Raw genomic sequence first — 71,744 nt, 5'->3', positions numbered from 1 at the left:
AAAAATAAGTATCAGAATTCCTTGTACTATAAATTGCTTAAAAAACAAAGTAGCTATAATCTTTTCAGATGCCTCCCTCAGTTATATTCAAGTAGCTAGGTATTTACAATGGAACTCACACCTCAACTTGTGTCATCATCAAAAATACCTGAAGTATTCCTAATTTCTCATAATAAATTATGTTTGAGTTTAAAAGTAAAAAAATTGTAACAATCTAATCAACACGGATAGTATAAGGAGCTAGAATTAAGGTGTGATGAATAGTTTTTTTTTCATCCTCAATAAAACCCCACCATTCTCAGAAGAGTCAATTTACTCACTGTAGAGCACAGATGGAACCAGAAATCTTACTGTACCAAAGCTTAATTTGAAACCTTCCTTTAGGGAATGGCCTAGACAGTCTCTTGGCAGGTGACAGTTCGCATTCCTTCCTACTGTCCAGACCCCTCCCATGAGCCTTAAAAATGCCAAGACACATTTTTTTAGGAATGACAGTTATCATTCTAGACCCCTATCAGTGTTGAATCCCAAATCTCTCCCTAGGCAACTTATGAAACAAAACCAAACATGCACACATAAAACACACAAAAAAGTCCAAACAGACTGGCCTGAGTCTATTATGAGTCTTTGTAGGGAACAGTAAGATGCTAGGATTATCAGTACTCTGGATGCTTCAGAAATCTAAGGATTTGTCATATCCACATCCCAAAGGAGTTAGCAGGACACTGTAGAAGAGGAAAAGCTTTTCCTCAACCCTCTTAAAGTTCCTGATTGAGTCTGAAAATTAAACTGACAAAGACTGACTAACAGGAGAGAAGCATACAAATGTATTTAATATAAGTTTTACAAGACATGGGAGCCTTTATAAGGAAATGAAGACCCTAAGAAATTGAAGTATTTTATGCTAGGTTTGAGGAACAGTGGACAGTCATGGAGGAATATGATAATGAGTATGAAGCAAGTGTAGTAAACTGGGGGAAACTTAGCAAAGGCCTGTTTGTTAGTATTCTCTCAGTATCTCTTTGTCTTTGAAAATAAAGATACTGGGCACCTAAGTGGCTCAGTAGTTGAGCGTCTGCCTTTGGTTTAGGTTGTGATCCCAGAGTCCTGGAATTGAGTCCCAAATTGGGGTCCCCGTAGGGAGCCTGCTTCTCCCTCTATGTCTCTGCCTCTCTCTGTGTGTCTCTCATGAATAAATAAATAAAATATTTGAGGGGAGAAAAAGAAAGATACTCCTTCTTTCATGCTGTAGGGTAGGCCAGCTCTAACATGAGGGTTTTATGACTTGTTTCAGAGGAGAGGGGGTCAAAATGAACTTTCTGCTTCTGCCATTTTTTCAAAACCCTTTAGTTTAAAGCACTCAGTATGCCAAGGTGCTGTATTTTGGGATAGTGTGTCCGTCAACACTTATATACGTGACTCTTTATTAATCAAATTTTGCAGATGGTCATTGAGACTCTCACTTATTATATTTGTGCACTGATTCTGCCTCTCTACCCCTGTTCTCCTCTCTACCTAATCTGCACCTAATCTTACAGAGAGTATAATTTTCTATGAAGTGAAGGGGTGCCTGGATGGCTCAGTCAGTTAAGCATCCCACTCTTGATTTTGGCTCAGGCTATGATCTTACTGTTGGGCACAGAGCTTGATTCAGATTCTCTCCCTCTGCCCCTCCTCCCCTCACTTGTACATGTGTGCATGCTCCCTCTCTCAAAAATAAAAGACTAAAAAGAAAGAAAAAAAACCTATGCTAGTTTGAACTATACCCCACTGCATCCTAAGTGATTCCTAGGCAAGAATGATTTAATTTTTTGCTTAAGCATTCGATATCTCATGGACTCTGAGAGTGGGCAGATGGAAGAGAATTTGGGGCCATATAATAAACAAATGATTACTCCACAATTCAAATTCAGGCAGGATTGTTTCCAAGTCAAATTTCCTGATTGCTGCAGCTGATTCCTTAACAACTTTACATCAGTGTCTCTAACCTGAGAGTAGGGTTGCAGGTCAGGCACTTAACCACAAGGCTATGGAGGTCATTTGGAACTGCCTTTCCAAGGATGAGAGTCCCTACATAAAGTGAATGGAAACTGTAAAATAAATTAGAGAAAAATGAAGAATTCACTAGGAGGAAGACGAGGCAGAAATATATTCTAGAATTTGGTATTTGAAGCTGAAAAGCCAGTTGGCAGGTACATACCTACTTCTTAGCTTTTCCCACAGGGAAGCAGATGTTTAAAGACTTGTGTGCCTACAGCCGGGTTGTCCTTAGGTCCTGTAACCCTCATGGGGACATGCTAACTTTTCTGCACTTGATAAGGTGATGAGGAAACCTGTAGGACTTAATCTCATATAAATATAATCTTTAAGTATAGGGTCATTTTAATAGCTTTTAGAGGTCTAAGGATGCATAAAATTGTCTTTCAAAACTGCATTATAAAAGAGACAGATCCAAAGTCTGACGAAAACTGGAGTTCAGCAGATCAGAAGTGACCTTGGCAGAAATATGTTCTCTAATTCCAAGGTCCTAAGAGGAGTTGTCAGTGGCCTCTAGCTAAAGACCACAAGGAACATAGCTATAGTTGAAAAGTTAGGTTGATTACTCAGTGCACTGAAGGAGAGTGCACAACTTGTGCATGTCTCAGAGGATATTAGGAAGGATTTATTACAGGTTCTGGACTTGGGTTAGGTGATCTTGGGGAAAGATTTAAAGAACTGAGGCTTTGCTCTGTTTTGGATTCTGTTAGGAAGTAGCCAAGTATAGGGTTAACGCTATAGTTGGGTATCTTCATTAAATCTTATCTAGAGGGAGGATAGACTAGGAGGCTAATTGGTAAAGATAGAAGGATGTTTGGTCATTTTGTGGTTTGGTCAAAGTTCATGTTCTGTCTCTTTTCAGACGTGATTATGCAGCGGTCTTGCTTTTGATTTGGCCACAGCGATGACATAGTGGCCTTGTCTGATGTTGATGGCCCATGAAACTGTTTTACACCAAGAACACGAAAGCCTAGCTGTGGAGGGCTAGGCTAGCTGCTATATGTCAGTGGCTGCTTTTCTCCTTAGAGTGATTAGGGCTGGGTCCATCAGCCTGAAGGAAACCAAATTTCCTTTCTGCCAGGAGCCATACATAGCAGAAAAATGGTTAGATGTGCTGAAGAGGAAAGATTGGGGAATGAATGTAGATGTGAATGAAAGAATCTGGTTATCCTGTAGTAGAACTTAAAAGCCTCAGTGAAAATAGTAGTCTCCTGAGGTAGTTTTTCTTTACACAAACAAAAAAATCAGATCAGAGTATACTTAAGAGAAGTAGATGGGAGAATGTAGCAGATTGTATTTTTCAAAGATGGCCACAGAAGTATCTCCCATCCCACATTCTTCTACCATGTGATCTTGCCACCCTTCCATTGAGAATTGGGGTTGATGTACCCTCTCCTTTGAATCTGGGCAGACTTTGATTGTACTGACCAATAGAATAGACAGAAATGAGACCTGCGACTTCTGAGACTAGTCTATAAGAGGCAGTGCAGCTTCTCCCTTATTTGCAAGGACATTGTAAAGTCCTGAGCTGCCTTATAAGAAGTCGGATTACCCTGAGGCTGCCATACTTTGAGACAGTCCAGGCCCATGTTGAGATCACTTAAAGGTCCTCCAGTCAGCAGCCCCAGTGCAGGTTCCACCTAATAGCCAACATTAACCAGGAGACCTGTGAATAAAGATACCTCTAGATTATTAAAGCTCCCAGCCACTGAGTCTCCCAGCCAAGGCCCCAGACATCATAGAGCAGAATCAAACTATCCCTGCTGTACTCTTGAGTTCCTGAACCACAGAATTAGAGAGCATAGTACAAGGATTATTTTAATGACACTGTTTTGGATTGGTTTATCACAAAGCAATAGTAATCCAATCAGAGGTAGAATAAAAGGGATAGAGTAAAAGACATAAAGAAGGTAGTTCATAGAGGGAAAACAGGCTAGTGACAAAGCATATAGCTTTGCTGCTGCTGCTGGGCTCTTTGGTCCGAGAGATGCAAAATGGACAGAAGTGGACAGAAGGAAGCATAGAGTGAGAAGTTATCCAGTATGCTAAATTAAACTTCTGCAGGTAATTTGTACCTCCTTTTATTTTTTTTAAAGATTTTATTGGGCAGCCGGGAAGGCTCAGCAGTTGAGCACCGCCTTCGGCCCAGGATGTGATCCTGGAGACCCGGGATCGAGTCCCACATTGGGCTCCCCGTGTGGAGTTGGCTTCTCCCTCTGCCTGTGTCTCTGCCTCTCTCTCTGTGTGTCTCACGCCCTGGGCCCAAGGCAGGTGCTCAACTGCTGAGCCACCCATGTGTCCCCCTGTTTGTCTTTTCTGTCACCTTCAATCTTCAGTTTTGCATTATAGTTATCTGGGTGCATGTCTGGCCTTTCTGCTGGTCTGTGAACTCCTGGAAAACAGAGTCTGTATTGGATTTGTGGGTTCACCATAGCTCCGTGATGGGTGTTTTCATCATCAGGATCTGTAGAGACAGCACCTAAGCCTAGAGATGCTAGTAAAGATAATGTATCTTCACATTAGTGGCAGAACTAGGTCCCAAAACTCAGATCTCTTTATTCACAGCTTGATGTTCTCCACTAGATGAAGGAGAAAAAGGAGCAAAAGGGGGAAGAAGAAAAGCAGGAGGAAGTAGTATGCTTCATGGGGGAAAAACTTTGTGTCTGTTTTGTTCACTGCTGCATCCCCAGTGGCTAGAATAGTGCCTGGCACATAATACACACTTGATACATATTTTTTGAAACAATAAGTGATGTATGTAAGTAGGCATTCATGTACACAGATGATAATAACAGTCTTTAGGGGTGTGGGTATTGTTTGCCTATCACAAGTTTTTTCTTCTGCATTGTCCTTTTTTTTAAGATTTTATTTATTCAAGAGAGACACACAGAGAGAGGCAGAGACATTGGCAGAGGGAGAAGCAGGCTCCTTGCAGGGAGCCCGAAGTGGCACTCGATCCCAGGACCCGGGGATCATGCCCTGAGCCAAAGGCAGACTCAAGTGTCCCCTTCTGCATTGTCTTGATGCAAGGAAGGAAAAACTCATACCCAGAAAACCCAAGATTTTTCTGCATTTGTTTTTTTCACTGCTCTTTTGTACACCTTGTCTTTCCCTGGATTGCAATTCTGAGGACCAAGAGGCAGCTCCTACTGAACTCTTGCATTAGTGTTCTGATAACAAAAAAATGTGATGTGCTGCACACAAAATGTCTTGATTTTATATAAACATTTTCTAGTAAAGTTACTATTTCATTAAAATAAAAATGAAAAGGATATGAGGGCGATCTGGCTGCGACATCTGTCACCCCGTTGATCGCCAGGGTTGATTTGGCTGATCTGGCTGGCTAGGCGGGTGTCCCCTTCCTCCCTCACTGCTCCATGTGCGTCCCTCCCAAAGCTGCGCACCCCGATAGAGGAGGACCTAGAGGAGGACTGTTCTTTGGTCAAGGGTATACGAGTAGCTGCGCTCCCCTGCTAGAACCTCCAAACAAGCTCTCAAGGTCCATTTGTAGGAAAACGTAGGGTAGTCAAGCTTCCAAGATTCCAGACACATCCAAATGAGGTGCTGCACGTGGCAGTCTGCCTTTCCAAAATAAATAAATAAGTAAATAAATAAATAAGTAAATAAATAAAAATGAAAGAAAAGCAGGGCTCATTATTATGGCTGCCTTTTATAGGCCTTGCTATTTGACATTACAATGAGACACTGGGGCCAGGGGCCAGGGTTGCCCAAGAGGCTGTGTGGTCTCAGTGGAGCTGAGCCCACATGATGGAGGCCATGAGTGTGGCTGAAAAACAGGAAATAGTATGGATAAAACCACATACTCCGTGGCCCCTGTACTCACTGGCCTGTGGTTATCATCCTGGTAACACCTATCTCAAGCCTCAGTAAGGGAATCCCCTGCCCCCTCAATCTAAATTCTTCCTCCTGTAGCTTGGTGGTCTTTTGTTTTTCTTACCTTTGCTTTTTGAGTTGGGAAGAAGATAGTCTTTCCTTAGCTCTACTGTATTATTTCCTCTTCCTGACTCCCACCCCCAGGGCCAAAGTGATTTGAACAAATTTACATAGGAAAATTATCCCCCCTACTGTCTATGGTGCCTGAAGATACAATTTCTAATATTTAAAACCTGGGGCAGGGATGCCAGCTGGCTCAGTTGGTAGAGCACATGACTCTTGATCTCAGGGTCATGAATTTGAGCCCCATGTTGGGCAGAGAGATTACTTAAAAAATAAAATGAAATACTGTTTAAAAAAATAAAACACAGGATGAGCACTGGGTGTTAGGCTATATGTTGGCAAATTGAACTCCAATAAAAAAATACTAAATAAATAAATAAATATTTAAGAAATAATAATAAAAAATAATAAAATAATAAAACATGTAGCAGAGGGAGTAAGAGTAAGAATATCATTTTGGGGGCAGCCTGGGTGGCGCGGTGGTTTAGCGCCTGCCTTGGGCCCAGGGCGTGATCCTGGAGACCTGGGATCGAGTCCCACATCAGGCTTCCTGCATGGAGCCTGCTTCTCCCTCCTGCCTCTCTCTCTCTGTGTGTCTCTCATGAATAAATAAATAAAATCTTAAAAAAAAAGAATACCACTTTGGCCTCAGTCTAGACCTAAACCACATGGTTTATAAGAACCATTCCATCTGAGGAATCAAGGGGGCCTGCCCAGATTAAGAGCACAGACTCTGGAGCAAGACTTCCTGTGTTGGAATCTGGGCTCCATACTCTATAGGTTTTGATGACTTGGGCAAGTTGTTAATCTATCTATGCTGCAGTTTCCTGATCTGTAAAATAGAGGAGAGAGTTGTTAGGAAGATTTTCAGAGTTCATGTAGGTAAAGCACTTAGGATGGTGCCTGGTAAACAGTAAGTGCTGTTGAAATATTAGGTATTATAATATCTGTTACTATCATCATTAAAATTATTAAATCAGACCCTTGTTTGTACGTACCAGCAGTAGGCTGGAGGAGAGATGTGAGTGGTACCCCACATATGTAACAAATAGATGTTAGAGAAGCAAAACATGAGCACTTAAGGAATTACATCTAAGTGTTTTCAAAAGTTTTATTTTGTTTGTTTTAATCCTTTACTAAAAACAAATCTCAGTTACAAGTTATTGCTTGTGCTTTTGGAGTCATATCTAAGACACTATTGCTAATCTACTATTACAAAGATTTACACCTGTGTTCTCTTCTGTTTTATGTTTTATCTCTTACATTTAGGGTTTTGATCCGTTTTGAGTTAACTTTTGTGTATGGTGTGAAGGAGTCTAACTTCATTCTTTTGCATGTGGATATCTAGTTGTCCCAGCACCATTTGTTAAAAAGACTTTTTTTCCTGTTGAATGGTCTTGGCACCCTTGTTGAAAATCAATGGCCATAAAGGTCTGAGTTTATTTCTGGATTCTCAACTCTATTCCACTAATCAATATATTTATCCTATGCCAGTACCAGTCTTCATTACCATAGCTTTGGTGTAATTTTGGAAATCATGAACTGTGAGTTGTCCCAGTTAATTTTTTCAAGATTGTTTTGACTATTCTGGCTTCTTTGCATTTATTTCTATGTGAAGCTTAGGATCATCTCATCAAGTTCTGTAATAAAAGACTGCTGGGGTTATGATACAGATTGCATTGAATATGCTGATCCATTTGTGGAGTATTATTATATTAACAATAATAGAACAGCCTTGGTGGCTCAGCAGTTTAGCGACACCTTCAGCCTGGGGCTGATCCTGGAGTCCTGGGATTGAGTCTTGTGTTGGGCTCCCTGCATGGAGCCTGCTTCTACCTCTGCCTGTGTCTGTCTCTCTCTCTTTTTCTGTGTCTCTCATGAATAAATAAAATCTTTAAAAACAAACAAACAAACAAACAAAAAACAATATTAAATCTTCTGATCCATGGGCATGGAATATCTGTATATTTAGTTTCAGTATAGCACTTCTTTTATTAAATTAATTCCTGAGTATTTTATGCTATTGTAAATGGAATTGTTTTATTAATTTTCTCTTTGGAGTGCTATTGTTAGTGTATAGAAATGCAGTTGACTTTTGTAGTTGACCTTGTATCTTGCAACTTTGCTGAATTTGTTAGTTATAATAGTATTTTTGTGGATTTCTTAGGACTTTCTGTATACAAGATCATGCCACCTATAAATGGAGGTAGTTTTACTTTTTCCTTTCCAATATAGATGCTTTTTATTTCTTTTTCTCTCTTCATTGCCCTGCCTTACATGGAGTAAGTGCTCACCAAAAGGCAGCCATATTTTTATCTCAGAGTCCGGCCACAAATCCAGATGCTGAAATGCACAAAGCCTGGAAACCACATAGGTGTGGTCAGAATCTGAACTGTTTTTGAATGCACTCTAGAATCGCTTTATTTCTGTTCTTTTTTTTTTTTTTCTTTTTTGAGAGACAGAGAATGAGGGCATGAGAACATGAGCAGGGGAATGGGGCAGAGGGAGAGGGAGAAAGAGAATCTTAAGCAGGATCCATGGAACCTGATGCTGGACTTGACCTCATGACCCTGAGATCATGACCTAAGCTGAAATCGAGTCAGATACTTCACTGACTGTGCCATTCAACGGCCCCTATTTCTGTTCTGTTAACTTTTAGAATTTGGTAGCATTTGGGCGGCCCCGGTTGGCGCAGCGGTTTAGCGCCGTCTGCAGCCCAGGGTGTGATCCTGGAGACCTGGGTTCCAGTCCCACATCAGGCTTCCTGTATGGAGCCTGCTTTCCCCTCTGCCTCTCTCTGTCTCTCTCTCGGTGTCTCTCATGAATAAATAAATAAAAGCTTAAAAAAAAAAGAATTTGGTAGCATTTTTTGAAAATGCCAGCATGTTTTTTTTAATAAATTAATTTTTATTGGTGTTCAATTTACCAACATACAGAATAACACCCAGTGCTCATCCCGTCAAGTGTCCCCCTCAGTGCCCGTCACCCATTCACCCCCACCCCCCGCCCTCCTCCCCTTCCACCACCCCTAGTTCATTTCCCAGAGTTAGGAGTCTTTATGTTCTATCTCCCTTCCTGATATTTCCCACACATTTCTTCTCCCTTCCTTTATATTCCCTTTCACTATTATTTATCTTCCCCAAATGAATGAGGACATACACTGTTTGTCCTTCTCCGATTGACTTACTGCACTCAGCATAATACCCTCCAGTTCCATCCACGTTGAAGCAAATGGTGGGTATTTGTCATTTCTAATGGCTGAGTAATATTCCATTGTATACATACCCACATCTTCTTTATCCATTCATTATTCGATGGACACTGAGGCTCCTTCACAGTTTGGCTATTGTGGACATTGCTGCTAGAAACATCGGGGTGCAGGTATCCCGTCATTTCATTGCATCTGAATCTTTGGGGTAAATCCCCAAAAGTGCAACTGCTGGGTCGTAGAGCAGGTCTATTTTTAACTCTTTGAGGAACCTCCACACAGTTTTCCAGAGGGGCTGTACCAGTTCACATTCCCACCAACAGTGTAAGAGGGTTCCCTTTTCTCCGCATCCTCTCCAACATTTGTTGTTGCCTGCCTTGTTAATTTTCCCCATTCTCACTGGTGTGAGGTGGTATCTCATTGTGGTTTTGATTTGTATTTCCTTGATGGCAAGGGATGCAGAGCATTTTCTCATGTGCATGTTGGCCATGTCCATGTCTTCCTCTGTGAGATTTCTGTTCATGTCTTTTGCCCATTTCATGATTGAATTGTTTGTTTCTTTGGTGTTGAGTTTAATAAGTTCTTTATAAATTTTGGAAACTAGCCCTTTATCTGATACGTCATTTGCAAATATCTTCTCCCATTCTGTAGGTTGTCTTTAGTTTTGTTGACTGTATCCTTTGCTGTGCAAAAGCTTCTTATCTTGATGAAGTCCCAATAGTTCATTTTTGCTTTTGTTTCTTTTGCCTTTGTGGATGTATCTTGCAAGAAGTTACTGTGGCCAAGTTCAAAAACGGTGTTGCCTGTGTTCTCCTCTAGGATTTTGATGGAATCTTGTCTCACATTTAGACCTCTCATCCATTTTGAGTTTATCTTTGTGTATGGTGAAAGAGAGTGGTCCAGTTTCATTCTTCTGCATGTGGATGTCCAATTTTCCCAGCACCATTTATTGAAGAGACTGTCTTTCTTCCAATGGATAGTCTTTCCTCCTTTATCGAATATTAGTTGACCATAAAGTTGAGGGTCCACTTCTGGGTTCTCTATTCTGTTCCATTGATCTATGTGTCTGTTTTTGTGCCAGTACCACACTGTCTGGATGACCAAAGCTTTGTAGTACAACCTGAAATCTGGCGTTGTGATGCCCCCAGCTATGGTTTTCTTTTGTAAAATTCCCCTGGCTATTCGGGGTCTTTTCTGATTCCACACAAATCTTAAAATAATTTGTTCTAACTCTCTGAAGAAAGTCCATGGTATTTTGATAGGGATTGCATTAAACGTGTAAATTGCCCTGGGTAACATTGACATTTTCACAATATTAATTCTGCCAATCCATGAGCATGGAATATTTTTCCATCTCTTTGTGTCTTCCTCAATTTCTTTCAGAAGTGTTCTATAGTTTTTAGGGTATAGATCTTTTACCTCTTTGGTAAGGTTTATTCCTAGGTATCTTATGCTTTTGGGTGCAATTGGAAATGGGATGGACTCCTTAATTTCTCTTTCTTCAGTCTCACTGTTAGTGTATAGAAATGCCATTGATTTCTGAGCATTGATTTTGTATCCTGCCACGCTACCAAATTGCTGTATGAGTTCTAGCAATCTTGGGGTGGAGGCTTTTGGGTTTTCTATGTAGAGTATCATGTCATCGGCGAAGAGGGAGAGTTTGACTTCTTCTTTGCCAATTTGAATGCCTCTAATGCCTTTTTGTTGTCTGATTGCTGAGGCGAGGACTTCCAGTACTATGTTGAATAGCAGTGGTGAGAGTGGACATCCCTGTCTTGTTCCTGATCTTAGGGGAAAGGCTCCCAGTGCTTCCCCATTGAGAATGATATTTGCTGTGGGCTTTTCGTAGATGGCTTTTAAGATGTCGAGGAAAGTTCCCTCTATCCAAACACTCTGAAGAGTTTTGATCAGGAATGGATGCTGTATTTTGTCAAATGCTTTCTCTGCATCTAATGAGAGGATCATATGGTTCTTGGTTTTTCTCTTCCTGATATGATGAATCACATTGATTGTTTTACGAGTGTTGAACCAGCCTTGTGTCCCGGGGATAAATCCTACTTGGTCGTGGTGAATAATTTTCTTAATGTGTTGTTGGATCCTATTGGCTAGTATCTTGTTGAGAATTTTTGCATCCATGTTCATCAGGGATATTGGTCTGTAATTCTCCTTTTTGGTGGGGTCTTTGGTTTCGGGATTAAGGTGATGCTGGCCTCATAGAACGAATTTGGAAGTACTCCATCTCTTTCTATCTTTCCAAACAGCTTTAGTAGAATAGGCATGATTTCTTCTTTAAACGTTTGATAGAATTCCCCTGGGAAGCCATCTGGCCCTGGACTCTTGTGTCTTGGGAGGTTTTTGATGACTGCTTCAATTTCCTCCCTGGTTATTGGCCTGTTCAGGTTTTCTATTTCTTCCTGCTCCAGTTTTGGTAGTTTGTGGCTTTCCAGGAATGCGTCCATTTCTTCTAGATTGCCTAATTTATTGGCGTAGAGCTGTTCATAATATGTTTTTAAAATCGTTTGTATTTCCTTGGTGTTGGTAGTGATCTCTCCTTTCTCATTCATGATTTTATTACTTTGAGTCTTCTCTCTCTTCTTTTTAATAAGGTTGGATAATGGTTTATCTATGTTATTAATTCTTTCAAAGAACCAACTCCTGGTTCTGTTGATCTGTTCTGCAGTTCTTTTGGTCTCGATTTCATTTAGTTCTGCTCAAATTTTAATTAACTCTCTTCTGCTGGGCGTGGGGTCCATTTGCTGTTTTTTCTCTAGTTCCTTTATGTGTAAGGTGAGCTTTTGTATTTGAGTTCTTTCCAGTTTTTGAATGGATGCTTGTATTGCGATGTATTTCCCATTCAGGACTGCTTTTGCTGCATCCCGAAGATTTTGAACGGTTGTATCCTCATTCTCATTAGTTTCCATGAAACTTTTTAATTCTTCCTTAATTTCCTGGTTGACCTTTTCATCTTTTAGCAGGATGGTCCTTAACCTCCACGTGTTTGTGGTCCTTCCAAACTTCTTGTTGTGATTTAGTTCTAATTTCAAGGCATTATGGTCTGAGAATATTCAGGGGACTATCCCGATCTTTTGGTATCGGTTCAGACCCAATTTGTGACCCAGTATGTGATCTATTCTGGAGAAAGTTCCATGTGCCCTTGAGAAGAATGTGTATTCAGTTGAGTTTGGATGTAAAGTTCTGTAGATATCTGTGAAATCCATCTGGTCCAGTGTATCATTTAAAGCTCTCGTTTCTTTGGAGATGTTGTGCTTACAAGACTTATCGAGGGTAGAAAGAGCTAGATTGAAGTCACCAAGTATAAGTGTATTATTATCTAAGTATTTCTTCAGTTTGGTTATTAATTGGTTTAAATAATTGGCAGCTCCTACATTCGGGGCATATATATTGAGGATTGTTAAGTCCTCTTGTTGGATAGATCCTTTGAGTATGAGATAGTGTCCCTCTTCATCTCTCACTATAGTCTTCGGGGTAAATTTTAATTTATCTGATATGAGGATGGCTACCCCTGCTTTCTTTTGAGGGCCATTTGAATGGTAAATGGTTCTCCAACCTTTAATTTTCAGGTTGTAGGTATCCTTCTGTCTAAAATGAGTCTCTAGTAGACAGCAAATAGATGGGTCCTGCTTTTTTATCCAGTCTGAAACCCTGTGCCTTTTGATGGGGTCATTAAGCCCGTTCACGTTCAGAGTTACTATTGACAGATATGAGTTTAGTGTCATCATGATATCTATTCAGTCCTTGTTTTTGTGGATTGTACCACTGAACTTCTTCTTAAAGGGGAATTTTAAGAGTCCCCCTTAAAATTTCTTGCAGAGCTGGTTTGGAGGTCACATGTTCTTTCAGTTCCTGCCTGTCTTGGAAGCTCTTTATGTCTCCTTCCATTTTGAATGAGAGCCTTGCTGGATAAAGTATTCTTGGTTGCATGTTCTTCTCATTTAGGACCCTGACTATATCCTGCCAGCCCTTTCTGGCCTGCCAGGTCTCTGTGGAGAGGTCTGCTGTCACCCTAATACTCCTCCCCATAAAAGTGAGGGCCTTTTTTTCTCTTGCTGCTTTAAGGATCTTCTCCTTATCTTTGGAATTTGCAAGCTTCACTATTAAATGTCGAGGTGTTGAACGGTTTTTATTGATTTTAGGGGGGGATCTCTCTATTTCCTGGATCTGAATGCCTGTTTCCCTTCCCAGATTAGGAAAGTTTTCAGCTAGGATTTGTTCAAATACATATTCTGGCCCTCTGTCCCTTTCGGCGACCTCGGGAACCCCAATTAAACATTGGTTTTTCTTCCTCAGGCTGTCGCTTATTTCCCTTAATCTGTCTTCATGGTCTCTTAATGGTCTGTCTCTTTTTTCCTCAGTTTCCCTCTTTGCCATCAGCTTGTCTTCTATGTCACTCACTCGTTCTTCCACCTCGTTAACCCTCGTCATTAGGACTTCTAGCTTGGATTGCATCTCATTTAATTGATTTTTAATTTCTGCCTGATTGGATCTAAATTCTGCAGCCATGAAGTCTCTTGAGTCCTTTATGCTTTTTTCTAGAGCCACCAGTAGCTGTATAATAGTGCTTCTGAATTGGCTTTCTGACATTGAATTGTAATCCAGATTTTGTAACTCTGTGGGAGAGAGGACTGTTTCTGATTCTTTCTTTTGAGGTGAGGTTTTCCTTCTAGTCATTTTGCTCAGTGCAGTGGCCAACAACAAGTTGTATTGGGAAAAGGAGAAAAAGAGAGAGAGAGAAGGAAAGAAAAGAGAAAAAGAAAAAAGAGAAAGAAGAAAAAAGGGAAAAAAGAAAAAGAGAAAGAAAAAGAAAGAAAGGTTAAAAAAAGGGCGGTGGGGCAAGCAATCAGAAATCAAAAAGAAAGAAAGAAAAAAAACACAAAACAAAAAAAACAAAAACAAAAACAAAACGGGGGAGTATCTTCCGATTCTGTATACTTTAAGTCCCTCGACTTCGCCTGGAACTGGTCCGTGTCGCTGGTCTTCTGGGGGAGGGGCCTGCTGTGCTGATTTTCAAGTGTTAGCACTTGGGGGAGCTGCTCTGCCCCCTGCCTGGTGCAGGGCTCAGTGGGGGTTGTTTTCCCCGTGAGGCCCCAGGAGGAACAGCCACAATGGCTAGGCAGCTCTGAAAACCTAGATTCAGCCCCCGCAGTAACTCCGGGGCTCTTGGTCTGCAGGGCCTGAAGGCTCCGGGTCGGAGCCGCTGATCTGCTCAGCTCCAGGCAGGAGCGTCCTTGCTGTCCTGGGCCCTCCCGGCCTCTGCCTGTCCCTGGGGGAGGCCGGATCCTGGGCTGTGTCCCAGCGCCCTGTGCTCCGGGGACTGCGCTGTTGGATTCGCGCTCCCGGCCACGCAGCCCCCTCCGCGGAGCCGCGGCCCGAACCTCTCCGAGCTGTTCCCCGAGCTGCGCAGCCCCCTCTGCGGAGCCGCCGCCCGAGCCCCTTCCGAGCTGCTCCGGGTCCCGCCGCGCGCTTCAGCCCTTCAGGGAGCTCGGCGCACTCTCCTCTGCGCAGCAGGTGCCTGTTAGTGTCCCAGGGAGCCCGAGGGCATCCCCGCCCTCCTGGGTCCTGCTCGAACCCCCTGCGGGCGCCTTTCCGCCCGGGAAGGTTGGTGCAGCTCCTGCTTCTCCGGGACGGGGCTCTCCTGTCCTGGGGACACTCGCCCGGCCTCAGCCCAGCTCCTCGCGGAGCCCCTCCCCATTGGAGGCCTTTTGTTTCTTTATTTCTTTTTCCCCATCTTCCTACTTTGATAGAAGTGCGAACTCTTCTCACTGTAGCATTCCAGCTGTTCTCTCTTTAAATCTCAGGCGGGGGGATCCCTGGGTGGCGCAGCGGTTTGGCGCCTGCCTTTGGCCCAGGGCGCGATCCTGGAGACCCGGGATCGAATCCCACATCGGGCTCCCTGCATGGAGCCTGCTTCTCCCTCTGCCGGTGTCTCCCCCTCTCTCTCTCTCTCTCTTTGACTATCATAAATAAATAAAAATTAAAAAAAAATAAAAATAAAAAAATAAATCTCAGGCGGAATTCATAGATTTTCAGGATGATTTGAAGGTTATCTAGGTAATTTGTTGGGGACAGGTGATTTGGGGACCCTTCTCTTCCACCATCTTGCCCCTCCTCTCCAGCATGTTTTGTTCATGTTAGGAAGAATTATATGGGGTGTTTTTTGTTTATATTTAACACAACACATTAAAGGGAGAACACTCATTTTGGAGGCAAAAGGTGTGAAAGATGTAGTGATCCAGCAGAGAGAACTCCAGGGACTAGATGAGATTCAAAGTGATGAGGTCTTGATTAGTTTAACCTACTAGGAGATTCTACTATCTGAGCTTTTGTTTCCTTGGGTTTCAGAGGTCCAAGGTTTTTATTTATTCAGTCATCACACAGGCATTGGGAAGTGGCATGGGCTTAATAGTATTTTCTTAAACTAAAGCATGGACTCTGGACCCAGGTCAAGCTTAAGCTTGAATCTGAGCTCTAGCTAACATTTCCTAGCTCTGTGACCTTGGCCAACTTACCTAACTTGTGTGTAGTTCTGTTGCTTCTTCTGTAGCATGAGGATAATAATATTATATACTTCGTGGATTTGTTGTTAAGAGTTAAGTGAGTTAAAGCATAATACATAAAAAACTTAGATAAGTTCCTGGCATATATTAAGTGTGCAACAAATGTTAAATAGCTATTATTTTTATTGTGGGTGGAAATATAGCTATTTTAACTCCCTGTTTACATGTTTAATTCTCTGTTTATATGTTCAACTAGCTTTGTTCATTGTTGATATGAGGGATATGATATGATATGTTCAACTTTGAGCACTTCAAGTAACATTTCATTGAGAGGGACTGTTCCCTTCCAGAATTTTTGCCCTGCAGAACTAAGAGCTGACTGCATCTGTGAAAGGCAAAGTAGTGCTAGAGAGCCACTAGATGGCAGTATTGTCAAGGGATTCAAGCAGCAGAGGAAAAGACCAATGCTTTCCAGCCAGGAGTTCATGTTCATGTCTGCAGCAGTTTTTTTGTCCTCTACAGAAGTTCAAGCTATGATTTCTTTTCCAGTGTTCTGCTGGTCTTGGAGCACCGCCATTCCTGCCCAAGGCTTCTTGGGAGACCTTTGACACCCTTAGCCATTTGTCTTTACTGAGCAGAGGAGAGAAATTATGCTGAGTACGTTTTCAATTCTTTGGATGTTGGGTTTCTAATTCCCATACTACTGACTTGCTGTTTCTTTTGCTACACCCCCATAGATGGAGTTAAATGGCTGAGGGGAGAAGCAAAACTATCCTTTTTGAGACAGCAAGCACTATATCAGCAATTGTATATAATCACTTCATTGAATTGCCATGAACCCCTGAGAAATTAATTTTGTCATTTACTTTATCCATCACTCTGCTTAAACAAGTATTAACATAGGTGTGGCCAATTGTACTTCAGTTATACCCCCACTCAACACCACTGGATTATTTTCAGATAAATTTCATATATCATTGTATTCTTTCATTTTTAAATATTTCTTACATACCTATAAAAGATTAAGATTTTTTAACACAACATAGTACTATTACAACACTAAAATAACAAGCAATAATACCTTAACATCGTTAAATATCTAGCCAGTGTTTAAATTTACCTGGTTTTAGTCTCATTGTTAAAAATCGCATTTACTTCATTCAAATTAGGGTCCAAACAAGACCCATAGATTGCATTCATTTGATATGTGAACTCCATTTTACATGGAGAGAACCTGAGAATCAGAGATATCTGTTCCAGTTCAAAAACAATTCTCTACTGAATCAGACTTAGTACTAGGTGTTGAGGATACAAAGCTTAGGAAGGCACAAGTCTTTACTCTCAGGGAACTCAGACTTGTGTTTCTGTAATGCTCTGTGAATGTGTCACAGGACTTCACGCGTTATGCTACTAATATGTAGTTATATATCTGTCTTCCCAGGTAGATGGCAAATTCCTTAAAATATAAGGGCCATTTTATGGTTAGCATTGTATTCCTAATATCTAGCATAGTCCCTGGTACATAGTAGGTATTTAACAACTGTGGGGGGAGGAATAATTTTAGGCAGTGGGAACCAGTGAAGAGTTTCAAGTAGGGCAGTAGCATTATAAGATTTTCATGGTAGATAGGTAACTCAAGTTGTGTGAGACCAGAGCTCAAGCAAGAGGTCAGGAGTGAAGATCTGGGAGTCTGTATATAGGTGGAGCTTGAGAGCCTGACAATGGATGCTATCACTCAGGGAGAAGACCTGCAGTGAAATCGGGAGTGGACTAAGGAGGGAACCCTGAAACTTACCAAAGAGTTGTAGGATGAGAAACCCATGAGAAAGATGGAAAAGCAATAGCCAGGGATACTAGAAGAAAACCAGGAGAATATGTTGCCACAGAAGCCAAAGGAGGTTGGGACACCTGGGTGGGTCAGTGGTTGAATGTCTGCCTTTGGCTCAGGGTCCTGGGATCAAGTCCTGCATTGGGCTCCCTGCAGGGAGTCTGCTTCTCCCTTTGCCTATGTTTCTGCGTCTCTCTCCCTGCGTCTCTCATGAATAAAATAAAGTCTTTAAAAAAAGAAGCCAAGGGAGGAAAGAATTCAAGAGGGAGGGAGTGGGTGTGGTTGACACTTTTGAGGCAGGTAAGGAGATAGTGGTTGAGAATAGTTCAGTGCAGTTAGGGTGTGGTTGGTGGTGGAGGAGTGACAGGAAATAAGCCCAGAAAGGCCTCATCCAAAAGGGCAACACACACACACACACACACACACACACACACACACACACACCTCAGTCACCAGGCTAAGGAGTTAATGCTTCATTCTGTAGATAATGGGGAGTTATCAAGGAGTTTAAAATAGGAGTGACCCAGGGCAGCTGGGTGGTTCAGTCGGTTAAACATCCAACTCTTGGTTTCAGCTCAGGTCACGATCCATATGGGGCTTTGCACTCAGCTTGGAGCCCGCTTGAGATTCTCTCCCTCACCTTCCCTCTCTACACCTCCACCTCATGTGCTCCCTCTCTAAACCAAATAAATAAAATCTTTAAAACAAAACAAGCAAAAAACAGGAGTGACCTAGACAGATCGTGGTGTTCTAGATAGGCCAGGCTGAGACATAGTAGAGGATGCTGTGGAGGAATGGGACTGGAAGCAGGGCTCATTCAAGCAGAGTAAAGTGGCTCTTGGGCAGTGAAGGTAGGGACTGTCTTTTAAGAACTTTAGTAGTTAGGAGCGACAGTGACGCAAGATGGCAGCCACCACGGGCTCGGGAGTACAAGTTCTTCGCAATTTTCGACTGGTAGAAGAACTGGAAGAAGGCCAGAAAGGAGTAGGAGATGGCACAGTTAGCTGGGGTCTAGAAGATGATGAAGATATGACATTTACAAGATGGACAGGGATGATAATTGGGCCTCCAAGAACAATTTATGAAAACAAAATATACAGCCTTAAAATAGAATGTGGACCTAAATACCCAGAAGCACCCCTCTTTGTAAGATTTGTGACAAAAATTAATATGGAGTTAATAGTTCTAATAGAGTGGTGGACCCAAGAGCCATATCCATGCTAGCAAAATGGCAGAATTCATATAGCATCAAAGTTGTCCTGCAAGAGCTCCGGCACCTAATGATGTCTAAAGAAAACATGAAAACTCCCTCAGCCATCCGAAGGACAGTGTTACAGCAATTAATCAAAAAGAGAAACCACAGGACCTCCCCCTCCCCACCCATTCGATTTAAGCAGTCATTTTCCACAGTAGTACATTTTCTAGATACGTCTTGTAGACCTCAAAAGTACTGGAAAGGAAGCTCCCATTCAAAGGCAATTTATCTTAAGATACTGTAAAGAGGACGAGCCGCATAAAGTTAACGGAGAGGTGTCTCCTGTTGACCTTGATGTTTTGCCACAAATTATTTGTTGTTCTGAGCCACCAGTGGTAAAAACAGAGATGGTAACAATTTCTGATGCCTCACAAAGGACAGAAATCTCCACCAAGGAAGTCCCTATTGTCCAAACTGAGACCCAAACCATCACATATGAGTCTCCACAAATTGATGGTGGGGCTGGTGGTGACTCCGGGACATTACTGACGGTGCAAACCATCACATCTGAGTCCGTGTCGACAACGACCACAACGCACATCACCAAGACTGTGAAAGGTGGCATATCTGAAACAAGAATTGAGAAACGCATCGTGATCACAGGAGATGCAGACATCGATCATGACCAGGCGCTGGCGCAGGCCATCCGGGAAGCCCGGGAGCAGCACCCCGACATGTCGGTGACGAGAGTGGTGGTGCACAAGGAGACGGAGCTGGACGAAGGGGAGGAATAGGCAAGAGAACCCATCTTTTAAACAACACTCGACTTTGCGAACCTGAGGAGCTTCGGCCCTCGCAGGTGTCCGCGCCGCCCCCTTACTGCTGCCAGTCCGTGCTATGCCGGTAACCCGACCAGGAGCCTGAAGAATTAAAATGCCGACAACCAAACCTTACCTAACAGCCCTGGTCTATCCTGTTCCCCCACATTTTAATACATTATTTTGTTTTATAACCAAAAAAAAAATTTTTTTTGTCCATTTGAAACATGTAAGTTGTGCTATAACAAATCATCCTGTCAAGTGTAACCACTGTCCACATAGTTGAACTTCTGGGATCAAGAAAGTATATTTAAATTGATTCCCATCATAACTGGTGGGGCACATCTAACTCAACTGTGAAAAGACACATCACACAATCACCTTGCTGCTGATTACATGGCCTGGGGTCTCTGCCTCCTCCCCTTCTCCTCCTGCTGGCTCCCTCCCTTCCTCCCTCCACCCACCCCTCCATCCCTGCAACAGCCCTCCAGCTTGGGGTGGCTTGCTAGAATAGGCGTGAAGGTTTCAGGTAGCAGCCTGTGGGACTACTGCTGGGTGTGCAGGGGTGCAGCTGCACCCCTGGTTTCTTTTTTTAAGTCTTAAATGATGCCCTCCCCCCTCCAAGCCATCATCCTTTCTCCACTTCCCATGACCACCCTCGGCCAAAGCATAGATTGTAACCCCTCTGCTCCCCTCTAAAACTGGACTTTGGTGAGGAATTCAGGGCCTTCCCCATATCTTCTCCCTCACCTTAATTGAGGGGTGCTGCTTTTTCCTTCCCCCTCAAGTCCCTTTTTGCACCATCACCACCCAATACTTCTTGCTTTGGCCAGAAGCCATCAGGTAAGGTTGGAAAGAGTCTCTGACTTCCCTTGTTTAGTTTGGAACCACATTTACTCACTCTCCACCAGCCTGGGAATGAATATTGGGTCCTCAGCCCTGTCACCCTCTGCTGTCATCATCAGCTGATGCTGTTTTCTAGCTCAGGTTTTGATAAAGTGAAAAGAACAGTCACCAGGGGTACTCAGACCTGCCAGCTCTCAAAGTGCTTGGTGGTAAAACTTGGAGAAAGGCCACAGAAGACACTTGTAAGCACACACAATCCCTCTGAATGAATTGTTTTCTTTTCCTGTAATTGCTTTTGCTTTAAACAATTGAAGAAGTTTTAAACAGGGTTCTCTTTTTTTTCTTTAAAGATTTTATTTATTTATTTATTTATTTATTTATTTATTTATTTATTCATGAGAGACACAGAGAGAGGCAGAGACACAGGCAGAGGGAGAACAGACCCCATGCAGGAAGCCTGATGTGGGACTCGATCCCGGGACTCCAGGATCATGCCCTGGGCCAAAGGCAGACGCTCAACCACTGAGCCACCCAGACATCCCTAAACAGGGTTCTCATGTGGTCATCTTACAATCCATTTGGGTCTAGTTTGGAATCTGACAACTGGAACAAAAAGAACCTTGGATTTGGTGCATACTTTGGTTTTGGTGCTGCTGCGTCTCATGGTCCTCAGCAGGGATAAAGAACTCAGTGTGCACAGCAGATCCCCGAAATTGGCGGGCTTGACTTCCTGGCAAATTGCTGCATTTTTCCACTTTTCTGTTCAGGACCACTAAATGCTGAGATGTGGATGCATACAGAAATAAAAGTGATTCATTGTGTTCTAAAGATTTTCTTTTTAATTTAGTGTTTGTGTAAAACCACCTTTTGAAGCAGCAACTATCAAGTCTGAAAAGCAATCGATGTTTCCATTAATCTTTTCCTGGGGATACCTTAGTTCCAAGGATTTAACATCCTGTAAGTAAAGATGAACATAACAGTATTCCATAAGCAGCCTTTTTATTGTCAGACCATTGCCTGATTTTAATATAATAAAAAAGAAAGTGTGCGTTAATATTAAAAAATAAAGAACTTTGGTAGGTAAAACTGGCAGGCATTGAAAATGATAGTTAATACTCATTGAGCACTTATATGCCAGGCATTATTCTCAGTGCTCATGTGAATTATCTTCCATAATTCTCACAACCAACCAATGATATATATAATGTTATTAACCTCATTTTATAGATGAGGAGCTGAGGTACAGAGAAAAAAGGCAATTTGCTGAGGATCACAGAGCTAGGAAACTACAGAGCATAGATTCAACTCTCAGTGGTTGGCGCTAACATACTCTAACCTGGTTCATTGCATGCCACTCTTAATTTATATTATTTTGCCTTGATCACTCTGGAGAGTGAGGGGGTTGTCAGGATCAGTCTCAGCTGTGAGTTATCAGACATCCAAAATAACTGGATTAAAGAGGATAGAAATTCATTTATCCTTCATGTTAAACCCTGAAGAACTTAATGTCCTTTCATCTCCACAGTGTGACACTTTCCCTCATGGTACAAGATAGAGTTCCAGCCATCACATTCATGTTCCAAGCAGCAGAATGCCCAGTGGAGGAAAGGGGGAGAATAGACACTGGGGACAACTAGTATTCTCTGCTGTAAGAGAAATTCCAGGACTCTCCCATAAGTGATTGCATGGAAGGTGGGGTTACCACCAATTGAGATAGAGAACACAGGAGATCTGGTAGATCTTTATTGTTTTCCCAGTGTCTTTCCCTTATCCTGGAAACAAAACCCTTTGTTTTGGTAGGGGTGGGTGCTACTTCTTTCCTGTCCAGCCATGCAGTTCTAGTGGGAGCTTCCAATCATAGTAGTTGATGTGATTGGTTGATACATGGGCATGTGATCTAGATCAGAACAATGAGAATTCTTCTCTTCAATATTTTGATAACTTGAATGGGGGAAAATATTGTGTCCCACTTTTGTGGTATAGCTAGGAGATGTGTTAGGAGCCAGGAACTGCTCCTAGGCCCTTTAACAGCCACAGAGAGGAAGCTTAGCTGAGAGACTGAATCAACATGTAGGATGAGCGGTAGATTCCTATCAGTATTCAAGTGTTTGATCTTAGTTGTCCTTGAGGCCTACCTACATCCATGTCCTTCCTCTGATTATATGAGAATTCCAATAAATTTCTCTTTTGCTCAAATTAAAGTTGTGTTTCTGTCCCTTTCAATTAAAATCCTGATTAAGCTGTGTTTTAAAAGTTATTTCTGGAATCATTGTAGATGTGTTTAGGGTGTGTGTGTGTGTTAAGGGGGTCATACTAAATAGCAACCAGAAGCAGGGAGATGATTTATGAGACAGTTTTAATAGTGTAGATGAAAAACAAGAAGCATCTGAATTAAGATGTCAGTGGTTACTTTAGCTCTTGGCCAGGCTTGTCATGTTTCTTCTATATCTTGAACCAGTTGCCTATATCTGCAGGCTGGTTATCTTTACATGGATAGGATGCAACTGATCACTATTCATTATGAGCATATTTTCTACTATGTCTTTGGCCATAGTTATAATGGCTGCTTAAAAAGTCCTGCTAATTCCAGGGGTGCCTGCATGGCTCAGTTGGTTGGGCATCTGATTTGTTTTCTGCTTGGGTAATGGTCTCAGGGATAATGAGATCAAGCCCCCCCCTACTGAGCCCCCCCTGTCAAGCCCCCCCTCTTCAAGCCCCCATCAATCCCTGTGTTGAACCCTGTAGCAGGCTTATCACTCAACAGGGCATCTGCTTGGGATTCTCTCTCTCTCCTTTTCCCTCTGACTCCTCCCACCTCTCTCTCTCTCTCTCTCTCTCAAATAAATAAATATTTTTTAAAAGTCCTGCTAATTTCAGTATCTAGATTGTTTTGCAGCAGTCTTCATTGATTGCCTTTTTCCTTCACTATTGGGTCACATTTTCTGTTTCTGACATATCCAGTCATTTTGATTTGTCTCCTAGACATTGTAGAAGACATGTTGTAGAGAATCTGGATCCTATTATGTCCCTCTGAAGAGTACTGATTTTTGCCTGTTTGTTTTAGCAGGCAGTTAACTTGACTGAACTCAAATTCCATTGTCAGTCTCCCTGGTAGTAAGCAGCAGCTAAAATTTCCACTCAGTTCTTTTAGGTTTAGAGGATGTTTGGAGACTGCCCCATGTGTGCATTGTTTACAGGCCAGCCAGAGATTTAGACAGAGTTTATATAAAGAATTGAGGGATCTCTCCATTCCAGGATTTTGCCCCATATATTTCAGCTGCTGAAATTCTGAATTTTGCCTTCTGATAAAGATTCAGTTTTACCCTGCCCTATGGCTAAAAGCTTTAAAGAATGGGAATACCACCTAGTTCTAATCCTATGTTTTAAGTATAGATTCTCTTCTAGTTTCTGCCTGGTTTGGGTTGTTTGCCAGTACTTTTAGGTAGTTGTTTTTTACTATCTTATCCAGAGTATATTGATACATTTGAGGGGAGGTGGGTTTGATAGAAGCTACTTGGTCATTTAGTGGAAGTCAGAAACTGGTCACTTTTATATAACCTGTGGCCAATATAGCAAGAATGTTCTAGTGAGGTAGTAAGAAATTGTACCCAGGATCTGGATATGGCTTGATAAAAGTAGTTTTTATGACCAGGTAAGCTAAATATGATGAAGTTTCAGGATGACAGGTTCAGGGGGAGCTTAATAAGCCTCTAGGTAGGCTTTCCCATGAGCTGAAATAACTTCATTGTGGACAGGCAGAATCCTGCTACCACAAATCTGAATGCCTCTTTGCATGAGGAGCTTCACTTTTTAAGTGTCCCCTATCTTGATATCTCTTGGTCATCTCTGCTTTTAAATGACATTATTTGAGGGGAACCAGACTGGCTGTCAGTAGAGCCTGCAACTCTTGATTCAGGGTTGTGAGTTCAAGCCCCATGTTGAGTGTGGAGATTCCTTAAAAATAAAATATTTTTTAAAAGTTTTAAAGACATTGAGTTTATTGCAGTGAACTATAACTTCTATACAATTTATAGATCCTCGTAACAGGCCAAGATCCCTACTCAGTCCTCTACCAGATGTAATATCTGGAATGGGGAAAAGTGGATAAATTGAGGAGCTTCATAGCATGTTCAATGATCAGGGATTGGTAACAAGATATATGAATGAGGATTTGAGAGAGAGTAAGTTTAAGATGACTTCCAAGTTTCTGCCTTGGCCATCTGGAAGGATGGTCAATATAGGATAGAGGTTAAAAGAAATGGAGCAAGTTTAAGGGAGAAGATGAATTCAGCTTTGGCTATGTTTGAAGTACCACCCATGTCAGAGTACATATGAGTCTGGGGGACTGGAGAGAGATCTGGGATGTTGAGGAATTCCTGTAATTGAGGAATTCTCAGTAGATAAGTAATATATAAGGCCATAGGTGTAGATGATGTACCCAGATAGCATGGCAGAGTGAGAAGAGAATTGATAACAAAGCCCAGTAGTCAAGGGGAGAGCATAAGAAATGAGTCAATTTAGGAGACTGACAAAAAGTTAAAAAAAAATTAAAGGTAGGGCAGATTAAAGGTGGCTCAGTGGTTTAGTGCCGCCTACAGCCCAGGGCATGATCCTGGAGACCCGGGATCCAGTCCCATGTCAGGCTCCCTGCATGGAGCCTGATTCTCCCTCTGCCTGTGTCTCTGCCTCTCTCTCTCTCTCTCCTCTCTGTGTATTCTCATGAATAAATAAATAAAATCTTTAAACAAAAAATTAAAGGTACACTAAAAAAGTAGTATATAGAAGCCAGAGGAGGAGAGTTTCATGAAAGAGTTAGTGGACAATAGGGCCCAATTCAGCAGAAAAAGCAAGTAAAGCAAGTACTGAAAAGTGTGTATTGGATTTAACAACTAAGAGATCTTTACCTCAGTGATCGTGATAATAGTGGTATGGCAAGGAGTGTTGCCAGATTGCAGTGGATTGAGGCATGCATGGCTGTGGTAGACTTTAACATGTGGCTCCTATTAACCATTCATGGCAATAATCATTCCCCTATGTCATCCCCTATTCTTGAATTAGGTGGGTCCTGTAAATAAGTTTAACTGATAGAATGCAGGGAAATGATGCTGCTTGACTTCCAAGGGTAGGTTGTAAAGAAGCCTTGCAACGTTTGCCTTGTTCTTTTAGAGCCCTGAGCAATCATGTAAGAAGTCTGGTCTCCCTGCTGGAGAGATCCCGTGGAGAGATCATGAATTGATATGAAGAGAGAGAGAGAGAGAGAGAGAGAGAGAGAGAGAAAGAGAGAAGAAAACCTAGCTGTGCCCAGTATCCCACATATTACCACTAAGGCACCAGGCATGAAGAAAACCATCTCAGACCTTCCAGATCAACCTAACCACGAGCTAAATACCACTGAATAACTCCAGTAGATTTCACATGGGGCAGAAGAGTTGTCCAGGGGGCTTGCTCAGATTTCTCACCCATACAGTGCGTGTAATAAAATGATTACTGTTTCGGCCCCAAGTTTTGGGTTGGTCTATTACACAGGCAGCAATGTATATCTGGAACATTGGCATTGAAGTAATGGAGACTATAAATGCATGTCATACCTCCAAGAAGCTTGGAAGGGAAGGATCAAATGGCAGCTGGAAGGTCTCATAAGTTTGAGGTAGCATTTTTTAAAGACGGTAGAGACAGAGAGCTAAGAGAAAGAAGTTCTCTGATGAAGAAGAGAGAGGAGATGGCTGATGTATGAGGTTTCTGAGAAGGGAAGGTATGAGATGTAAAACTCCAGTGGATACACCCCGGGGGGATACCCAGGTGGCTCAGCAGTTGAGCGCCTGCCTTTGGCTCAGGCAGTGATCCCAGGGTCATGGGATCGAGTCCCGCGTTGGGGTTCCTGCAGGGAGCCTGCTTCGCCCTCTACCTATGTCTCTGCCTCTCTCTGGGTATTTCTCATGAATGAATGAATAAATAAATAAATAATAAAACCCCAGTGGAAGTGCTGATCTTGGACACAAGGGTAGTGGGACACTTTAGCCTCTAAAATAGGTGTCTGGGCTCGGGCAGAGGAAGAAGCCCCGCCCGGAGGGGGCGGGGTGGCTCTGGGAGCAGCTCGGCGGGGCTCGGGCAGCGGCTCCACGGAGGGGGCTGCGCGGCCGGGAGCGCGAATCCAACAGCACAGGCTCCGGAGCACAGGGCGCTGGGACACAGCCCAGGATCCGGCCTCCCACAGGGACAGGAGGGCCCAGGACAGCAAAGACGCTGCTGCCTGGAGCTGAGCAGATCAGAGGCCCCGACCCGAAGCCTCCAGGCCCTGCAGACCAAGAGCCCCGGGGGGGGGGGCTGAATCCAGGTTTCCAGAGCTGCCCCCACCACTGTGGCTGTTCCTCCTGGGGCCTCACGGGGTAAACAACCCCCACTGAGCCCTGCACCAGGCAGGGGGCAGAGCAGCTCCCCCAAGTGCTAACACCTGAAAATCAGCACAGCAGGCCCCTCCCCCCAGAAGACCAGCGACACGGACCAGTTCCAAGGGAAGTCAAGGGACTTAAAGTATACAGTATCAGAAGATACTCCCCCATGTTTTTTTTTTTTGTTTGTTTTGTGTTGTGTTTTTTTCTTTCTTTTTGATTTCTGATTGCTTGCCCCACCGCCCTTTTTTTAACCTTTCTTTCTTTTTCTTTCTCTTTTTCTTCTCTTTTTTCCCTTTTTTCTTCTTTCCCTTTTTTCTTTTTCTCTTTTCTTTCCTTCTCTCTCTCTCTTTTTCTCCTTTTCCCAATACAACTTGTTGTTGGCCACTCTACACTGAGCAAAATGACTAGAAGGAAAACCTCACCTCAAAAGAAAGAATCAGAAACAGTCCTCTCTCCCACAGTTACAAAATCTGGATTACAATTCAATGTCAGAAAGCCAATTCAGAAGCACTATTATACAGCTACTGGTGGCTCTAGAAAAAAGCATAAAGGACTCAAGAGACTTCATGGCTGCAGAATTTAGATCCAATCAGGCAGAAATTAAAAATCAATTAAATGAGATGCAATCCAAGCTAGAAGTCCTAATGACGAGGGTTAACGAGGTGGAAGAACGAGTGAGTGACATAGAAGACAAGCTGATGGCAAAGAGGGAAACTGAGGAAAAAAGAGACAGACCATTAAGAGACCATGAAGACAGATTAAGGGAAATAAGCGACAGCCTGAGGAAGAAAAACCTATGTTTAATTGGGGTTCCCGAGGTCGCCGAAAGGGACAGAGGGCCAGAATATGTATTTGAACAAATCCTAGCTGAAAACTTTCCTAATCTGTGAAGGGAAACAGGCATTCAGATCCAGGAAATAGAGAGATCCCCCTCTAAAATCAATAAAAACCGTTCAACACCTCGACATTTAATAGTGAAGCTTGCAAATTCCAAAGATAAGGAGAAGATCCTTAAAGCAGCAAGAGAAAAAAAGGCCCTCACTTTTATGGGGAGGAGTATTAGGGTGACAGCAGACCTCTCCACAGAGACCTGGTAGGCCAGAAAGGGCTGGCAGGATATAGTCAGGGTCCTAAATGAGAAGAACATGCAACCAAGAATACTTTATCCAGCAAGGCTCTCATTCAAAATGGAAGGAGAGATAAAGTGCTTCCAAGACAGGCAGGAACTGAAAGAACATGTGACCTCCAAACCAGCTCTGCAAGAAATTTTAAGGGGGACTCTTAAAATTCCCCTTTAAGAAGAAGTTCAGTGGTACAATCCACAAAAACAAGGACTGAATAGATATCATGATGACACTAAACTCATATCTGTCAATAGTAACTCTGAACGTGAACGGGCTTAATGACCCCATCAAAAGGCACAGGGTTTCAGACTGGATAAAAAAGCAGGACCCATCTATTTGCTGTCTACTAGAGACTCATTTTAGACAGAAGGATACCTACAACCTGAAAATTAAAGGTTGGAGAACCATTTACCATTCAAATGGCCCTCAAAAGAAAGCAGGGGTAGCCATCCTCATATCAGATAAATTAAAATTTACCCCGAAGACTATAGTGAGAGATGAAGAGGGACACTATCTCATACTCAAAGGATCTATCCAACAAGAGGACTTAACAATCCTCAATATATATGCCCCGAATGTAGGAGCTGCCAATTATTTAAACCAATTAATAACCAAACTGAAGAAATACTTAGATAATAATACACTTATACTTGGTGACTTCAATCTAGCTCTTTCTACCCTCGATAAGTCTTGTAAGCACAACATCTCCAAAGAAACGAGAGCTTTAAATGATACACTGGACCAGATGGATTTCACAGATATCTACAGAACTTTACATCCAAACTCAACTGAATACACATTCTTCTCAAGGGCACATGGAACTTTCTCCAGAATAGATCACATACTGGGTCACAAATTGGGTCTGAACCGATACCAAAAGATCGGGATAGTCCCCTGAATATTCTCAGACCATAATGCCTTGAAATTAGAACTAAATCACAACAAGAAGTTTGGAAGGACCACAAACACGTGGAGGTTAAGGACCATCCTGCTAAAAGATGAAAAGGTCAACCAGGAAATTAAGGAAGAATTAAAAAGATTCATGGAAACTAATGAGAATGAGGATACAACCGTTCAAAATCTTCGGGATGCAGCAAAAGCAGTCCTGAATGGGAAATACATCGCAATACAAGCATCCATTCAAAAACTGGAAAGAACTCAAATACAAAAGCTCACCTTACACATAAAGGAGCTAGAGAAAAAACAGCAAATGGACCCCACGCCCAGCAGAAGAAGAGAGTTAATTAAAATTTGAGCAGAACTAAATGAAATCGAGACCAAAAGAACTGCAGAACAGATCAACAGAACCAGGAGTTGGTTCTTTGAAAGAATTAATAACATAGATAAACCATTATCCAACCTTATTAAAAAGAAGAGAGAGAAGACTCAAAGTAATAAAATCATGAATGAGAAAGGAGAGATCACTACCAACACCAAGGAAATACAAACGATTTTAAAAACATATTATGAACAGCTCTACGCCAATAAATTAGACAATCTAGAAGAAATGGACGCATTCCTGGAAAGCCACAAACTACCAAAACTGGAGCAGGAAGAAATAGAAAACCTGAACAGGCCAATAACCAGGGAGGAAATTGAAGCAGTCATCAAAAACCTCCCAAGACACAAGAGTCCAGGGCCAGATGGCTTCCCAGGGGAATTCTATCAAACGTTTAAAGAAGAAATCATGCCTATTCTACTAAAGCTGTTTGGAAAGATAGAAAGAGATGGAGTACTTCCAAATTCGTTCTATGAGGCCAGCATCACCTTAATTCCGAAACCAGACAAAGACCCCACCAAAAAGGAGAATTACAGACCAATATCCCTGATGAACATGGATGCAAAAATTCTCAACAAGATACTAGCCAATAGGATCCAACAACACATTAAGAAAATTATTCACCACGACCAAGTAGGATTTATCCCCGGGACACAAGGCTGGTTCAACACTCGTAAAACAATCAATGTGATTCATCATATCAGCAAGAGAAAAACCAAGAGCCATATGATCCTCTCATTAGATGCAGAGAAAGCATTTGACAAAATACAGCATCCATTCCTGATCAAAACCCTTCAGAGTGTTGGGATAGAGGGAACTTTCCTCGACATCTTAAAAGCCACCTATGAAAAGCCCACAGCAAATATCATTCTCAATGGGGAAGCACTGGGAGCCTTTCCCCTAAGATCAGGAACAAGACAGGGATGTCCACTCTCACCACTGCTGTTCAACATAGTACTGGAAGTCCTCGCCTCAGCAATCAGACAACAAAAAGACATTAGAGGCATTCAAATTGGCAAAGAAGAAGTCAAACTCTCCCTCTTCGCCGATGACATGATACTCTACATAGAAAACCCAAAAGCCTCCACCCCAAGATTGCTAGAACTCATACAGCAATTTGGTAGCGTGGCAGGATACAAAATCAATGCTCAGAAATCAATGGCATTTCTCTACACTAACAATGAGACTGAAGAAAGAGAAATTAAGGAGTCCATCCCATTTACAATTGCACCCAAAAGCATAAGATACCTAGGAATAAACCTAACCAAAGAGGTCAAGGATCTATACCCTAAAAACTATAGAACACTTCTGAAAGAAATGGAGGAAGACACGAAGAGATGGAAAAATATTCCATGCTCATGGATTGGCAGAATTAATATTGTGAAAATGTCAATGTTACCCAGGGCAATTTACACGTTTAATGCAATCCCTATCAAAATACCATGGACTTTCTTCAGAGAGTTAGAACAAAGTATTTTAAGATTTGTGTGGAATCAGAAAAGACCCCGAATAGCCAGGGGAATTTTACAAAAGAAAACCATAGCTGGGGGCATCACAATGCCAGATTTCAGGTTGTACTACAAAGCTGTGGTCATCAAGACAGGGTGGTACTGGCACAAAAACAGACACATAGATCAATGGAACAGAATAGAGAACCCAGAAGTGGACCCTCAACTTTATGGTCAACTAATATTCGATAAAGGAGGAAAGACTATCCATTGGAAGAAAGACAGTCTCTTCAATAAATGGTGCTGGGAAAATTGGATATCCACATGCAGAAGAATGAAACTGGACCACTCTCTTACACCATACACAAAGATAAACTCAAAATGGATGAGAGGTCTAAATGTGAGACAAGATTCCATCAAAATCCTAGAGGAGAACACAGGCAACACCCTCTTTGAACTTGGCCACAGTAACTTCTTGCAAGATACATCCACAAAGGCAAAAGAAACAAAAGCAAAAATGAACTATTGGGACCTCATCAAGATAAGAAGCTTTTGCACAGCAAAGGATACAGTCAACAAAACTAAAGACAACCTACAGAATGGGAGAAGATATTTGCAAATGACGTATCAGATAAAGGGCTAGTTTCCAAAATTTATAAAGAACTTATTAAACTCAACACCAAAGAAACAAACAATTCAATCATGAAATGGGCAAAAGACATGAACAGAAATCTCACAGAGGAAGACATGGACATGGCCAACATGCACATGAGAAAATGCTCTGCATCCCTTGCCATCAGGGAAATACAAATCAAAACCACAATGAGATACCACCTCACACCAGTGAGAATGGGGAAAATTAACAAGGCAGGCAACAACAAATGTTGGAAAGGATGCGGAGAAAAGGGAACCCTCTTACACTGTTGGTGGGAATGTGAACTGGTGCAGCCACTCTGGAAAACTGTGTGGAGGTTCCTCAAAGAGTTAAAAATAGACCTGCCCTACGACCCAGCAATTGCACTGTTGGGGATTTACCCCAAAGATTCAGATGCAATGAAACGACGGGACACCTGCACCCCAATGTTTCTAGCAGCAATGTCCACAATAGCCAAACTGTGGAAGGAGCCTCGGTGTCCATCGAAAGATGAATGGATAAAGAAGATGTGGTTTATGTATACAATGGAATATTACTCAGCAATTGGAAACGACAAGGGATCCCTGGGTGGCGCAGTGGTTTAGCGCCTGCCTTTGGCCCAGGGCGTGATCCTGGAGACCCGGGATCGAATCCCACGTCGGGCTCCCGGTGCATGGAGCCTGCTTCTCCCTCTGTCTGTGTCTCTGCCTCTCTCTCTCTCTCTATGTGTGACTATCATAAATAATAATAATAAAAAAATTTTAGAAACGACAAATACCCACCGTTTGCTTCAACGTGGATGGAACTGGAGGGTATTATGCTGAGTGCAGTAAGTCAATCGGAGAAGGACAAACAGTGTATGTTCTCATTCATTTGGGGAATATAAATAATAGTGAAAGGGAATATAAAGGAAGGGAGAAGAAATGTGTGGGAAATATCGGGAAGGGAGACAGAACATAAAGACTCCTAACTCTGGGAAACGAACTAGGAGTGGTGGAAGGGGAGGAGGGTGGGGGGTGGGGAGGAATGGGTGACGGGCACTGGGGGGACACTTGATGGGATGAGCACTGGGTGTTATTCTGTATGTTGGCAATTGAACACCAATAAAAATTAATTTATTTAAAAAGATAAATTAAAAAGTAAAATAAAATAAAATAGGTGTCTGTCATCCTCTTTGTCTTTAAAAATGCGAGACCAAGACCATTTCCTAAGTACTGAACCTGAGAGAATATGGGACAGTTCATTGGACAGCAGTGGATCTTTCAAGAATTGGTTGACTGAGGCACTTTACCTGGTTTATTCACTTAACCTAGACCAGGAAGTGACTTGAATTCATACCCTTAGTTTTATATTTCCTCCGTTAACTTAGAGCCGATTCTGTCTACTGAGAATATTGAGAGCAGGGATTAGTATTTGGCTAAAGGATAGTGACAATTTGAAGAGCTGCTGTGAGAAATGAGGGCAGGAACTGCCTAACGCTTTGTGAGAGAGGATTTCCAGGCAGTATTATTAGGTTGAAAACCACAGAGAGATCCGGTGGGGGAAGTGGGGTGGGGGAGACGCTGTCGCAAGATGGCGCCGGCGAGGCCGCGGGATGCCGAGTGAGCGCGCTCCGCCGGGGGCCCCGCGAGGCTGCTCCTCTCCTCCCTGCCGCCGCCGCCACCGCAGCCAAGCCCGGCGCCTTGCAGGTACTGCCGCCCGCGCGCACTCCGCGTGGCGCACAGATGGCAGCGAGAAGTGCCGGCTCGCTTCGGGGTAGCGGATCTGCCCCGGTGCGGGTGCGCCCGACAATAACGCATAAACAACTTTTTCTTGCAGCGGCCCCCGTCTGCAGCCTCCCCGCGCGCCCGTGCCCCACCACGCCCCTCCGGTTCCCGGCGCCCTCCGAGGTGCGAGCGCTCCCGGCCGCTGCGCTGATCTCCGGGCAGCCGGGGAGGAGCGCATGCGCCGGTGGAGGCGGCTGCAAGCAGCCTGTGAGCGCCGTTACAATGGCCCTGACCCTGTTCGATACAGATGAATATAGACCTCCTGTTTGGAAATCTTACTTGTATCAGTTGCAACAGGAAGCCCCTCATCCTCGAAGAATCACTTGTATTAATGAGGTGGAAAACAGACCAAAGTACTATGGAAGATAATTTCACGGCCTGATCTCCCGAGAAGAAGCAGACCAGCTCTTGAGTGTGGCTGAGGGGAGTTACCTTATTCCTGAGAGCCAGCGTCAGCCGGGAACCTACACTTTGGCTTTAAGATTTGGAAGTCAAACCAGAAACTTCAGGCTGTACTACGATGGAAAGCACTTCGTTGGGGAGAAGCGCTTTGAGTCCAGCCATCATCTGGTGACTGATGGATTGATTACCCTCTATATTGAAACCAAGGCAGCAGAATACATTGCCAAGATGACAATAAACCCAATTTATGAGCACATAGGATACACAACCTTAAACAGAGAGCCAGCATACCAAAAACATATGCCAGTCCTGAAAGAGACACATGATGAGAGATATTCTACAAGCCAGGATGGGGTGTCAGAGAAAAGGTTGACATCACTTGTTAGAAGAGCAACTCTGAAAGAAAACGAGCAAATTCCAAAATATGAAAAGGTTCACAATTTCAAGGTCCATACAATCCGAGGGCCACACTGTTGTGAATACTGTGCTAACTTCATGTGGGTCTCATTGCTCAGGGAGTGAAATGTGCAGATTGTGGTTTGAATGTTCATAAGCAGTGTTCCAAGATGGTCCCAAATGACTGTAAACCAGACTTGAAACATGTCAAGAAGGTATACAGTTGTGACCTTACAACACTCGTGAAAGTCCATATCACTAAGTGACCAATGGTGGTGGACATGTGCATCAGGGAAATTGAACCTAGAAGTCTTAATTCTGAAGGACTGTATCGAGTATCAGGATTTAGTGACTTAATTGAAGATGTCAAAATGGCTTTTCACAGAGATGGTGAGAAAGCATATATTTCCCTGAACATATATGAAGATAGTAACATTATCACCGGCACGCTGAAACTGTACTTCAGGGATCTACCAATTCCACTCATCATGTATGACGCCTACCCCAAGTTTATAGAGTCCGCCAAAATTCTGGATCCTGACGAGCAGGTGGAAACCCTTCACGAGGCACTGAAGCTGCTGCCCCCCACCCCCGCCGGCTCACTGCGAAACGCTGCGGTACCTCATGGCACACCTGAAGAGAGTGACCCTCCACGAAAAGGAGAATCTTATGAATGCAGAGAACCTTGGCATCATGTTCTGCCTGAGCCTTATGAGATCTCCAGGGCTGGACGCAATGGCCGCAGTGAACGATATACGATACCAGAGATTGGTGGTGGAGCTGCTTATCAAAAATGAAGACATTTTATTTTAAATTTTAGTTTGCCGGAAAAAAAATGTTTTACAGATGAAGGAATGTTTTATAGTAATTTAATTGGCTCTTATAGCTGAATTCTTTCTTGGTTAGAAGTGTGGGCAGATAGCCAGATTAAAATGAAGAACTTTCTATTGTCTTAGTAGCACCGCTCAGCTGTCCTTGTAAAACAGTGAACACACACTCTCCAGTTCTAGTAACCCTGGGTGTTTATCATGGTAAGAGAAACTTAAGCTATTGCATGATTAGCCTCCTCTTTGGCAAGGGAACCCCACACAAAGGAGACAACAAGCCTGCACCGCCTCTTTTTCCCGGGTTGTCTGTGGTGGTAATTCAGCATGTTTCGCAGAGTAAATTTGTCGTGACTTCAAAAAAAGAAAAAAAAAAAAGAAAACCACAAAAATGGATGACACTAATTGTCATACCTATAATACTTTATCAGTGCTTAGAAGCCAAAACATAAGATAGAGAAGACAGGGGATGCCTGGGTGGCTCAGCAGTTGAGTGTCTGCCTTTGGCTCAGGCCGTGATCCTGGAGTCCAGGGATCGAGTCCCACATCGGGCCTCCTGCATGGAGCCTGCTTCTCCCTCTGCCTGTGTCTCTGCCTCTCTTTCTCTCTGTGTCTCTCATGAGTAAATAAATAAAACCTTAAAAAAAAGATAGAGAAGATAGTTCTTGGGTAAATTCAGAGCTGAGGTCTTGTGGGCAAGATTTGATGAGAATATTGGTCAGAGAGGTTGAAGCAATTGACTGTAAGACATAAGCTAAATAAACAAGGAAATGGGAAGCTGTGCTAGGAGAAAAGTAGAGGAATCAAGGAGGTCTTAATAAGGTTGAAGCGTTGGGATAGTGGGAATAAAAGAGGGAATGAGCTAGAGAGATAGTAGTAGACTAAAGTTCATTGTCTCAAGGGTAAAGAAAATTCTAGGTGATCATAAAGTTCAAGGTATGACTATGGAAGATGGGTCATTGGAGATAAGAGGATCAGGGAATAAGAGGCCAGGCTGTTAGATGCGTAAAAATTGAGACTTGGAATCACTTAAGATAATGGAAAAACTTGGGGGTGGAGAAGTAGAAATTAATTGGGATGCCATATACTTCAATGAATGTAAGGGAGTGAACAGGGGGTCAGTAGCTGATACAGCAAGAAGACTGTGATATACCATAAAGAGAAAATGCATGTATGAGATAAGCTTCATTCATGCATGAGCTATAGTGCTATTGGCTGTGAGTTCAGTTTATTGTATTAACAATGCAGTACACCTAGAACAAGAAAGAAATTTGGGGGATGCCTGGGTGGCTCAGCGATTGAGCATCTACCTTCAGCTTGGAGCATGACCCTGTGATCTGGGATCAAGCCCCACATCGGGCTCCCTGAGGGGAGCTTGCTTCTCCCTCTGCCTGTGTCTCTGCCTCTCTCTGTATCTCTCATGAATAAATAAATAAATCTAAAAAAAAAGAAATTTGTTAATCTATATGTGATGCCACTTCAGAAAGTGTTAAAGTAATATTTATTGTGTGTGATGAAGCTATGGAAAAGCAGCTATATTTGTGGATTCATGAGGAAACAATGGAATTTTAAAAAACATAGTAGGCAATGTTGTAAGTAAGGCTGAGAGCCAGAGAAATTTAAGGTCATGTTACCCAGGATCAGAAAAATGTTAAAACCTTCTCAGCTAGTATTTTATTAAAAATAAATGCTATGTATAAGTCATTAACTTAAGAAAAATAAGTTGTCTTAAAAGAGAAACACAAGTGAAACAAGTTTATATATTGGTTGGTTGATAGGAATGTGATCAGGGGCTTGCAGTAACCTCATTCAGCATTTTCACTAGGAACAATGACTCAGTATTGGCTAGTTTACTGCTTGTGGTAATAAAGCAGGAGTGGTTCTTGTCTCACAGAGTTGAAGAATGAATCTGACAGACAAAACAGAGTGAGTAAAGCGACAGAAGTTATTAGACAAAGATACAGAAAAAGCTCCCAGAAGTGAGAGAGGTCCCGACAGGGTTGCCACTGAGGGCTTTTTTGGCTGGCCCTTTATAGAAAACCTGACTAGGGAGTTGATAGCCTTGAGATTTCTTTTATTATTTTTTTATTAGAGTTCGATTTGCCAACATATAACACCCAGTGCTCATCCCATTAAGTGCCCCCCTCAGTGCCTGTCACCCAGTCACCCTATCCTCCCGCCCATCTCCCCTTCCACTACCCCTTGTTTGTTTCCCAGATTTAGGAGTCTCTCATGTTTTGTCAACCTTAATTTTTCCCACTCATTTTTTTCGCCTTGAGATTTCTTATGCTGTCTTGAGTGAATGACATATGACTGTTGAGTCTCTCAGTGATTACTTAATAGCCATCAAAGGAAGATACCACCTCACATTTTGGAGCCAGGGGGGCAGATTTACTTCCTTATCTCTGTTTTTGTTGCATCTCAGTGTCCTTGGGAATTATGGGAGCCCCGAGATTTGTGGGAGCCTGACTCTGGGCCTTTTCCTTATCTTTCCCTGCATAGTCCTATCTGTCCCTAACTCAGGGACAATATTGAATATACTGGTTATGAGAATTGACATATGTGTGTACTATATATATGTTTCAGAGTATTTTAATTCAAGTTGCAGACATTCTAATATTTCCTTTGTAAATATTTCAGTATGTATCTCCAGCACTGTGGTTCTCAAGTGTGGTCTAAGGACTCTGAGGACAGCTGACACCTAAGATCCTTTCAAAGGTCTAGGAAATCCTCCTTTTTCCAGGTACATATCTCCAAAAGGTTGGGGTTTTTTTTGTATACTTCGATCAAAACAATCATATCACAATGCAGAAGCAAACTGTCTTGTATAAGGCAGACATTAAAGAGATTTTCAAATATATAAAACATTTCAAAATTATTTTTTATTTTGGAAAACAGTTATTTTAATAAAATATGTTAAGTAGTCACTATTATTTTTTATGAATTAATAAATGTTTTTAGCTATTTTCAGTTTTGATTTCCAAAATAGTAAATATTGATAGATCTGTAAACTATATAAGCAAAAGTTCTTTAGGGTCTAAAAAATATTCATAGTATCTTTTTACCATGTGCATATAATTTTATTTTATTTTATTTTATTTTATTTTTTTTATAATTTTATTTTAAAATGTATCATAAAAATAACTGTCAGAAAAAAAAACTAAAAAAAAAATAACTGTCAGAATTTCATTTTATTTTAAAGATTTATTTATTTATTTGAGAGAATGAGAGAGAGTACAAAAGGGAGAGGGAGAAGCCGACTCCCTGTTGAGCAGAGAGCCCAAGACTCCTAGATTATGACCTAAGCGGAAGCCAGATGCTTAAGTGACTGAGCCACCCAGGCTCTCCTAACTGTCAGAATTTTAAAAAGAAGCACTAGTAAACATGAGCACATGTTTGCAAAACTTGCCAAAAGAAGGAGAATTCTTAAACTACTCCAGCTAGGGCAACCCCGGGTGGCACAGCGGTTTAGCGCCACCTTCAGCCCAGGGAGTGATCCTGGAGACCAGGGATCAAGTCCCACGTCGGGCTCCCTGCATGGAGCCTGCTTCTCTCTCTGCCTCTCTCTCTCTCATGAATAAATAAATAAAATCTTTAAAAAATAAAAATAAAAAAATAAACTACTCCAGCTATGCACGGAAAGCAACTTACACAGAATGATTCTAGTGATTAAATTTACCGACGCTACTTTTTGAAACTGTAAACCCATAGTAGCTTTTTGTTTTTAACATTTTGTTTTTAAAAAATTATAGATTCACAGGAAATTGCAAAAGTGGTACATAGAGGCCCAAGTACCTGCCACCAAGCTTCTCCCAATGGTGATATCTTATATAATTATAGTACAATATCAAATCCAGGGAATTGATATTGGTATAATATTGTTGTGCCCAAGATTGCGAATCCGAGAAACCACGAAGGAGCCGACACCAATGCAAACACACGAGGGTTTATTTACAAGCTGGAGCTTGGGTCCAAGTGCACCCGACACAGTGGAGTAGGGACTTGGACCCGGAGACTAAGAGGCGTAGCAGCTTTATAGGGGCGAGTGGCCCATGGGATATGCAGAAAGTTGCACAGTCATGTCGGTCCACACGCAGGTGGCTGATTGAATTACACCTTACCCTACAGTATCCATTTGAGCTGGCCTATTACTTTGGTCAGAATCGGCGCGCAGTTTTGGCAGGCACAAAGCAGGGTTACATTGCTTTGGGCCGATTTCTGATTAGGGTGTGCCCAGCGGCTTGACTAGGGTGGGGCAGCCCTTAAGCAATAAGCAGGTTATGTGGGGGTCAGACAGGAGGTGGCGGGTGTAGCACAAAATGGAATCAGTCCTGCTCTGCTTGACCAGGGGTAGGGGATTTTTGTTAAATTTCCTGGGTCCCACAATATTGTTCACTGGACCATAGGCTTTATTCAGTTTTCATCATTTTTATATGCATTTATTTCTGTGTGTATACAGTTCTATACAGTTTTATCCTGTGTATACATTGGTGTAACCACCACAGTCAAGATATAAAACTGTTCTATTAGAAGTGCTCCCTTTTGATACCCCCTTTATATTCACACCCTCTGCTCCATCCTTATGCTCTGACAATCTATTCTCAATCTCTTGGGCATTTCAAGAATGTTATGTAAATGGAATCCAATAATACATAGCCTTTGGGAATTGACTTTTTTCACTAATTGAAATGCTCTTGAGGTCCATCTGAGGATGCTGTGTGTATCAATAGCTTGTTCCTTTTTATTGTTGAGTAGTATTCCATTGCATAGATGTACCAGATTTGTTTATCCAGTCACTAGCAGAAGGACATTTGGGTTGTTTCCTGATTTTGCTGTTATGAATAAGGCTGCTATGAATATCTGCATATGGGTTTTTGTGTGAATATATTTGCATTTCTCTTGGATAAATGCCCAAGAATGCACTTGTGGGGTTACATGGTAAGTAAATGTTTAGTTTTGCAAGAAACTGCCAGAATGATTTCAAGAGCCTTACCATTTTACATTTCCAACTTAATTGTATGAAAGTTTCCATTTTCTAGATCCTTGCTAACATTTGATATTACCATTTTATATTTTAGTTGTTCTATTGGGTGTATAATGGTAGCTTATTATGGTTTTAATTTACATTTCCCTAATGAGTAATGATGTTGAACATCTTTTCTTGTCTGTTTTGCATCTGTATGCTCTCTTTGGTGCATTCTGTTAATGTCTTTTGCTTATTTTCAAATTGAATCATCTGGTTGTTTTACACTTCAGTTCTGAGAGTTCTTTATATATTCTGAATACCAATTATTTGTCAGATATGTGGTTTGCAATTATTTTCTCCCAGTCTGTAGCTTGTGTTTTCATCCTCTTAACAGCATCTGTTACAGCACAAGCAAGAGTTTTTAATTTTGGTGAAATCCAGTTTATAATGCCTTTTCCTTTATGGATGTCATGTGTTTTGTTGTCTTGTCTAAAAACGTTTTGGCAAGAACTAAGTCCCAAAGATTTTCTCTTATTTTTTCTGCTAAAAGTTTCGAGTTTTACATTTTACACTGAAGTCCATGATTCATTTTCTTTTTTTTAAATAAATTTATTTTTTATTGGTGTTCAATTTACCAACATACAGAATAACACCCAGTGCTCATCCTGTCAAGTGTCCCCCTCAGTGCCTGTCACCCATTCCCCCCAACCCCCCGCCCTCCTCCCCTTCCAACACCCCTAGTTCATTTCCCAGAGTTAGGAGTCTTTATGTTCTATCTCCCTTCCTGATATTCCCCACACATTTCTTCTCCCTTCCCTTATATTCCCTTTCACTTTTGTTTATATCCCCCAAATGAATGAGAACATACACTGTTTGTCCTTCTCTGATTGACTTACTTCACTCAGCATAATACCCTCCAGTTCCATCCACGTTGAAGCAAATGGTGGGTATTTTTCAGTTAATTTTTCTATCTGGGGCAGCCCGGGTGGCTCAGCGGTTTGGCGCCACCTTCAGCCCAGGGCGTGATCCTGGAGACCCGGGATCGAGTTCTACGTCCGGCTCCCTGCATGGAGCCTGCTTCTCGCTCTGCCTTTGTCTGTGCCTCTCTCTCTCTAGGTCTTCCATGAATAAATAAATAAAATCTTAAAAAAATTTTTTTTTCTATCTGGTATGAGGTTCAAGTTGGAGTTCATTTTGTTGTTGTTGATGGGTGTTCAGTTGTTCAAGCACCATTTTTTGAAAAAACTATTCTTTTGAATTTTTTTTTACAGAATTCTTTTTACAAGAATCTTTCTTGATTCTTAGTGAATATTTTTTTACACCTTTGTCAAAAATTAGTGGAGGGGCTCCTGGATGGTTCAGTCAGAAGAGCATGTGACTCTTGGTCTCAAGGTCATGAGTTCGAGCCCCATGTTGGATGTAGTGATTACTAAAAAATAAACTTAAAAAAATCAGTTGGACATATTTGTATTGGTCTTTTTCTGGGTCCTCTGTTTTCTCTGATCTATTTCTGTCATTCCTGTAATATCACATTGTCTCAATCTACTGCAGCTATATAAGTCTTATCATTGAATAGAGTGATTCTCCCCCGTTTGTTCTTCTTTCCCAAAATTGTTTTAGTTATCATAGTTACTTTTATTTTCCTCATAAATTTTAGAATAGGCTTGTCTACATCTATGAAAAAATCTTGCTGATATTTTAATAGTAATTGTGTTAAACCTATAGATTACTTTGGAGGGAATTGACATCTTTACTATGAGCATTCCAATGAATGAACATTGCATATCTCTCCATTCAATTAGATATTTGCTTGCTTGCTTTCATAAGTGTTTTACAGGAAGGGATATACCTATGAAATGAGAGAACTGGTAGATTTTCAGTGGCTTCACTGTGCTCTGCTGACTATAGTGTCAGTTGCCTCATTTGTGGTGAGAACACCCTCATAAGATTATTGTGAAGATTTATTTATTTATTTATTTTTTATTGTGAAGATTTAAAGAGGCACCACAGGGGCAGCTGGGTGGCTCAGTTGGTAAAGCATCTGCCCTCAGTTCAGCTCTTGATCTCAGAGTCCTGGGATCGAGTCCCATATTGGCTCTCTGCCTGGCAAGGAGTCTGCTTCTCCCTCTCCCTCTGCCTCTGTACTCTCCCCTACTCCTCTCAAATAAATAAATAAAATCTTAAAAAAAATAAAGGGACACTACAGGTCTGAGTCCTGCCTCTGACATGTTTACGTCCCTCCTTAATGTTTTCCTGTTTAGCTTTTGGGCCTCTTAAGTCTCATCTGTAAACCTACATGTGATAATAGTAAAACTGACTTCCAAGGGATTGTTCCTTTTTTAAAAATATTTTATTTATTTATTTGACAGGGAGAGAGAGCACAAACAGGGGGAGCAGCAGGCAGAGGGAGATGCAGGATCCCTGCTGAGCAGAGGGCAAACTGGAGGCTTGATTCCAGGACATGTGGATCATGACCTGAGCCAAAAGCAGACACTTAACTCACTAAGTCACCAAGGCACTCCACTAAGGTGTTGTTCTGAGCAAATGATGTAAGAATTTAAGTAAAGCAACAAGGAGGTTGCCTGACACAGGGTAGAAGCACCATAAACAATAGTTATATTCATGTTATTAAATAAATATAGTACAGTAAAACTGTAATTTCTTCCTTTCTCTGAGAGAAACTGTCAATAGAAATTAAGGAGCTAGGGATGCCTGGGTGGCTCAGTGATAGTGTCTGCATTTGGCTCAGGGTGCGATCCTGGGGTCCTGGGATCGAGTCCCACATCAGGCTCCCTGCAAGGAGCCTGCTTCTCCCTCTACCTATGTCTCTGCCTCTCTCTCTCTCTCTGTGTGTGTCTCTCATGAATAAATAAATAAAATCTTTAAAAAAAAGAAATTAAGGAGCTAGTCCAAAGACCTAGCACAAAATAGGTAGCAGGATCTTGCTGAGGGTTCAGGACAGTGAAGGAAGTTGATCTTAACACAGCATATAACATGAAAGAGAATGTCAGAATCAATATTAATTTAATGATTTTTATTAAAAGAAAAGAACAGGAGCATATATGTTTGTGTTTGTGTAAAAGCAGATCTGGAAGAACAGAGATCACTGCAGGAAGTTGGGGAAACTTTCACTTTCACTTTATCCCCTTCTGTGTATGAAAGCTGTTTCATTTTAATTGAGCATATGCTATGCTAAACAATGTTAAAATAAATTATTTTTTCAAAGGCCAACCAATAAAAAAATTAACATATCATATCAGCAAATTATACCAAAAAATTTCAGGACAGTTTCACTCAGACTTCTCTTCCATTCAGCCTCCTACCTGGCCCCTGGGCTTCCTCACTTCCTTGGCTTAGCAGTTCCATCCTCCAGAGTTCCTTTAGCAGTTAGTCTTCTGCAGAGAAGTTTAGTTATCTTCCTCTAGACCCAGGCCATCTCAACTCCATCCAACTTCCTGTCTAGCCTCACTCATTTTCTTAGCTAAGCAAGCATCCCTGCAACTGTGTTCCTAATGCAAAGATAGTTCCTGTTCTGAAAGGAATTTGGTGAATCTCACTTAGAGATTGATTGATTGATTGATTGACTGATTTTAGAAAGAGAGAGCATGAGCAGTGGGGAGGCACAGTGGGAGAGGGAGAGAGAGAATCTCAAGCAGACTGTACACTGAGTGCAGGTCCAGTGCAGGGCCTGTCACCGGGTCCAACACAGGGCTTGATGTGGGGCTTGATCCCATGACCTGAGCCAAAACCAAGAATTCAGTGTTCAACTGACTGAGCCACCTAGGCACCTCTCACTTAGAGGTTTCTTTTTAAAGATTTTATTTATTTATTCATGAGAGACATAGAGAGAGAGAGAGAGGCAGAGACACAGGCAGAGGGAGAAGCAGGCTCCATGCAGGGAGCCCGACGTTGGACCCCATCCCTGGTCTCCAGGATCAGGCCCTGGGCTGAAGGTGGCGCTAAACCGCTGAGCCACCCGGGCTGCCCCACTTAGAGGTTTTTATTGTCTCCTTCACATGGGTGGTAAGTAGTCTAAGGCTACGGAGTTTAATGAAATTCCTTGTGAAGAGGCTGAAATGAAGGGCCTACATAATCCCATCTACAAGGCTGTTTAGAGTTTAGAGAGGTGTTTGGTGTAGTTATGATGGTCATCCATGGCCCACACTTACAATGCAGCAAGGTACTCTTTTAAAGACTTTGCAGCAAAAACAAAAAAAAAAAAAAAAGACTTTGCAAGTCTTGAGGTGCCTGAGTTGCACAGTCGGTTAAGCTTCTGACTTGGTTTTGGCTCACATCCTTTGTTCAGGGTCTTGAGATTAAGCCCTGTGTGGCTCTATACTCAGCATGGAGTGTGCTTAAGAATATTGCTGCTCCTCCTTAACTGCCTGCCCCCTAAAGTAAATAAATAAATAAATAAATAAATAAATAAATAAATAAATAATAAATCTTTTACCTCTCCACAGGCAAACTGACTACTTTTATACAAAGTGCAGTATTCGTTCAGATTGGAATCATAATATCACTGCTTGAAGAGCTCCCAAAAGCTGGACTGAAGAACATGCCTTAGCTGGTACAGTGTAGCAACACGTGATGCTTGAAACAAATTTGTGATTATCTTATTTTTTATCAATATGTTATTGAAAGTAGTTTTATCCTTATAAAAGGAGGATTTAGGATAGCCCAACAAAGAAAGGAGTGATGTAGTCTCATTCCAGAAAAAGTGAGATCAGCTTTTTTTCAATTGGGTACTGATATGGGAAACAAAGGCGAAAGAAAAAGGTAAATTTCCTTATTGCTTACAGCCCATCAACAAATCAGAGTGGCCTTCCTCTAGTAACTCAGCTGTCTCAATGTTAATGCTTTGCTAAGGGCAAAAAGCAATCTTAGCCCGATCCCCCATGATCCTAAAAGTCTACTTTAACATATAAAAATCCTTTTGGAAACTTCCTTTGGGGATCCCTGGGTGGCTCAGTGGTTTAGCACCTGCCTTTGGCCCAGGGTGCGATCCTGGAGTCCTGGGATCGAGTCCCATGTCGGGCTCCCGGCATGGAGCCTGCTTCTCCCTCTGCCTGTCTCTCTCTCTCTCTCTCTCTCTCTCTCATAAATAAATAAATAAATAAATAAAATCTTTTAAAAAAGAAAAGGAAACTTCCTTTATCTCTACCCCCCCCCCCAGAAACATGTTGACAATCATTCCCCAAGTATTTGGTATATACATCTGAAGGATCTCAAGACTAGGGTTTTACTGGACAGTAATAAAATGACTTTTTCCTAACAATAGCTAGCCCCCTCAAAGATAGAAACCTTGCCTCCAAAATTCCTTAGAGACTTGTGCTGTCCCTAACCTCCTCCCAACCTGAAAGTATATAATCAGCCACTTGTCATGACCCCAGTGCAGCTCTTTCTGCCCATGGGTCCAGTCTTTGTGCTTTAATAAAACCACCTTTTTGCATGGAAGATGTCTTAAGAATTCTTTCTTGTCCATAGGCTCCAAACTCCAACATTTTCTATATAAAGTACCTCAAGATATCTCAAGATATAGTATTCAGCTAGGGTGAAGGTAAGTGTTTCAGTTGTGAATCTGGAAGTTTACAGAAGTCTATGTCCATCTTGAGACTAAATTCTGCCATGAGTCTTCAGCCAGAAAAGTGCCTGCATTTGCTGGAAATGGATAAACATGTAAAACTGGATGATAACAAGAAATCTGCTTTCCAGCCAAGTTTGTGGAATGCACCTCAAACAGTACTCAAAAGCAAATTTAAAGCCAAAGTGCATATATTTAAAATGAAGAAAGACTGAAAATGTATGCGGAAATGTCTAATATAATACTCTAGGTAGAGTAGAAGGGAGGATGTAATAAAGATAAAAGTAGATATCAGTGAAGTAGAAAACAGAAGAAACAATAGAAGAGTCAGCTGAACCAAATGTGAATTTGTCCAAAGGACCAGTAAATAAACCTCTGGAATAATTGACTCAGAATTAAAAGAAATGCATGAATAAAACAAATTGAATATGTCTTAAATGCCACTGCATTATACACTACAAAATGGTTGAAATGGTGAATTTCACGTTATATAATTTTACCCTGACAAAAAGTATTTGGAATGAAAAAGAGGAGATATGATTATGAATACAGTACAGAAGAATTATACCACTTGATATGATGTCTAGTAATTGATTTAAAGTACCCTATTAAGGGGTGCCTGGCTGACTCAGTTGGTGGAGCATGCAACTCTTGATCTCAGGGATGTGAGTTCAAGCACTACATTGGGTATAGAAATTACTTAAAATCTTGAAAGAAAGATGAACGATAAAGAAGATGTGGATATATATATATATCCACACACAATGGAATATAACTCAGCCATTAGAAATGACAAATACCCACCATTTGCTTCAACGTGGTTGAAACTAGAGGGTATTATGTTGAGTGAAGTAAGTCAATCGGAGAAGGACAAACATTTTATGGTTTACCCATACGGGGAATATAAAAAATAGTGAAAGGGATTATAGGAGAAAGGAGAGAAAATAAGTGGAAAAATCAAAGAGGGAGACAAACCATGAAAGACTCCTAATTCTGGGAATTGAACAGGGGGTAGTGGAAGGGGAGGTAGGCGGGGGGATGGGGTGACTGGGTGATGGGCACTAAGTTGATGGGATGAGCACTGGGTGTTATACTATATGTTGGCAAATCAAACTCCAATAAAAAAGAAAAATAAAGAAAGAAGAAGAAGGAAAGAAAGAAAGAAAGAAAGAAAGAAAGATTGATTAAACCTAAAGCCAGTTTCTGGAGAGGTGGATTAAAGACTGATTCACTTGGAAAAAAAAAAAAGTGAAAGAAAGTGGGGCACCTGGATGGCTCAGTTGGTCAAGTGTCTGCCTGTGGCTCAGGTCATGATCTCAGGGTCCTGGGATGGAGCCCCACGTCTGGTTCCTTGCTCAGTGGGGAGCCTGCTTCTCCTTCTGCCCCTACTTCTCCCCCTACTTGAGCTCTCTCTGTGTGTCAATTAAATAAGTAAAAAAATTTAAGTAAAAAATAATCTTGAAAGAAAGAAAGAACCCTATTAAAAATGTGTGGAGGATTATAGATGAAACAAGGTATGAAAAGTGTTGATAATTCCTGAAGCTGGGTGATGGGAACAAGGGAGTTTATTAAACCATTCTCTATATTTTTGTGTTTTGGAAAGTTCCATTTAAAAAGTTAAGAAAAAAACCCTAAATTATTTGAAAATTTATGTAATTTGGTGATTTCTTAGAGCTGAATTAATCTCTAAATATTACATATTAAAGTCTAGGGGTGCCTGGGTAGTTCTGTTGGTGGAGTATGCACCTCTTGATCTTGGAGTTGTGAGTTTGAGCCCCATGTTGGGCGTAGAGATGACTTAAAAAGCATAAAATCTAAAAAACAAAAATAAAGTCTAGTAGTTTAGAGTCAAAGAGTAATAGAATATTAAGACATGAAGAAGGGTCCTAAATGTGAGCCAGTGCTACCAAGTAGGTCACATCATGGGCCAACTTCGCTTCTGGTTCCTGTGGAACATAGTTCTTCTTTCAGCAACTTCTAGGAATGTATCCTAGAAGTCCATGTGACTAAGTAATTAGTCACATGTCCCAACCTGTATGTGACTGAGCATGTTCTTCTCAGCAGGCTTATAATAGTGAAATATCAGAAACATGAATATACATATGCTGGTTTAACAAACTATGATTATAAGCAAATGACTGAATATAATACAGATATGAAAAACAATGTATTTAAATATCTTGGACCTCAGTTTCTTCATTTGTAAATGGGGAGAGCCAAAGGAATAGAGAAAGAAGAGGTTGTACTTTTCAGCTAGTTTTATGACAGCAAATCCTTGATACCAACATCTAACAAGGACATTAAAAAAAAGAAAATTGCAGGCTAATATCTCTTATGGACATAGATACAAAAATCCTAAACAAAATATTAGCAAATTGAATCCAGCAATATATAACAATTAAAATCAGGACCAAATCCAGGGATGACTGGTTGTTTTATTATTAGAAAACTAAACAATGTAATTAAACATATTAAGAGATAAAAAATATGATAATCTTAATAGGTACAGAAAAGGTATTCAGTACCATTCAACATCCATTGAAGATTTTAAAATTTTTCAGTAAATTAGCAATGGAAAGGAATATCTTTAATCTGGTAAATGGTATTCCAAAAACCTGTAGCCGGGGTCATGCTTAATGTTAAATTGTTGAAAGTAGTCCTCTTGAGTTCAGAAATAAGACAAGGATGTTCCTCCTCACTACTTTTGTACTCTAGGTTCTACCTGGCCAGTGCAGTAAGGCGAGAAAAATAAATAAAGTGAATATGGATTGGAAAAGCAGTAAAACTATTATTATTTGCAATTGGTAGGATTGTGAATGCAGAAAGTTCTAAAGAAGCTACAGATAAAAATTTACAAGTATTAAGGGAGATTAGTAAATCAGTATACAAAAGCAACATCAAAATATCAATTATATTTTTATTTGCCCTCAATAAGGACTTAGGAAATGAAATTCAAGCAAATAATACATTTACAGAAGCATACAAAATCAACCTTGAACTAAATTTAATAAAAAAATGTGGGATCCCTAGGTGGCTCAGCGGTTGAGCATCTGCCTTCAGCTCAGGGCATGATCCTGGAGTCCCAGGATTGAGTCCCACATCAGGCTTCCTGCATGGAGCCTGCTTCTCCCTCTGCCTGTGTCTCTGCCTCTCTCTCTCTCTCTTTGTGTCTTTCATGAATACATAAAATCTTAAAGTAAAAAAAAATTCATAAAAAAATGTGTAAAACCTTAAGTGAAAGTTATAAATCTTTACTGACTATACCAAGTATTTGTGACTATGTGGAGCAACAGGAACTCTTAAACACTGATGTTGGAAGTGGCAGTTGGTACAACTTTGATAGGCAGTTTAGTAGACTCCAGTAAAATTGAAACTACACATACTCTATGAGCCAGATTCCACTCCTAGGTGTGGGGCGATCTGATCTGATGGAGGCTGTCAGTGCTGGCAGTGAAAGAGTTCACCCAAGGCAGAACAAAAGAGATAGAAGTTTATCGAATACATGGAATACAAGATGACAAGATGGAGAGGGAAGTATAACAAAGAAGAGACTGCAATGAGGCTGTGGGGAGGGGCCACAATTATAGGGTTAGCATAAGCGAGTATGGGAACTTACGGAATTTTCCCTTATTTGGTAATATTAGAAACTGTGCCTGGTTGTGATTGGTCAGTTAGGGCCTATGGCTATTTCAAGGTGGGTTACTTAGTGAGCCTGTATGTATTCATCTCCTTCTTGGTCGCTGCCTTGGGGCCTTTTGCCTTGCTCAAGTTTCCATCACTCAAACCTGTTGCTTTAAAGTGGCCTCTACACTAGGTATATACCCTTCATGTGCATGTGTACACCAGAAGACAGAAAAAAGATAGGAACATTTTTCATAATTGCCCCCAAACTGGAAACAACCCAAATGTCCATCAGCAGTGGAATGGATACTTTCTTGCTACTCCTACATGCAAAAAAAGTTGAATCTCAGAAACCTAATCATAAGGAGATACAGGATACATACATTATAGTTCTATTTATGAAAAGTTCTAAAACAATAGTGGCTAGGGGTTCACATATGAATAGCAAAGCCCTAAAGAAAAGCAAGATAAAAATAGCCATAACTGTCATGAGAGTGGTTTGATGTTCTGGGACTTGGGGATTTCAGGAGTATTGGCACTATTCTATTTTTTTTTTTTTTATCTCGGTGGTGGTTTCTTTTATGGCAATTTTCTGTTCTTCCCCCTTAAGTAAGAATGTTTTAGAATCTGGAGATAATATTAGGATCTATCTCAGAGTATTATGAGAATGAGATGAAGCCATGTAGAACTCTTAGAATATGCCTAGTCAGCACTCCGGAGAGCAGCTCTCATATGCAGACTCCTGGCACCCAGGGCCATTCCTCAGGGACCTCACCAATGTCTTCTGGTGTCCAGTCAGGGACACCCATCACCAATGATCTCTTCAGCCAAGCCCTCCAGCATGCCCTGCAGGCCTCTGGGCAGCCCAGCCTTCAGAGCCAGTGGCAGCCTCAGCTGCAGCAGCTGCGTGACATGAGCATCCAGGACGACAAGCTGAGCCTGAGGGCCCTGCAGGCCACCAGCGGCGACATCCAAGCAGCGCTGGAGCTCATCTTTGCTGGAGGAGCCCCATGAACTCCTGCTCCTTGTCACCCCCCAGCAAACTGCCGAGGTGGCTGCCCACGGGAGGCACTCCTGAAGGTGCCCTGTCTCCCCTCTCCCCAATACATCTGATGCTTGAAAAAAAAAAAACTTTAACAAAATGTTAGCTATCTAAGCATAATAGAATGTTGCTATTATTGTGGTTTTTCTAATTTATTGCCAGGACTTCTCAGCTTGCTCTCTTTCATTTCTGTTAATTTTGTCTTCTGAGTCATTGGTGTTTCCTTTATCACTTCTTTCATCATTCTTAACCTCAGAAAGTTAAATCTTGCTCCAATCAAGAGATCTATTATTTATTTTCTTGCAGTTTAAAAAGGGGTTGCTTTTGAACATTTGATTCTTTTTCATTCCTTTCATAAGAGAAAAATATATCATTTCAGAATTAGTACACTTTTGCATAAAATCTACATTTATTGGGGCACCTGGGTGGCTTATGGTTGAGTGGCTGCCTTTGGCCCAGGTCAGGGTCCTGGAGTCCTGGGATCCAGTCCCACATCAGGCTCCCGGCAGGGAACCTGCTTCTCCCTCTGCCTCTATCTCTGCCTCTCTCTGTGTCTCATGAATAAATAAATACAATCTTTAAAGAATCTACATTTATTTATCAAATTGATCTGGAATTCATATTTAGTGTCATTATGGTGGAAAGCGAACTGATTCTTTTGTCCAATCTGGTATTGAAGTACCCCCAGCACCACAAATTGTACAGTTAATCCCTCCCCCACTAATTGCTGCTTCTTTCTCCTCTTACTTATGTTAAATTCGCAACTATTTGCATCTAAGGCAGAAGCAGGAAACAACACAGTGCTTGAATGGAATGTGATAATGCAACTGAACATGGGGGAGGGGGTGGTTGCCAGGCAATGGGAAGTCTAGCTGCAACCCAGAGGGAAAGAAAAAGAAAGGTAGAAAAGCCTCCTGTCAAACTAAACGTTCCTTAGAAGATTCCATCCTTGTGTGTGATCAACAAACCACTTGCCCTTATGACGTTTAGCCAGCCATTTCATATGTTTAGACCTCGTTCTTTCCATATGTCATGTGTAGATAGTAATATGACACTAGGTAGTTATCTAATTTTCCAGCCTGTTTGCTCATCTGAAATAGTCAACTAATAGTAATTGAATTAATGTCAATAGTAAATTAAAGGGGTGCCTGAGTGGCTCAGTTGGTTAAATATCTGCCTTCTGCTCAGGTCATGATCCCAAGGTCCTGGGATGGAGCCCTGCATCGGAATTGGGTTCCCTGCTCAGTGGAGAGCCTGTTTCTTTCTCTTCCTCTGCTCACCTCCCTCATGCTCTCTCTCTCTCTCTCTGTATCTCTCAAATAAATAAAATCTTTTAAAAATTTAAAAAATAATAAATTAGAAATAGAAAGTAACAGTAATAGCTATTTTATGCAATTACTACAAGATTAAAGAGCTATTACATTTAAAGTGCTTGGCACTAGGGTACTTGGCACATAAGCTTTCAATAAATCACAGTTGTGGTAGTTTTAATTTCTATCTCTGTTATGGAAGGATCAGGAAGAGAAAGAAGATTCAGCAAAGGAGACTGAGAAGCAGGCATTGAAAGAATCTGGGAGGGAGAAACTGACATAGGGATATCAGAAACCAAGGGGAAAATAGTATCTAGAAGAAGGGGAATAATACATAGGAAGGTCATGCAAAGACTAGTTCCTCCTGAAAAAAGACTCATTTCCTTGCCAAGTGATTAATAGGAGTGAAGGTAGAAAGGGAAAAAATTATCAAAATTAGGCTATCAGACACAAAATTCTCTAAAAGCCTTCTTTTGGGTAACTCCCTTGGTTTGATCTGAATGCCCACGTCCTCCAGGGAGAATACATATATGTCCTGAATACTGGAAAAGCCAATGTTACACAAAGTGAAATAAAGTATCAAGTGTGCATCATTTTGGTAAAAAAAAAATCAGACAATTTTAAGTGTACAGGACAAAGAAGAGGATGGGGGAGGGAAGATATGGGGATAAATCATAGAGCAGTTTTACAAAGTAATGGTCTATACTGAACCTCCAAGCTAATGCCAGTGAAAAAAAGGGCAGCGGTGGGTGTCACATTTATTTTTCTTTTTATTCTACCTGGTCCCAGAAAGAAATGACAGCATAAACTGTTTATTTGGGTAAATTATTCAACAAGCATTTATAGAGTAAAATTGAGAAAAGGTGAGCAGAAAGAGGAGTGATACTTTAATATACGATAGAAGAGATCCCTTGCAAGGAAAGATTTAAAGAAAGGGAGGAATAAAGGGCTTATAAACCAAAAGTCAGGGAATGTTGGTGACCCCTGTGGCTTTGAGGGCCCAGGTGGGGCTTCCTGTGGCCTGGGGGTGGGGGAAGAGACTTTTTTGGCTCTGGAGAGATGGAGTTGGCTATGAGGAGCCTAGAGGTGTCCCCAGAGGAATGCAAGAAGTGGGCCTCATTGCTACAGGATTTCTTTTCTTCCTCTTCTTTTTTTAAGTTCCCACTTGAATATGATATTTTTTTAATTTAAATTCAATTTGCCAACATATAGTACACCATTGTGATATGGGAAAGTTTGGTTCTTGTCTCATGGAATCTAAGAATGAATCTCTGGGACATTGGGGTGCAAGTGTCTCGGCTTTTCACTGCATCTGTATCTTTGGGTAAATCCCCTCTAGTGCCATTGCTGGGTTCTAGGGTAGCTCTATTTTTAACTCTTTGAGGAATCTCCACACAGTTTTCCAGAGTGGCTGCACCAGTTCACATTTCCACCAACAGTGCAAGAGGGTTCCCTTTTCTCCACATCCTCTCCAACATTTGTTGTTTCCTGTCTTGTTAATTTTCCCCATTCTCACTGGTGTGAGGTGGTATCTCATTGTGGTTTTGATTTGTATTTCCCTGATGGCAAGTGATGCAGGGCATTTTCTCATGTGCTTGTTGGTCATGTCTATGTCTTCTTCAGTGAAATTTCTGTTCATGTCTTTTGCCCATTTCATGATTGGATTGTTTGTTTCTTGGCTGTTGAGTTTAACGAGTTCTTTATAGATCTTGGATACTATCCCTTTATCTGATAGGTCATTTACAAATATCTTCTGCCATTCTGTAGGTTGTCTTTTAGTTTTGTTGACTGTTTCTTTTGCTGTGCAGAAGCTTTGGGTCTTGATTAAGTCCCAATAGTTCATTTTTACTTTTGTTTCCCTTGCCTTCATAGATGTATCTTGCAAGAAGTTGCTGTGGCCAAGTTCAAAAAGGGTGTTGCCTGTGTTCTCCTCTAGGATTTTTATAGCGGCAATGTCCACAATAGCCAAACTGTGGAAGGAGCCTCTGTGTCCATCGAAAGATGAATGGATAAAGAAGATGTTGTATATACATATATAACTCAGCCATTAAAAAATATATATATATATTACTCAGCCATTAGAAACGACAAATATCCACCATTTGCTTCAATGTGGATGAAACTGGCAGGTATTATGCTGAGTGAAGTAAGTCAATCGGAGCAGGACAATCTTTATATGGTTTCACTCATACGGATAATATAAAAAATGGTGAAAGGGATTATAGGGGAAAGGAGAGAGAATGAGTGGGAAAAATTAGAGAGACAAACCATGAGAGACTTCTAACTCTGGGAAATGAACAAGGGGTAGTGGAAGGGCAGGTGGGCAGGGGATGGGGTGACTGGGTGACGGGCACTGAAGGAGCACTTGATGGGATAAGCGCTGGGTGTTATACTATATGTTGGCAAATCAAACTCCACTAAAAAAAAAAAAAAGAATCTCAGGGACACAGGAGAATGAGTCAAGCAACAAATATTAAGCAAAGATAGAGAAAGGTCTCAGAAGTGAGAGGGATCCCAACAGGGTTGCCTCTGAGGGCTTTTGGCCTCGCCTTTTATTAGGAACCTACCAGGGAACCCAAGGCCTTGAGATTTCTTTGTGTGGTCTCAAGTGATTCACATATGGCTGTTTTGGGGTCTGGTGAATCTCTGGAATTGTTTGGTAACTGTCAAAGGGAGATATTTCGGGGCTAAGGAGGTTAATTTATTTTCTTCTCTGTTTTTTCTGTCTTATCTCTGTTTTCTTGGGATGGGTAGGAGCCTGAGTCTGGACCATTTGGTGTCCTTGGGATTTATGGGAGCCCACAGATTCATAGGAACCTGACTCTGGGCCTTTCCCTTATCTTTCTCTGCCTAGCCCCATCTGTCCCTAACTCATTCCTACATCAATTAGTTTCAGATATAGTTTTCAGCAATTCATCAGTTGTGTATAACGCCCAGTGCTCATCACAGTCCTTCCATGCCTGTGGTTCTTGGTCATGCCAAGACCAAGAGAGAATGAAGAGGTAGACCAGACAGACGAAGGGTGGTAGGCAGCAGAGCAAAGTTTATTGAGTATTGTACAAAGTTCCCTAAGAGGGAGGGGACCAGAGAGGGTTGCCACAGGAGTTTCTAAGTCAAGGGGGTTTTATGGGCTTGTTGGTGGGCTGTTTTACTCTGATTAACCCTCCATGCACCTGTCATCCAATCAGCTATTTGTCATCTATCTAATGTGTGGGAAAGGGTGGAAGGCTCCTTCCAGGGTGGTATAAAATCCTTTTAAGGGTGGTTTCCTCTTAGGGCAGGGGCCCCTTTCCCCTGCCTGCCTTTCTCCAACTATCCTTCATCACTCATGAGCCTTTGCTTCTGGTCAGTTCTCAGCTAAAGGATCTGAGGCACAAGGGCCCTGCCAGTCTCCTTCTGGCCATGAGGTTTAGGAGGTGAAGCTTGAGGCAAACATGGGGTGCTAGGCATAGGGGAGGGATGCTGGCAGAGCACAGAGACTGAGCCTCTACTCTCCTCCACTGAGAGAGTGTGTGGCTTGTGGGGGAGCCTGTAAGGTTAGGTTATGGGGTTAGGGAGGGAGCAGGAGCAAGAAGCCAGAGAAGAACTGATAGGGACAATTCTGGAAGGAGAAGCCCTTCATGGCAGGTTTTGGATGTGGCAGCCCAGAGAAGGCTACAGTGGGCTTCTTGCATTACTTGGCTTCTACTCCTCCCTCGAGGCCTGAGCCTGCACCCCTCTGTCACTTTTGAGGGGCCATCAACTGCTAGCATATTAGAGACCCCAAACACCTTCTTCCCCTTAGGACCACACAGCCCAGGGTTCTGTGTGAAACCTCGAGTCTGCCATTTCTACCAGTCTAGATGTGAATCTCCTGGCCTCTCATCCTCTCCGTGTCTTCTCCTCTCCCCTCCCTCTACAGCTCTGTGCTCCTTCCTGACAAACTCCCTCTGCATTTGTTCCATTATATTCCCTGCCGTAAATAAAATCATCCCCCATCAACCTTGTCCTGTTCACAAGGATAGGAACTGATATACCTATAAAGAACAGGGGACCCTTAGGGACAGAGGGTCATTTTTTATCACCCTCCAGCCTGGGCCATGAGATGGCCAGGAGCAGGTGTCTAGGAAGTTTCTTCTACGATCTCTCTTTTCCTATTAATGTCCTTGGTTTTAAAAGGGTATGTGGGCTTTCTAATTCCCATGTTTTTCATGTCCTGGCACCCTGATTGCTTCTTTCTTCCTTGGGTATTCTCATTTGTTGGATCAGGAAAGGTTAGTTTCAAGTCCTTGGGCTACTGATGTTCTCTAGCATATACAACTAGGGGGAGGCTTGGGAAGTGCTGAGTTTCCTGGTACTGAATTCTCATGAGTAACTGCTTTCTCAGTACTGAGTGAGGAAGTGAGGGTAGTGTCAGCTCAAAGGTCAGTCTTATTGATGCCACCAGCTGTTGTCCATAAGCAGCAGTAGCCACAGTCTAAGGAATCTACCCTGCTCCTTCCCAATGTGAACAGGAATGTAACCCTGAAATACCCATTTCCCACTTTTTCCCCCACCACTCTCCATCATCACATTTCTCAGGATGCATTAGTGAGGCAAGCATTGGAATATTATTAACTAGTGGGCACAGATTTGATCCTGACCTAGGAAACAGGTCAGTTGTGATAAAGGGCCTTCTTGGGAGAATTTCAGCCCATTTCAGCTTCCTTTTTCCTCATCTTTAAATGAGGTTGGTAAAAACTCCACCTCACAGTATGACCCTCCCCCATTAGAGCTTCTATATTTGGTTCTTATTTTTTTCCTCTATATTCCCAAAAGTAACATCACACACAGAGACATTGAACTTGATGCTTATATATATTGACATCGAACTCCACAACAAATATTATTTGGTGAAAAATAACAGCATAGAACAGCACTTATATTTGATCACTTTTATCACTTTTTAATACAGAAAGAAGTCTACTCCCCCCCGCCCCCGCCTCCACTGTTTTTCCCATCTGAAAACAGTTAAGGGTTCACTTGGCTCATTCTAGCACCTTACTTGAGGTCCAGAGAGGTAATTGTGTCTGCCAAGGCCCACTTTTGACCTCTCCTTCTCTATATGTGTCAGCTCCTGCAGAGTGATTATCAGATTCTCAAACACCTGGGCCTTGTGGCTCTCACTGTTACAGGTTTCCTTTGGGTGACTTTCCTCACCACAATATGAACAAAAGATTATGTATTTTCGCTTTCTGGCTCTATGTATATCCCCAGGACCATTATTCTTATACCTAGAACCCCCACTGGTGGAAGGAGATTGAGTTGAGGAGCTGTTGGAGGAATCAATGACCAGTATTTGATCTAGAGGTCTGGCACTGCCTCTAAGGGGAGGGGCATCCATAAGTGTAAGTGGAGGGTCCTGAGATTCTACTAGAATCACATCCTCATCTGAGTCGTCAAGGGTATCATCTACCTCTTTCACGTTGCAGTCAGCACTACTGATTGCTATTGGCTGGGGGCTCTGAAATGCTACAGGGCTTGCTGCCCTCTCCAAGATTAGCTCAGACCTTTTGGGCCACTTTGGTTTCATAAAAGTGTCACTCCAATCCTCTTCCTGCTTTATCATCCTGATTAACTCCAAGAAATTAGGAGGATGGGCCTGATCATTTGCATACATCCTGAGATGTTTCAGCCTAAAGCACAGGTCCCAATTTAGCTTAGCTCCTAAAAGGAGCTGGTGCAGACAAATCTGGTTTGCATCTTTCTGAGCTATGATCCCTGCTTGAATAGCATTCTGGAGCTGTACTTCTAAACGGATCACATAAAGGGAGGTTTTCTCCCCTTGTGCTTGCAAAGTATTAAAAAATTTCCCATGGGCAGTGACCTTGCTTTCAGACTCCCCAAACACCAATTTCATTGCCCGCAAATCAGCCAGCCACACTTAGATTGGGGTTTGTGGCCTGGAGCAAACCCATGACCTCCCGGGCAGGGCCCCTAAGGGTGTTCATCAAGCACTTGAGCTTTTCCTCCTCAGACATATTCCAATCAGGCAGGACCCCAATGACCTGGATCAGCCAGGTTTCAAAGGTTTCTTCCCCTTGGGCTGGCACCACTCTCCCAGAGAACAACTTCACATTTCTTTCTGCCATGTTGACCCTTAAAGGACCAAGACTCCTTCTTATGGACCTCAAAATTGAATGGGCCCAAGGTGGCAAGGGTGTGTTTTGCCGCCGGCTATTACCCATGTGTGCAATGATGCTAGCCATGATGGATGACGGTCTTCTATCTGAATATAACAAGATGCTCAGGCTTTTCAGAAAAGCCTAATCTGTAGGAGGATTCCCCAAAGCAATGCTCCCGGGCTCTGGCTTCCTTGTATCTCAATAGTGACTGTAAAGAAAAAGGAGGAAAAAAGGTCAATAAGGTAGTAGATTGCAGGGAAGTGGTCTGCAGTCACTCTACTTCCATGAACACCTTGCAGTACATTTTATATTTGCTCACTGCCGTAAAAATATCCTGCAGGACATTGGCAGAACTTTCTGGAGCTACTGGGTGTCCTCGTGCTAGCAGGAGTTACATCCATCCCCTCCAGCCAGTCCTCCAGGAGGGAGGGCAACTGTTGCTTTGAATTCTAGGGGAACTACTGTGTGGAGTTGTTTGTTGGGCTCTCAAAATAGAGTACAATGGTCTAAATCTCACAGTTTTGTGATAATAAGTAAGAAATCAGGTAAAAATCACTGGATGTCAACTATACTCAAATATTTGAAAATTAAAGATCTCAACCACGCAACCTTCTCCGAGATTCCTCCCTCAATTCTCGGATTATAAAACGTAAACTCGGAAACAAGTGTATGCCTTAATTTCACTTCCAGCCTCTGCAACAGGTGAGAAAGCTCGCCTTCAGGGTAGGTCGACTTCTGTCCACTGGGGTTTGCAGATCCCAGTCCTCAGGGAGTCAAGACTGCATCGTCTTGTTGGGCAGGACAGAGAAGGGAAGAGTCAGAAGCAGCCTTATCTCTCATTCTGCTGTCTCCCCACCCTCACTCCCGTCTCCGCTGTAGCCAGACGGAAAATTCCTTCTCCCACCTCTTGAATACAAGTCAGTGACCCCTTCCATTACATGTCCCCTGGGAAATCATTGGCTTATCGGCTCTGCAATAAGCCGCACAGAATTCAAGTTCGGATTTGGCTTTGATGGCCTACCACGGAGAAAGGGAATAAGAGTTGGACACGCACACCCACATATTCCTCCCCGGAAAGAGTTGGAAAATGCAAAAGGGGTTCAAAGCAGACAGCTTGTGATTATCTCCTCCTTGTCCCTATGACCCCTCAGAAACGCCCCTCCCCCTTTCAATTAAGGCAAATCCTACCCATTAGCTGTATCCAGCAAAAACCCCACCCCCTCCCTCAGCACAGCGGGGCCACGGGATTGCTCCATCCTCAACCAACCTCGCAGTTCCCGATTCCCCAAGTGGGGAGCCGCCAAGTACAGGTGAAGCTTCCACTTCCTCTCTCCGTGCTGGGCTATCGCGTCCCCCGCCTCCCGCCCTTTTTTTGTTACCTGCGCTCCGCGGGTGAGCAGCGGATGCTCAGGCTTGGACAGCTGTGAATGCCGCCTTCCAGTCTCCACGGGCCTGCAGGGGAAAAGGATGACGCCTCCTCCGCCGCCAAGCGACCGGGAGCTGCTGGATGGAACTGCTCCCCACAGCCGCCCAGCAAGGGGTAGCCAAGTCTAGCAGCGCGGTTCCCAAGGCAGCCGCGGCCGCCCCCGCCCACCGGCTGTGCCCTCCCAGCAGCCGCCGCTTCAGTTAGCCTCTGCCCATTGACACAATAGAGCTTGATGAGCGGGGCGGCGCGGCCAATCAGCGGGGCTCGGGGGAGGCCTCCCCTCTCAGCCTCCGGCCCCCGAGGCCATTGCTAGCAAAAGGGGGGAGCCAGCTGGCGGGGGCTGCGGCACACGGGCGCGGGAGCCAGCGCGGTGTCAAGTGCAGCTCAGACGCACCGACCGGGCCGATTTACATTTTACCCGTGAGTTTGCTGCTTCCCCTTCTCATTCTTTCTCCCTCACCCCTTCCATCTCGACTCTTCTCCCTCCGCTCTTTGAGACCGGATTCCTTAAACACGGGGTGGGACAGAAATCAAGTGAACAATAAAAGCCCCTCACTTCTGTGTAGCGGGGAGGGGAGAAAGTATTTACTGAGCACTTTCTGCTTGCGAATGCGTTTGCACGGACGTCTCATTTATTCTTCTGAGCAGCCCTGTGGAGGAGATAGCGGTGTGCCGGTTTAACAGAGAGGGCACTTCAGCACTCAAGCAGTGTGGTTAGGAAGTGCAAAACTAAGAGCTCACACCCATGTCGACATATCTGATTTCGAACGCCGCCCCTTCTGAACACTTCTCTATACTCTCAGACTGAAAGTTAGTGGAGAAAAGCCAAAGTAGAGGTGGGAGGGCTCATTTGGAACTATATAGAATTAGTGAACAAGGACTATTAGTCTCCATTGTACAGATGAAGAAACAGAGGTTAGGCATCTTGCCCAGCACGACACAGCAAATAAGTATCAGCATCCAGTTTTGTATCCAAGCCTGTTGTTCTAATGCTGTTTGCCCAGCTGAGCTGCCTAGAGAGTATTTTTACATTGGTGGTCTCAAACCCACCAGAAGTCTTGGTGTGATGGTAGTGTTGAGTGAGAGGGGTGGAGGAGGCCGCGGGGAGTAGGGAAAACGGTGGGCAACTTTTGCAGTAACCGTTGTACAGGAGAGGAAACTAAAGCACTTTTCTTTCTCATTTTACACTATTTTTATACTACAAGAAGCTGCCTATTTATTAAAAAAAAAAGTAAAACATTTCTACAGCTTATGAGCTCAAAGGAAACAAGACTCAGAGGTGAGATGCCTTGCCTGAGATGACAAGGTGAAGCCAAAATTTGGACCAAATCTCTCTGACACCAGAACCCATGCTATTAACCAAAGTATGGGTACAAGACTGGCTTCCTCAAAATCATTTTTAGAAATGCAGATTCGTGAGCTCCACCTCTGGTGGATTCAGATTTACTGGGGACTAGCAGTGGGGAATGTGATTTATATTTTTAACCAGGTCTGTAGTTAATTCTGAGATGTAGAGAAGTTTATGAATCACTGCTGAATGCACATCATACTGAGGGTAATAAGTAAATGGCCTGCTGCCAATGTATCTGGCCACAGCACATCTGTCATGAAATGTAACTCCACTGAGCAGAGGTTCCCAACTAGGGTCATTTCTGAAATTGTTTACAAAGAATTTGGACTCTGTATTTTTCTGAGTCCTTAGTTTTGGAGATTTTCAAGTAAGTCTGTGGCCCAGAAATGGTTTAAGATTCATTCCCCTGCAATCTTTCTTCATAATATCTTCCTCTTTCAACTTGCACTTCAGGAAGAAGTGTGAGAAATGAAACAGTTTGACCTAACCCCTGATCCACAGATCTCTACCGCTGATACAGCTCTTTCATTTTCTGGCTTGAGGACAGGTTGCTAGGTTGCCCTTCTGTGAGCTCTTGAGGGGACCTCTCCTTTGCTGGATTTGGCATCACTGGCCCTAGAGAAGAGCAACTCCATGGAAACGGCATGCAGGGCTGTCCTGCAGGGCTGCCAGCTTGAATGGGCTGTGAAGCCAGTGGCTGGGAAACTTTCTCTATATTCTATGACTTCTGGTTTTTGGAGAGCAGGTCTTACTTTCCTGATGTAAGTTGTGGCCAGAAGGCCCCCTGTGGGACTTTTTCTGGACTTGTTCTGGATGCTTGGAAGTAGATGAATAATCTAATGCCCTTCGACTGTTGTTGGGTTCATCTTCAATCTGCCAAGATACTTTACCTGATGCTCCTCTCTGTTGTAATCATCGTCGTCTTCTTCTAATTTTTTTTACAAACCCAATACCTAGGCTTCCTTGAAGTAAACATGTCAAATTTGGAGATGAGGACTTTTATCTGAGGACTGTGGCCTTTCTCTTGTGGATGGAACAGAGTGGGAGGTTGTGGAAGGTAGAGAGAAGTGTCACCTCACAAAGTCAGGGTTGATGCTGGTCATAGCTCTTGGGTTTCCTTCAGACTTTTACTTCTGCTCCCCGATACCATGACATCTGACCCTGGGTCTCAGCAGATTCCTGCTCTGTGTTTAAATTAGCTTCACTGACAACTTAGGTGATCTGAAGCTGGACCTGGTGGAGATGGGATCAAATAAACAAAGAATAGACCCTAGAAATCTGACCCCAAAAAAGTGAAAAGAAATGGATTGTGTAAAAATGCCTGCATTGGACCCTTAATACAAAGCGAGGATCTCTTCGGGCTGGGAGGAGGATTTGCTGAGCTGGCTCCATGCTGGATACAGAGCATCCCTTATCTCTGGCCTCATGTGTGGGAGCATGTTCCAACTCATGGCTCTAATGAGACCACATTTTCTAATTTCAACAAAGAAACCTTAAAAGCCTGAAGGTTAGGGAATTAAAATTTTTCAGCTGAAACAGTAGTAATAGCTTCTCTTGGCTGCCTGCCTCCTCTGTGCCAGGAACTTTCCATCTGTTATCTCATTTAAGCTACTCAGCAGCCCTGTTAGAACGTCATTGTTATCCCATTTTGCAGATAGGGAACCCGGGTCTCAGAGAAGTTAAGTAACTTATATAAGGCTCCACAACTTGGTAGTGGAGACATTGGGACTCCAGCCCCCTCAGGGCTGTCAAACTCCCAGGCCAATGAACAGCTTTGCTCTACTGTCTCCCAGACAAGCAATCTAAAATGAACTCTGCAGAAGACCCAATGCATTTGACTGATTTCAGCCTTTAGAAAAAGTGTAGTTGTAATCTCATCTTTATTTCTGGGATCTTTCTCTTTTTTTGTTTCTCTCTTTTTTTTTTAAATAAAACTACCAATATAACTTATGGAGCAATTTATACATGAGTACTGTGCTAAGAATTTTATATACTTCATCTCATGCAAGCTTCATGACAATCATTTTACAGATAAAGATACTGAGGCTCGGAGAGGTGAGGAGACTTGGCCAAGGTCATAAAGCTAGCAAGTGGCATAGTGAAATGCACTGTCTGCAGGCTGTCTGACTCCAGAGCCTGTGTCTTCATGCTATAACATATTGCATTGGGGGAAACAAATATGGCCCTTATTCTAAATCCGCTCCTCTCTGCCAACCACAGCTGTTTCCTTCCCACAGCCTGCACTCAGAGCTGTGCCCCACTCATGCTTTTAGGTCTCTGTAACTTAGACCTCTTGCTCAGCCTAGAATGCCTGCCCTCACTCCTCCACCTGCTCATTGATTAAGCATTAAGTCAGATGCCCCTCCTCAGAGAAATTTCTTGGCTGTTCCCTGTCCCAGGTGGGATAAATTGTTCTTGTCCCTCTGCTCTGACCTTGATTGGTGTGCCCTTTATTTTGCCTGCCAGTATCATTTAGCTCATTGTTGACTTGTCTCTCCCACTAGATTCCCAAGCCCTTGAAGGCAAGTACCAACTCCTATTTACCTCTAGCTTCATAGTAATTTACCCACAGTGATTACCCATAGTGATTCAGTGTAAATCAATGCAAGTTTGTAAGCTGACCAAAGACTGGCTAAGGGAGGCCCTGAATGAATAAATAAATGTGGGGCTGGATCCTTGGGTGGTCACACAGGCTGTCCATCTGGACAAGACTAGCTAGGGCAGTTTGGAATCCCCTGGGCTCACTTTGCTAGGCTATCCACATAAGAAGCACAACATGAGGTATAAGAATGGCTTCTCCAGGGCAGCCCTGGTGGCGCAGCGGTTTGGCGCCGCCTGCAGCCTGGGGTGTGATCCTGGAGTCCCGGGATCGAGTCCCACATGGGGCTTCCTGCATGGAGCCTGCTTGTGTCTTTGCCTCTCTCTCACTCTCTCTGAATGAATGAATAAATAAATCTTTAAAAAAAAAAAAAAAGAATGGCTTCTCCAGACTGACTCCAGGTGCATTCTGTGGTGTGTACTTTGGAATTCATGCCAAGGGGCCAGACTGTCCAGAATTGTTTTTTTTTTTTCCAGAATTGTTTTATAGCACATTTTTGCATTCACAGAAGAAAGGTCTTCCCTGCCTCCCATGTCAACACAGGATTTGTTCCTCCATACCTCTTCATACGGTTCTGGCTGACCTGAGAGTATCCTGCAGGAGCCATGTGCTCTGTGGAGACAGACGGTGAAGTCAGGAAGCATCCGTTTTGGTTTTTTTTTTTAAACAATTCTTATTGAGGCCGCTATGGCTTAACCACTTTGTCTCATTTAATTTTATTAGTCTTTGCGACAACCTTTCGAGGTAGGTCTGTTGTCGCTATTTCATGACTAAAGAAACAGAGACTGAGTGAAGTGTCTTGCCTAAGGTCACACAACCAAGCAATAGAGGCAGAATTCAGTTTTGGATCTCTGCCTCCCAAAGCCTGGCATCACAACAGGAGAATACATGGGGAAAAAAGTGGATTCTCCTCCCTGATAAAATAAGGAAGAATTACATTTATAAAATGATGAATAGATATTTAAGCTTCACCTTTAATTCCTGAAAATGATTTGCCATAAAGTGGCAGAAGGACTTGGGGATGGAAAAGCACAATTCTGCTATCAAATATTGGCTGAAATTCCCCCATGTCAGCCCCCGTGACATGTACAATATAAGGATGCCTAGAGAGCATTTTCCCCCTTTGGCTCATTTTATAACTGAGATGGATGAGGCCCCAACAGGTCAGTGAATTCCTAAACATCATACAGGAAGTTGACAGCTGACTGACACTTAGAATGCTAGTCTGCCCAATCTTAGCCCAGTTTTTCTGCTAAGTCAGCCTGCCTTATGCAGTCAGTCAACACATGTTTATATGTTACTCAGGAAGATGTGGAGAAATAGAACACTACTGTACTTTGAGATAAAAGGGGACAAATATTTCCTTCACTATCCATCCTTATTTAGATGCAGGTAAGACTTGGGGGAAGAAGTCCCTTGGTAGTAGATCTGGGGAATGTTGGGGGTGCAGTGGCTTTGGGAACCTGAGCAGAGCCACCTGTGGCCTGGGGGTGGGGGAGGGGTCTCTTGGCTCTGGAGAGAGGGAGGCAGCTGCTATGGGCACAGAGGGATACAAGAGTGGGCTCATGAGCCTTTGCTTCTGGCCAGTTCTCAGCTAAAGGATCTGAGGCACAAGGGCCCTGCCAGTCTCCTTCTGGCCATGAGGTTAAGGAGGTGAAGCTTGAGGCAAACATGGGGTGCTAGGCATAGGGGAGGGATGCTGGCAGAGCACAGAGACTGAGCCTCTACTCCCTCCACTGAGAGAGTGTGTGTGGCTTGTGGGGGAGCCTGTAAGGTTAGGTTATGGGGTTAGGGAGGGAGCAGGAGCAAGAAGCCAGGGAAGAACTGATAGGGACAATTCTGGAAGGAGAAGCACTTCATGGCAGGTTTTGGATGTGGCAGCCTAGAGAAAGCTGCAGTGGGCTTCTTGCATTACCTGACTTCTCCTTCCTCGAGGCCTGAGCCTGCACCCCTCTGTCTCTTTTGAGGGGCCATCAACTGCTAGCATATTAGAGCCCCAAACACCTTCTTCCTCTCAGGACCACACAGCCCAGGGTTCTGTGTGAAACCTCCAGAGTCTGCCATTCCTACCAGTCTAGATGTGAATTTCCTGGCCTCTCATCCTCTCCGTGTCTTCTCCTCTCCCCTCCCTCTACAGCTCTGTGCTTCCTCTCCACACACTGTCTCCTGCTGTGGCAATTCTGTCCTCTTAGCCCTATCTCCTTCCTGACAAACTCCCTCAGGTTCTCAGATCTACCCTGAGCCTTCACTTCTTCATGATCTCGAGTTTCCTTCCTAGTTACCTCTCATCTACCGCATTAGCTCCCAGCCCTTTCTGGGGTGGGATCAGTAGTTTGGTGTCCTTGTACTGTGTCTTCCCTCTAGTACAGTGATTCTGAACCAAGGATGCTTTTGCTTCCCAGGGGCCATAGGGCAATGTCTGGAGATAATTTTGGTTATAATAGCTGGGTTGGTCCCAACTGGTGCTACCGACATTTAGTAAGTAGAGGCCAGCAGGCTGCTAAACATTCTGTGACACATAGGACAGGAATCTATAATAAAGAACTGTCTGGGGATGCCTGAGTGGTTGAGCAGCTGCCTTCGGCTCAGGGCGTGATCCCAGGGTCCTGGGATCAAGTCTCACACTGGGCTCCCCATAGGGAGCATGCTTCTCCCTCTGCCTATGACTCTACCTCTCTGTGTGTCTCTCATGAATGAATAAATAAAATCTTTTTTTTTTTTTAAAAAGAATTGTCTGGCCAAAAATATCACATGTGTCCAGGTTGAAAATCCCTGCTCTCTTGTATAGCCACAGGTCTACAAGGATAGGCTTAGAAATTGCCAGGTATGGAGCCTTTTGGTGCTGACCTTCCAGGAACAGCTACTCTTTCTGTTCCTCATTTGGGTGGAAGTGGGGGTGCAGAGCATTACCATGAAACAACCAAGACACTGTCAGGAATCTGCAGACAGAAGGTGAGAGAGATTCCTCATTCCCCAAATTTACTACCAGCTCTTAGAGAAAGTATTGGAATACAACTTCTGAATGCCTTCCTGCCTCTATGAGATTGTTTCACTCTTTGGAAAGAGAGCAGCAACTTATTATTCTAGCAGTTTATCAAATGCAAAACTTCAAGTGGTAAACATTGAGTGCAATAGCTTCTGAAGCTCTCTCTCCCCAATTTTATTTTCTTCAATCACAAAGCTTCTTTGAGGAGTGCCTGAGTGGCTCAGTGGTAGTGTGTCTGACTTCCGCTTGGGTCATCCTGGGCTCAAGTTCTGCATCAGGCATCCCACAGGGAGCCTGCTTCTCCCTCTGCCTATGTCTCTGCCTCTTTCTTTGTCTCTCATGAATAAATAAATAAGATCTTTAAAAAATTTCTTTGAATATTAGAGTATTTGATTTGTTGGTAAAACATGGTAAAGGTGACTCTTTTCAGAAAAAAAAAACCAAACTACCTTTGTTTTAATTTGAGGTGGATGACTTCTTAAGAGTGTGCCTATTTCTCAGAAACTGGCCCAAAGTGTTGCTGTTTTTCTTAGGGCTGAGTTTCTTGGGGGCTCTGTTTCTAACTAGGCAGTGAAAATGCCACCAACAGATTGAATTGGTCAGTCTAATGTCTCCTGCCCTCCCCTACTCCTACCAGTTTCTTCCATCTGTACCCAGTTGTCTTCAGCATGGAGGAACAGAACCACTCTTCTGGAAAGGAGCTTCAGCACCGGACACGAGCAGAGTCTCCAGGAAAGAAAACCTGGCACTCCCAGGCATATGCTCTTGGGGCCGTTTCCAACTTTATGTCTACGTTTCTGACCTTCCCTATCTATAAGGTTGTGTTCCGGCAACAGATCCATGCTGTGGCGGTGTCAGAAGCTGTGCGACAGCTTTGGCATGAAGGCCCTCAATACTTCTACCGGGGAATATACCCACCACTTCTCTCCAAGACATTGCAAGGGACTCTGTTGTTTGGAACTTATGATAGCCTCCTGTGTTCTCTCTCTCCTGTTGGGCCACACTCCCTGGGACACCGCTGGGCTGCAGGCCTTATGTCTGGTGTGGTGGAGGCTGTGGCCTTGAGCCCCTTTGAAAGGGTGCAAAATGTGCTCCAGGATGGTCGCAAGCAAGCCCGCTTCCCCAGCACGTTCAGCATTCTCAAGGAATTCAACTCTTATGGGCTTTGGGGGCGGCTGTCACTGGGCTACTATCGTGGTTTCTGGCCTGTCCTTCTCAGGAACAGCCTGGGGAGTGCTCTGTATTTTTCCTTCAAGGACCCCATCCAGGATGGCTTGGCAGAGCAAGGCCTGCCCCACTGGGTTCCTGCCTTAGTGTCTGGGAGTGTCAATGGAACAATCACGTGCCTAGTTCTGTATCCTCTGATTGTGCTGGTGGCCAACATGCAGTCCCATATTGGCTGGCAAAGCATGCCAAGCCTGTGGGCCTCTGCCCAGGATGTGTGGGACACTCGGGGCCGAAAGGTGTTGCTGATCTACCGTGGAGGCTCCCTAGTCATCCTAAGGTCCAGCGTGACATGGGGCCTCACCACTGCTATCCATGACTTCCTGCAGAGGAAGTCTTGTTCCAGGAAAGAGCTGAAAGACTGACGAGCTGCAGAAAGCGTGGCCATGGCAAGTTTGTTATCTTAAGCTTTCCCAGGTCAGTCTAAATAGCTTACGTCTTTGGCTTGGTTCCCTGATACAACCGTTCTTTAGCATCTTTGAACTGCCAGTGCATGGGAGAAGTTACCAACTACCAGCCTTTTGGGCACAGACAAAGCCCAACAGAAAGAAAGGCACTCCAGTCTCTCCACAGATTCAATAGCCTCAGACCTAGGAGGCCCTTAAAAAACATGTAACCTAGATGAAATGTCATTCCTTAAAGGAATTCCTTGACAATAAGAGGAAACATTCAAAGATGACCTTAGTTAGGCACTGAGTTCTGGGATCCCTCCAGCTATCCTTTGGACCAAACTTAGTGGAGGACCAGGGACTCCAATATCAAAGAACTAAGCTTGACTCTTAGGATATGAATTCCATAGAACTTCTCAGATGGCTCCATTTTCATGATACTGTTTGCTACCCCTACCACCCTTACTCTCACTTCTCAGGGCTGTGGGTTCTAGTTTCATTCAGGCTGGCAGTTGTGGCTGCAAATCCTAAATTAGACTTGCCTCAACTGATCAGATGTCACAAGAACTTATGGGCCTGGATATGGGAGTGGGAAGAGATGTCACTGGATGAGTGGAAAGAACAGACTTTGAGGGAAGAGATTTAGTTGCATGAGAAAAATTTACTATCAATTGCTTGGTGTTATCTGCCAAGATATTTTTGATAGCAAGGCAATCACATTGCCCAGAAACCATTTGAGTTTCCCTAAGAAATCTGCACGTGAAATGTTCATATCTTTTCATAAATGATTGTGTATTTTATTGCTGTGGATAAATGCGGTTACTGTGACAAAAAGATCAGAAATCTTAGCCCGCCATTCAGGGCCATTCAAAATACGGTCCCGATATAACTTAGAGCATTTTATCACACCACTACCACTTACATAGATCCCATTCAGTCAGCTAAACTGGACTATTCTCTCTCCAAACATGCCTTGAACTTTTGCATGGCCATGCTTTGGACTACACTATTTCTCCACCTACAGTGCCCCTTCCTCACATGCCAGTCTGCCAAAATCCTTGCAGTTCCTCAAAGCCTAGCTCAGATGCCACCTTCTCTATGGAGACTCTTCTGATTTCCCACAACTGAATGTGATGTTAGTATCTTGTGATGCCCCTTTCAAGAACACTTCATACATGGCACTGATTCCATTAGGTCACTGATTTCATGTGGCCCTGTGTTCTTATTGGTGTTCTTCAATACCTCCTACTAGACTGTAAAACTCCTTGAAAGCAGGGATTCTTGTATGCATTTTAAAATCTCCCCTTGTGTCTAGGTGCTCAATAATGTTGGCTGAATTATTGAATTGATTATCAAGCTGTGATATGGTCTCTATCCTCAGGGTGCTGTCCCTTGTACATGAAAATAATGTTATTGATTCGTTGTCAGCAAGACACATGCCTTTGGGGGTGTGGTTTTGTTTTCTTTTATTAGTGGATTTAGTTTTGTGCTAATGATAATGATGCTGCTAATAATAATAAATGACTTTCAACTGGAAAATTTGATGAGTTTGTGTTATTGATGGCATGTTTGCTATTAGCAACACCACAGGAACTAAATTTTCACAAACAGAAGCACATTGCATAACTGTCCCATTCATTTCAACTCTGGAATTTTGAAGAGTTCTAAGATGATATATGTTGCAGTTTCCCCCCTTGTATATGATATGATAATGACCTCCACTTACACCTCCATACCAGACTGAATTTGTTTAAAATGACCTGATTATAGATCCTAGCAATGAGAATTCCTCACTTAATAACACAGGAATTAAAGACACAGCAGTAGGCAATATGAGGTCAGAATGCGTTTGCCTGCAAGGTCAAAAGAGAATGGCTGGTCCAGAATAGCTGCAGATGAGTTCCCATGTCTGATCCTTGTGCAGACTTGGATGGGGTAGGATGGTACTCTGTGGATTCAAGAACAGGGAATACAGGGTCTGCACAAGGAAAGGAAAAATAGAACAGTAGCTAGTTCTATTTAAGGCTAACACTCATAAGGAAGAAAATATTTACAAAAATTCATAACTTAGTTTATAGCTGTGATTTTTAAGCTGAAAAGGGGATAAACTACCATACTCCCCCCACATTTTAATCCAAGACATGCATTCATTGATTTCCAACTATGCTGTGGATTTCCATTTATGTCGCTGTATCAGCCCATATCCCTTTCTTCATTTTAACTTATAATTTAGAAATAATTTCAAACTTCTAGAAAAGTTGCCAGCATAAGTCAAGTATAAAGAGCACATATACTCTTTACCCAAATTCACCTGTTAACATTTTAGCCTATTTGCTTTATTGAGCACTCATTCTGTAGCTACACACACACAATATTTTTCTAGGAACTACCAAGGAATTACAATTTTAATATTTCTAGATTCAATATTTGTAGATTCAAATTACTTTTCAAAGATTATGTTTTATCTCTATTACAATGGCACAGTTACTATATAGATGGTCCCCAAATTAACTGTGGCTCATTTTAGGATTATTTGACTTTAACGATGGTGTGAAAGCAATAGGTATTCAGTAGAAACTGCACTTTGATTTTTGAATGTTGATCTTTTCTCCGGGGCTAGAGATAATGTGGTAGATACTCTCACTAGGGAGGCAGCAGCAAAGAGCAGAGGCTCCCAGTCAGCCACATGATCACGAGGGTAAACAATCAATACACTGACAACCATTCTGTACTCACACAACCATTACGTTTTTCACTTTCAGTACAGTATTCAACCAATTACATGAGATATTCAACATTCTATTATGAAATAGGCTTTGTGTTAGATGATTTTGCCCAGCCATAAGCTAATGTAAGTGTGAGTGTTTAAGGTAGGCTAAATTAAGCTATAATGTTTGGTTAAACTACCAAATATAATATAATAGAGGTATATTAAATGCATTTTTGACATAAGGTATTTTTAGCTTATGATGGGTTGATCAGGATATAACCCCATGTTAAGTTGAGGAAGATCTATTGAATATTAGAAAATGAAAATTCATGACCTATTTTAAATCTACATTGGTGGTAATTGTTTAAACTTACTATATTTGCCCTTATAGAAATTTTATTTTTTATTTATTTTTTAAACATTTTATTTATTTTTTTCACAAGAGACACACACAGAGAGAGGCAGAGACATAGCCAGAGGAAGGAGAAGCAGGCTCCATGCAGGGAGTCTGATGTGGGACTCAATCCCAGGACTCCAGGATCATGCCCTGAGCCAAGGCAAACGCCAACCACTGAGCCACTCAGGCATCCCACCCTTATCTATAAGGTTTACATTATGTATGTTAATACATATGTTTGTATGTATGTTTACATTATGTATGTTAATACCTGAAGGTATGCAATTATAATATTAACATGAATTTACAACTAAAGAATGTTATAATTCAAATAGCTGATTTTTACAAATCACTTCATGTAAGAACCTCACCAAAAATACATAGACTTATCAAGTTTTTCCATTTAAGTCTTGAGTAAAGTTTGAGTGTAATAATTTTCTAGTAATTTTAAATATCAATATTTATTTTTGTGATGTTAATGTGGTTATATTCTCTATCATTTAAATATAACTTTTGGATTTGAGATCAATAAAATAAGGATTTAATAAATACCTACATCTGTTTAAGCTTACAAAACGTAGAATTTAATGCTAAAGTTAGTATAAAAAGTTGAAAGAAAAGAGTAAATATCTCCATATGAGCTCTGGGCATTTTTGTCTTAAATATAAACTACATCAGTCTAAAGCTCAAGGTGAAATAATTAATGTATTACTATTATTACTATTATTATTATGTGATATATTAAGACTTAATTTTGCTCTTAAAATTTATTTTTAAACATTAAATAGTATTGTAATCTACATTTTTGAAACAACTGCATATAGTATATTCAAGCTAATAAAATAATGTTCCATATGAGAGAAAAAGCAGCATAATAAATCAGGAAAAAGGTGAAAGAAAAGTTTTCATAAATGAATAAATTAAAAATATTCTATTTCCCTATATTCTCCAACTTCTCTGTTTCTTTCATACCATCTTTCTTTTCCTCAAATCTTCAACACTTCCTCACCCATTCTCAATCCCTGTTGGTGACCTTGCTTTTCATTTCATTAAGAAAAGAGAAGCATTCAGAAGAGACTTTCCAGTTAAAAGAACATTTATAATCACCCATGTAATGACCACCTAAGACAAGAAATAGAACATCTTGATAACACCCTCATTTTTCCTGCCTCCAGGCCCCCCATGATAACATTCCTCTCCCCAACCTAGAGGTAATCCTTGACTATTGTTATATCATTTCTTTGCTTTTCTTTATAGTTTTATTTTCTATATCAGATTTTCTAAATGCAGCTTTGTTTCACAGATATTTGAACTTAATATAACATAT

The 71,744-nt window shown here is 42.3% G+C and overlaps 3 protein-coding genes and 2 pseudogenes across 4 annotated transcripts; 4 read left to right on the top strand and 1 right to left on the bottom strand.

Moving 5' to 3' along the window:
* Positions 1 to 18,448: 18,448 nt before the first annotated feature.
* LOC121482253 lies at positions 18,449 to 18,889 on the top strand (annotated as a pseudogene).
* Positions 18,890 to 19,050: 161 nt separating this feature from the next.
* Positions 19,051 to 19,741, top strand: LOC121483344 (band 4.1-like protein 2). The gene has a single exon (XM_041741791.1). It carries the CDS (start codon positions 19,148 to 19,150, stop codon positions 19,532 to 19,534), a length of 387 nt encoding a protein of 128 aa, XP_041597725.1. The 5' UTR covers positions 19,051 to 19,147; the 3' UTR covers positions 19,535 to 19,741.
* A 13,528-nt stretch (positions 19,742 to 33,269) lies between these two features.
* LOC121483182 lies at positions 33,270 to 34,964 on the top strand (annotated as a pseudogene).
* A 21,234-nt stretch (positions 34,965 to 56,198) lies between these two features.
* Positions 56,199 to 57,419, bottom strand: ZCCHC18 (zinc finger CCHC-type containing 18). The gene is given in 2 exon segments (XM_041742291.1): positions 56,199 to 57,082; positions 57,084 to 57,419. Coding segments are annotated over 2 exon segments (1,215 nt in total). The 3' UTR covers positions 56,199 to 56,203.
* Positions 57,420 to 59,086: 1,667 nt separating this feature from the next.
* SLC25A53 (solute carrier family 25 member 53) lies at positions 59,087 to 68,798 on the top strand. 2 transcript variants are annotated; one of them, XM_041741526.1, is made up of 2 exons: positions 59,087 to 59,181; positions 66,335 to 68,798. In XM_041741526.1, the coding sequence occupies exon 2, from the start codon at positions 66,366 to 66,368 to the stop codon at positions 67,284 to 67,286; it is 921 nt and encodes a 306-aa protein (XP_041597460.1). In that variant the 5' UTR covers positions 59,087 to 59,181; positions 66,335 to 66,365; the 3' UTR covers positions 67,287 to 68,798. The 2 variants fall into 2 exon arrangements, with proteins under 2 accessions (XP_041597460.1, XP_041597461.1); XM_041741527.1 differs by having other exon boundaries at positions 59,121 to 59,181; positions 66,355 to 68,798.
* Positions 68,799 to 71,744: the final 2,946 nt, after the last annotated feature.

Source organism: Vulpes lagopus, chromosome X, assembly GCF_018345385.1.
Source record: "Vulpes lagopus strain Blue_001 chromosome X, ASM1834538v1, whole genome shotgun sequence".
NCBI classification, from domain to species: domain Eukaryota; kingdom Metazoa; phylum Chordata; class Mammalia; order Carnivora; family Canidae; genus Vulpes; species Vulpes lagopus.
This window is presented reverse-complemented; position numbering and strand designations above follow the sequence as displayed.

Bases quoted from the DNA above. Each gene is read 5' to 3' on its own strand.
- SLC25A53 (XM_041741526.1), top strand. From the start codon at position 66,366: ATGGAGGAACAGAACCACTCTTCTGGAAAGGAGCTTCAGCACCGGACA.
- LOC121483344 (XM_041741791.1), top strand. From the start codon at position 19,148: ATGGTAACAATTTCTGATGCCTCACAAAGGACAGAAATCTCCACCAAG.